Raw genomic sequence first — 72,089 nt, forward strand, 5'->3', positions numbered from 1 at the left:
AGTCATTATTTTCATTCTCATTCTCCCCTGGAAGTTTGCTTGTGACTCTACGTTTGGAATCAGATTCACCCCTAGATTGGAATATCAATGTTGACTTCGGGATTTGAATTATCCCCCTGAATAGGTGTATTGGTTATGGAGGTTGAAGTGGAACATGATGGGTTTCGAGCATTTTAACACTTCTATGGTGTACATGCAACCCTATAAACCTTGGATCTATGTTTTCTCTATTATACATGGAAATATTAAATATTCCAAGGTTTCATCCTAACTAGCACATTATGAAGCACCTATACTACAAAGTTCTAGTTAGATGACATACCTTTTGATCTAGCTTGATGTCTTCAAGGTTTAGGATCTTAGCCCCAATAGTGTGGAAGCCTCAATTGGAATCACAAATCACCAAAACACCTTGGAAGAACATGAGAGAATATGTATTCACACTAAAATCGGCCCACTCTTATGTCGTCACACACTAGTGCAATTTCTTGTGCCAAAGACCTCTTTATATAGTATGGAGGATTAGGGTTATACCCATGTAAACCCTAATACCCATGACCTTTTATTTCATAGGAACCATGGTTTAAAACTCCACGGACTATCCATGATAGCTTAGCCCAACCTAAATGAACTTGGCCCATTCCATATATATATATATATATATATATATATATATATATATATATATATATATAATATATATATATATATATATATATATATATATATATAAGAGTCCATATTTCTTTAGTTCCTTTTGATCACTTATTTGATTCTAAATTAATTCATGATCAATACTAATTAAATAATATGATTCCATATTAATATATTAGAACTTATAATATATTAATATAAATCATAAATATACTATTCTCAAAAGACTAACTATATAAATTGTGTCGGTGAAGTGCAACCCAAATGGACCATGCCGGGTCGGGTCAAGTACATACCAAATATAGTTATGGACTTAGACATTAATCCAACAGAACACTCCCCCTGAACTGGAGCATTAAAAGCTTGTGGATGAGGTGGAATTTCAAAACCCTTTGGAATGGGTGGCCCATTTCCAAGATCTTTGGCAACATCATCAATGATTTTCTTCAGTTCATCCTCCTTATTATATGTTGCATTTGATTCTGAAGAGATGGCTTTTTTGGTCTCATCAAACAAATTCATGAATTCCCCATAAAGATTGGAAAGAGGAATCTTCATCGGATTTGTCGATGGAAAAATCTCCTCATATGGACAAACAACTTTCTGATACTTCTTTAGATAATTATCATCAAAGGTGACATAATAGGTTTCTTCTATCTTTTTGCATTTCTTATTCAGAACCCTATATGCCTTAGAAGTAAAAGAGTACCCCAAAAAGATTCCTTCGTCTGCCTTCACATCAAATTTGTTTCGTTGTTCTTTGGAATTTAATATGAAACATATGGAACCAAAGACATGAAAGAAATTAACGTTAGGTTTTCGTTTTTTCAAAATCTCGTATGGTGTGATTAAGAATTTTTTTTATTGATTAGAGAGCGATTTTGAGTCAAACATGGAGTTCCGATAGCATCAGCCCACAAGTAAAGCGGAAGATTCGCAAAGGATAGCATTGTCCTAGCAGCTTCGTAAAGTGAGCGGTTTTGTTGTTCTACAACACTATTCTGCTTTGGTGTGTAAGGAGCAGAGAAGTTGTGAGAAACCCATTTTTTAGTCAAGAATTCTTCAAGCACTTTGTTTTTTAATTCAAAATCGTTATCGTTGTGAACATTATGTACGGGGTTTCACAATTAAAGCTCGATCAGCCTGATGAAACCGTTTAGCTTCGTAGTGGCATCTGATTTCTTTCTAACAATGTAAACACAAGTAAATCTTGAAAAATCATCAAATTTAACTAGAATATACTTATTACCACCAATGCTCTCGATGGCAGATGGGCCACAAACATCAATGTGCAACAGTTCTAGTGGCTCGGTTACTTTGGTATTGATAATAGTCGAGTGACTTTTACGGATTTGCTTTCCCAGCTTGCAAGCAGCACACAAATGTTCCTTCTTAATTTTCTGAAATGATAAGTCACGTACTAGATCACCAAGTATGAGTTTGTTTATATCCTTGAAAGTTAGATAGGAGAGCCTTTGGTGTCATAGCCAACTATCGCCCGAAGATGCTTTCGTAAGAAGGCAAAGGGTTGGCTTCCCTTTGATTGGTTTCAGATTCAAAGGATACATTTCGCCTTTCATTTTAGATTTCATAAGCACTACTTTTGTTTTCTTCTCAATAATCTCTCACCCTTCATCATCGAATGATACTTTCAGCCTGGTACCTACAACTAATTATGAAACTCTCATTAGATTATGTTCCAGTCCCTCCACATAAGCTACCTTCAAATGGAGAATTCGCCATTCATAATCATGTCGTATCCTTTAATTTCTCTTGTGACATTGTTTCCATACTTTAATCTGCCACCATCCTCCAAAGATCGGAATTCCCTCAATTCTTCTCTTCTTCCTGTCATGTGATGCAAACAACCACTGTTGATGTACCATTCAAAGTCGTATTGTTCGTCATGCATTACCTACAAAATTCAGAGAGATTTAGGAACCCAAACCTTCTTGGGTCCTTGTGAGGATTTCTTAACAGCAGGAAAAGTTTTATTCGTATCAACCCAAAAGGATCTTTTTAACAAAACACTATTCTCCCCTTTAAATATTTTAAAAACCTTCATTTTATCATCATAAAGATTAATCTCAACTAGAATTGTTTTTCTTTGAATAATTTCTTTGTGTTTTTGGGACGTCTTTTTCACAAATGCCTTTTCCTCCTTTTTCAAGTTCACTTTGAATTCCTGGAGAGAAATCTCCTGTTCCGAAACGAATTTACTTTTTCCTTTAACATCTTTTGATGTGTTGACATGTTTTGAAATAGTTGATTTCAGAGGACAATTAGATTTAGACTTCTCAATAAGTTTAGAAACTTGTCGTTCTGAAACTTGAGATTTGGAAAAAGGTTTAGATTAAGGTTTCTGGATAGGAGAAGAATTTGTATTTGGAGTTGAAGATCTTTCTGAAGTAACAAAATTTTGATTGAAATTATTATTTCTCCAGAAACGTTTTCTTTCTCGTAAATTCTTCCTATATCTAGCATTCAATTGTCGTATCTTAGCAATTATTTCCTTAGCTAACTTATGAATGTTAGTTTTAGGTTTCTCTTTCCTTACTAGAGTGTCAGTTTGTTCCGAAGAGATCTTACTCGGAATATCCTTTGTGCCACTTGTATGTGCCTTACCGTAACAATGATTCACACGATTCAGAGGTTCTGCAACATATCTCACTTTCGTTTTCCATGATGTCATTTAGGAAAGACCATTGGTTTCCTCTGCATTGTCAGTAGGTCCTGACCAAAATAATTCCTCACATTCATCTATATTATCATTATTTACCATGGACATTAGTTTTGAGGTGTCATTTTTGTTTAGTCATGTTTTTATGAAAACCTGATTCGGAACTGTTTTTACTTTAGGAAAAACTGTGGCTTTTGCTTTAAAAACTTCTAAACCTTTATTTTTAACAACGCGAACATATTCAATTGAATTTTCAAAAATCAACTTTTTCTTTGGTTCAACCTCATTTTGTACAAACTCGGACCAATCTACTTCATCCTTTATAGAAATTTCACTCATGTCACTTTCATCAAATTCCAAAACGTTTACAGTATCAAAAGAATTTTTAGAGCATAATTTTGTGCACAACGATTCACATTTTTGCACAATATCATATTTAATTTGTTCTTTATCCTTATCATCAAACATTTGTATTAACATATTCTTATGTTCTTTGGACTGAATGCATGCTTGTATTTTGTCAAGCCCAATTTTGTACGAATCGGAAACATCATCAGAGGACACAATAGATTCACACTTATAGAACTATGCATCGATTTCATCATCTTTCAATTCTAGAAAGGGTAAAATCATTTTGTGTACATTTTTACCTATTTCACAATCAAGATGTAGTTGAGTAATATTAAAATATAAATGCTTAACAAATTAAACAGAAAATATTCCTTTGCTTCAAAAGTGCTAAATTGTATCTCTTAAGATAAATGACCTCATCCTTTGACCTATTGAGCTCTAATTCCAAATTCTCTATAACACCCCATCTGTCAAGTAACTTCAAGTTCATCCCTTGGACTTTGACTTATTTTATGCTTGGCCTTTGGTTTGGAAAGAAGTGACAAAATTGTGATTTTGGAAACTTGAGTTGTACGATGGGCGTACATGTGAGTACACTAAGCGTACTAGGGCGTGCCCTAGTACGCTAGGCGTACGAGTGCCGGGATGAAACCCTAATATTTGGGTCTTGGGTAGTATATAAGTGCCCTTATGAGCTCGTTACCCTCTATCCTTCCAGCCTCCATTTTTTTGAGCCGTTTCCCCCAAAACCTAGCCTCTGTTTTGTGTGTGTGAGCTAAAAGTGTTTCTCTTGGGTAGTTGAAGAAGAAATTAGTGCATCAAATTAGTCAAGAAAGGGATCAAGCTTGTAGATCTAGATGTTTCATCTTCTGAGGAAGCTTCAAAAGGTATAAAGTTCCTACCTTTGTGCTTAGATTGGTTGGATCTCATTTGTGTTGCTTTTGGTATCCTTCTTGTCCCAAAGAGTGTCATTTTGTGCATGCTTTGTTTTGGTTGAGTTAAGTTGTCCTTTCAGACCCAAGGATGGATCTTAAGGCATAAAAATGAGGTCCCTTGAGCTATTTTGGTCCCTATTTCTTTGTAGGAGGTCTTAATGGATTAAGACCATGTATTAAGCCCTTTTTTGGTCGACCAAAGTCTTAAAGTCTGAGACTTTATGGTTCTAGAGCACATTTGAGTAGTGCATATGAAGCTTGGGCTTAAGTGCTTAAGCAATTAAGCACTTATCACGATTTTGGCCTCTACGAGGGTACGCCCCGCGTTCGGAGTCAACCACCCGATGCGTGTCAATGCGAGGCGAAGTATGCCCAGGGTACCGAAGGAGTACGCCCCGCGTACGTCCTCTGTTGGATTTCGGACTAAGGCTTCGGGTGTTGCGCCATCTGTTGGGCCTTCATGCTTGGGGCCCTAATGGACTAATTGGACAAGTGTGTTTTGGACTAAGTAGAGGGTCGGAACCTTAAATAAGGCCCAATAAGGAGTTCCAAATTAGGCCAAGTGTGGGCTTGAAGAAGTTTGGGTCTTTAGAGAAAGATTTGCATTAGCTTGCTGGATCTTCTTGAGTGAAGTCCATTAGGCGCAAATTGGAAGATTGGGCCATAATTGGGCTTAAGGATTTTATCTTGATATTCTGCCCTTTTGTTATCTAGTTGGGCATTGTTTTTACACCAAGGTTTAGGAAGGGTAAAAAGGCCTTTTACCCTCATTTGGACTCATCGTATGAGTCAATAACTATACATTGGTGGATTGTCATTTTTGAATATGTTAGCGTGTGTGTGATAGAGGATATACGGTCAGAGATTATTCATAGGACCAGCTTTGTTAGGACGTTGTCTTGTTGATTGGTGGTTCGGGATCTGGCAGTCAGTAGCCATGGATCGTCTGTGTATTCGGCCATGCGAGGTGAGTTTTCCTCACTGTACTAACAGGGTCTAAGGCACCAAGGTTGGCCCATCGAATTTGATATCATAGTAGTGATTGATATGCTGAGTAATGTATGCCAGTTGATATGCTAGTCTGGTAGATCTGTAGGACTACCTGCGATACACTCTAATTATTTGTATGTGCACTTATCTGTATATGTAGACATGTTGTGTGGGTAAGGTTGAGGTTGCATTGCTTCATGTGATGACCAACAAACCCTATAGTATGCCAAATATGAGCTGAGAGCCAGGAAGGCATACCAGACTCATACTGAAGACTAATTAGCATACCAGATACGAGTTGAGGACCGAGTGTTATGCCAGACTCGTATGGAGGGCTTGAGGGTATTCGAGCATTCCAGCTGAGAGCTTAAGTCTAGGGAGCATGCCAAACTTGTACTGAGTGCTAATCAGTTATATTCCAGTCGTAAGACTGAAGGGGGCAAGCCAGTCATAAGTTGTGGGCTCGAAAGCAAACCAGAATTATGATTTGGGCTCAGAAGCAAGCCAGATGTGAGCTATAGGCCCAGAAGCAAGTCAGACTCACACTGTGGTCCCAGGGGGTAATCCAGTCAGTAGACTTGTGTACCCATTACATGTTTTTATTTGTATATGAATTATTGGTTATGTGTTGGTACTTTGGGGGAACTCACTAAGCTTTGTGCTTACGATATCAATTTATTGTTTCAGGTGCTTCAGATGTCTTGGCAAGGTGAAGGCGTGACCATACCCAACCTCGTGTTTTGACTTATGGTTTCTGGGATACTTTGATATGAAAATATTTTGAAAATATTTTGTAATGACTAATGGCTTTTGGATGTTTGAAAAAGTTTTAAATTTTATTGAAATTTTATGGATGTTACAAGTTGGTATCAGAGCCTTGGTTTGAGTGAATTGGAGGAACAATCGTGTGAATCTAGTCTCAAACTAAGGAAAAGATTTTCTAATTGATTTTCAAAATACAAAGGATGATGCAATGTGTACGATCAGTCGGAGCTAGTAAGTAGACCCCAAATTACCATACAATTATTTGAGCCTATGTTATGATATGATATGTTACAACAACATGCTAGTAATAGGCAAGGGATTTTCAGGAATTGGATGGTAGAATTTCCTGATTATATGATGCCTTCGTACCTATAGAGTTTTCTTGTTGGATTATATGTGACTCTTTTGCGTGTAAACTGGCTATTGAGTGGATACGCTAAGTCACATGTTGCATGGTTTAAAGGATCTTAGGCAGTGAGGTTTGGTCCTACTGCGCAGCTCTAGTCTGAGTCCAACCATTGTAGGATTGAATCTTTTAGCTTAAGATTGTTTAAACGGTGGGGTATGTGATTGTATTCATGTGATAGTCATCTGGCACCAATGGAGGGTCATGTGGTAAGCGTGGTATGGATGAGTCGTATGGGGTCAGCTGGCCAGACACGTTATTGGATGAGGCAGCGGTAGTTTCCCTGGTTATGACGCATTTCATAGCAGGTAGGCATGAGGAATTATTAGCCACTCTTGCGAGAGTGAGGGCAGGGCGAGGATGCTGGGAGTCTAAGATCGAGGACTTCATAAGAAGATCTGCCAGATCTCAGTACATTTTAGTACCAAACGAATCCTTTGCATGAATGCTACTTTCTTTGTGCTTTTTGCAACTCATAAGTGATGTGGGTTAGCCATTAAGTGAATATGTTAAGTCAGATGCAAAAGAGGTTGGATATCTTAGAGTGACGAATTTGACCCTACATCGCAACTCTCATTTGAGTCCAACCGTAGTAGGGATGAGTCTATTACTCGAAGGATTATATGAGATTTGTTGCATGTGATTGTATTCATGGAATGGCTAATTGATATTGTGATGATTTCTTCAGCAGCTGATGGCCGAGGGGGTGTGGGTGAGTCCTAGGATAACCTAGGGAGTATATAGTGTAGTTGTTTCGCCAAGGATCAGGTTTCAGGGGTATTTATGACATGGAATTAGAGGACCCGAGATGATTCTTGATGAAAGTATGGATATGTGTGGAAGCTAGTATTAGGCCCGTACTACGAAAAGCATAGGATCCATACTCGAATCAAGGAGCGTTTTGGGGGTTCTAAAGGTTGGTCAAGGTACGTGGCATGGTTGGATACCATGACTCACGGCAGTGGTTCTATTCCTTTCAATACTTTGGTTATGGTTGTTCACCCATAAAGATGGCTTGGTATGTGTTTGGAGCCGAGTGGCTTTATGGATTCGAGTTGTTGGTGCATACCTAATGAGTTTTAGTTGGAGGCCTCGGAGTTTTTGCTCGAGGCCGGGAATGCAAGTCGCAAGACTCAGGAAGGGAATGATGATTATGATTAGTTGGGTTTTGCAGCTGGAAATAGAATGGTAGATTGATGGATTGGAATCTCGTCATCTATGGCAAGGGTTGTAGCCTTTCAGTTTTTCGGGTTCGAAGGAATGAGCGGGCTTGTGACCCCAGGGTCAGGTTGTATCTCCAGTTAGGGGACAATTGATCACAGTAGTTGGCGGCAATATTTCAGCATCAGTGAGCGCAGGTGGATCAATGTGGCATGAGGAACTTGCGAGGCAAGTTAGGTACCATATTCTCAGGTAGGTCGTGTGTCGGATTGTCATTTAGATTGCAACAGGGATTAGTTCGTGTCCCAAGGGATTGAAGGAGAGTTTTCATGCGTGCCCTCAGGAGGTGGAGTTTAGGATTCCTTCGGATGCTTTTGAAAGTGTGACACCTCCTGTATTCTTCAGGATTGTATCGAAAATTGTATTGTGGTGGAATTTTGGTCGATTAGGTAAGTTGTATCCCAGATTGACTTTATGCTATTTTTGGGTTAGTTAGGGTCGTTATATGCCATTTTTCATGCCAGAAGTCTGCAGCGAAAATTCAGGTTTCTCTTGGGTTCCGATTGATCTATAGCGGAAGGATCATTTGCGTACGTTATTCATTCCATGGTCAGGAATGATCGTACATGGTTGAGCCATTTTGAGTTGTGAGTTGATTTCTAACCATTGGATATTAGCTAGAACCCTAACTGCGGGAGAATTGGAAATTCTCAGGCTGCATTTCGGTCATCGAAAAAAAATTGTCAATTCCATGTCTAGATTTCTATTACCAGACTAGTTGGGCAGATGTTGATCGATAGATCCTATCCAAAAGCAAATATATTTAGATCCAGGTGGTTTGTGGTCCTCTAGTTTGGGTGTCAAGGTGTCCTAGACCATTAGTCATTGATTTCGTGTCTTTCAGCGGGAATTCTCCAAAAGGATTTAAATGGTGGCAGTTACAATTCAAGGTATGCATCAATCCCTCCAGTGCAGTGTGTTTATATTTCCCTTTATCATTGGGTAAGTTCTTCCTCAGTGGTGGAGTCTAATTTCTTATTCATAGCAGAATCGGGTTTGGTAACCTTCAAGATCGCCTTGGAAGTCATCTCAGGCTAGTTCATGTGGATAGGATCCATGCAGTCTCGATCAAGTATGGGATCTTGTTTCGATCGGTGATGTGGACGTCTTCTGTTATTAATGGAGGTGGTGTGTTACTTTATCTCGGGAAGTCTTTCATTTTGGATGACGATTGGGTTTCCTAAGAATGTGCATGGGTCGTGTGCAACCATGGTTTCGTAGGATTTTTTTGGGTAACAGCCTGCTTTGTGAAGGGAATCGGGTGTGGTAGGATTGCAACATTGTTGTACTCAGTTGGTAATTACGAGGGATGCTTTCTTAAGGGTCCCTTCAAGGCAATGGAAGGAGGCGGGTATCTTTTGGCCCGGAGTATCGGGCGAATGTTGTAATACCGACATGGTCGATGTGAGATCGGGAGCATTCCATACCTAGGCAGAGGGCCAGGGAGGGCATTCCAGATTCATGTTGTGGGCTCGGAGGTAAACCAGACCTCTGTTGAGGACCTAGTGGGGGTATTCCATTCATAGGCTGTGGGCCTAATGCTCAGGTTATTCATCTAATCTATTTGTGATACTCTTGGTAGTAACGCGTTCATTGGGATCAGAGAACCCATAATTCGGTTGGCTTGGATAGGGAAGGGTCAAGGGCCGTTAGGAGTGCCAGTCAGGTACCAGATTGAATCTATGGAATGTGTGCTCTGTATTTTTGCTTATTCACAAGTTGTTAGGGATAGAATGAATTGCGGAAGCTCTTGGTTTGATCATCTTGTTTCGTCGGTTCGAAGGTTGGTAATGGCATGGCAAAGAGTCAAGGGTTATACTAAGGTTTTCGTGTATCATATGGATTCGATTTGAGAAATATTTGCTATCGACCTGTTTGAGGATCTTTTCTTTATGATATGGGGTATCTTCAGCCAGAAACTTGGGGTGGATTCATGTTTAGCCATTTCAAGATGGCTTATAGTAGAAACTTGTGCTGGGAATTGCATGTGTATTCGTGTGAGGCATGTACTCTAGAGGTCAATGAGATAAACTAGAGTACCTTTTTGGTTCAAGGTGCGAGCTGTGAGTGCCAGACGATAGGTGCAAGTTCGTCTCGATGGTGTAATCAAAGACTGTTGGGTAGTATGTACCAGTTTTCCAGGTTCTGGCAACCGAGTGGCTGGACCAAGTGAGAGACTGGTAGTCTCAGCGGCGGTTGAGGAAATATTTTATCCAGGTTTATTAAAGTGTCGTGTTGGATCAGAATATTTGGGTGAAATGCAAGGTTAGGTCCCTGGATGTCGGGTTATGAGTTTAGACCCGAGTTATGTATATAATGGTGTTCCAATATAGGGTATTCCACCCCGAGGATGACCAGACCCTATGATCGATTGGACCTGACATGTTTGGTATTCCAACCTGAGGGTTGATTGGTACGAGGGTATTCCATCCTGAGGATGATTGGGCCTGTCGTACGCGTGTCGGATATTCCAACCCGAGGCTGATTGGACCAGGTATGAGTGTTCGTGCTTGTGATATGATTGTTATATGTATGTTGGATCGGGAGTTAAAGGAAAAATTATCGTGTCACCGCTTAAGGGTTCACCTCCAAGTTTGCCTCCCGATGTTCATTATATCCTTGGGAATTTGGTCCTCAGAATGAGCTTTCTCTTGAAGAAATATCTAGTCTTTTGTCAAGTAAAGAATCGTCGGCAGTAGTGTATGATCGGTGATTCGGTTTTCTGGTGGGAACATCAGGTGTTCAAGGATGAATAGTTAGTTTAGGGGTTAAGGGTAAGAGGTATTAGCAATGGCTATTGTGGACGGTCTGTCAATGATTCAGACCAAATTAAAGTTTCTCAGTTGCGGATTTTCAGAAACTAGGGCTATTTTGCTGCTTGGGTTTATGGATTCGGCTTCTGCGGATTGAAAAGATATTTGTTGGGTTTAGTCTTATTCGATGGTCATCAAGTATCATGGTTGTGGATGTGCCCTCAGGATTTTGGGTTGTCGGGGATGGTAAGAAATGATTTTGAGGACGAAATCAAATTTAAGTGGGGGAGAGTTGTAAAATCCCAACTTTCAAGAAACTTTAAGTTCATCCCTTGGAATTTGAATCATGTCATGCTTGGCCTTTCGTTTGGAAAGAAGTGACAAAATTGTGATTTTGGAAACTTGAGTTGTACGCTGGGCGTACATGTAAGTACGCTAAGTGTACACAAATGTACGCTAGGCGTACGAGTTCCAAGATGAAACCCTAATATTTGGGTCTTGGGTGGTATATAAGTGTCCTTATGAGCTCATTACCCTCTATCCTTCCAACCTCCATAGTTTTGAGTCATTTCCTACAAACCCTAGCCTCTATTTTGTGCGTGAGAGTTAAAAGTGTGCCTCTTGGGCAGTTGAAGAAGAAGTTAGCACACCAAAGGAGTGAAGGAAGGGATCAAGCTTATAGATCTGGAGTTTTCTTCTTCTGGGGAACCTTAAAAAGGTATAAAGTTCCTACATTTGTGCTTGGATTGGTTGGATCTTGTTTGTGTTGCTTTTGGTATCCTTCTTGTCCCAAACAGTGTCATTTTGTGCATGTTTTGTTTTGGTCGAGTTAAGCTATCCTTTCAGACCCAAGGATGGATCTTAAGGCATGAAAATGAGGTCCCTTGAGCTAGTTTGGTCCCTATTTCTTTGTAGGAGGTCTTAATGGATTAAGACCATGTAATAAGCCCCTTTTTGGTCAACCAAAGTCTTAAAGTCTGAGACTTTACAGTTCTAGAGCACATTTGAGTAGTGGATATGAAGTTTGGGCTTAAGTGCTTAAGCTATTAGGCACTCATGACGATTTTAGCCTCTGTGAGGGTACGCCTCGCGTAAGTTTTGTACACCGCGCGTTCGGAGTCGACCACCCCGATGGTGGTTAACGCGAGGCAAAGTATGCCCATCGTACCGAAGGAGTACGCCCCGCGTACGTCCTCTGTTGGATTTCAGACTTGGGCTTCGGGTGTTGGGCCATCTGTTGGGCCTTGATGCTTGGGGCCATAATGGACTAATTGGACAAGTGTGTTTTGGACTAAGTAAAGGGTCGGACCTTTAAATAAGGCATAACAAGGATTTGGGCCCAATTTGGAAAATTGGGCCAATTGTGAACTTGAAGAAGTGTGGGCCTTTGGAGCAAGATTTGCATTTGGTTTGCATTGGGTTGTGATGGACCGTCTGGGATTTATGGTAAGGGCTTTTAGCTTTCTGGATCTTCTTGAGTGAAGGCCATTAGGCCCAATTTGGAAGATTGGGCCATAACTGGGGTTAAGGAGTTTATCTTGATATTGTACCCTTTTGTTATCTAGTTGGGCAATGGTTTTGGGCTAAGCTTCAGGAAGAGTAAAAAATGCCTTTTACCTTTATTTGGACTCATCGTATGAGTCAACAACTAGACATTGATGGATTGTTATTTTTGAATCTGTTAGCCCGCGTGTGATAGCGGATATGCAGTCCGAGATTATTTGTGGGACCAGCTTTGTTGGGACGTTGTCTTGTTGATTGGTGGTTCGGGATCTGGCAGTCAGCAGCCAAGGATCGTCTGTGTGTTCAGCCGTGCGAGGTGCGTTTTCCTCACTGTACTAATAGGTTCTAAGGCACCAAGGTCGGTGATATTGTCTGATTATTTATATATGCACTTATTTGTATATGTGGATATGTTGTGCGGGTAGAGTTGAGGTTGCACTGCTTCGTGCGGTGACCAAGAAACCCTGGAGTATGCCGGATATGAGTTGAGGGTCGGGAAGGCATACCAGACTCATATTGTGGACTAATTAGCATACCAGATACAATCTGAGCATTTCAGTTGCGAGCTGAGGGCCAGGGGAGCATGTCAGACTCGCACTGAGGGACGATCAGTTATATTTTAGTCGTAAGACTGAAATGGGGCAAGCTAGTCATAATCTATGGGCTCAAAAGCAAATCATACTTATCATGTGGGCTCAGAGGCAAGCCAAATGTGAGTTGTGGGCCCGGAAGGCAAGCCAGACTGACACTATGGGCCCAGGGGGTAATCCAATTTGCTGAGTTGCGGACCCATTACATGTTGTTATTTTTATATGCACTATTGGTTGTGTGTTGGTACTTTGGGGGAACTCACTAAGATTTGTGCTTACGGTTTCAGTTTATGGTTTTAGGTGCTTCAGTTGTCTTAGCAAGGCGAAGGCCTGACCGTACACATCCACGTGTTTTGGACTTATGGTTTCTGGGATACTCTGATATGAAAATATTTTGAAAACATTTTGTAATGACTAATGGCTTTTGGATGTTTGAAAAAGTTTTAAATTTTACTGAAATATTATGGATGTTACATTCTCTATCCTCGTTATCCTCTCTTCACTTTTATTTGTTACCCTGCTGATTTGATGAGTTAAGTTAGCATTACTAAGACGAGTTCGCTTTAAACTATCATTAAAATTATAAATAGTAAAATTTAAATCATCTAGTTTAGTTTCATAACAAGTAACTAGAATATTAAGAGATTGGAGTATAGAGTGTACCTTATTGATGACCTTCTCTCATTCTTTCAGCTATTCAGAAACAACTTTCGTAGCAAAACAATTTTTAGAGGCTTGTCTACCATCAATCACATAACTCCTCTGTTCCAAAAACCCACTTTGAACCATTAAGCATCTTCCTTCATACTCGTGCGCTTTGGAATTTGCCACAAAACATCCACCATGTGTCGGCTTCCAAACTTCCTCATCTTCAGAATCTATGGACTATACTTCAACACGTCCAAATTGGTCATCATCTTCCTACATAATCAAATCAGGCTTTGTGTTCCCTGCACTCTTCTTCCTAAGCTCCTCTATTTATTGAAGATAGTAAGCTTCATCCATCTCTGTTTCCTTCTTTTCACTCGATCCTTCTCAACATACACTCTTCAGCAAAATGATTCTAGTCATGGCAGTAATTGCAGTCATACCCTAAATCCCCTAGCAGCTTCTTCTCTTGCTTATCTTGTTCCTTGTGAAAGTATTTGAAATTTTCTTCTTTAGACTTTTCTAAACTGAAGTTTCCTTGTCTGTTCCTATTCTTGAATTGCCCAAAGTTCTTTTTAATGAACCTTTTGGGATTAGATACCATCAGAGCATATTCCTCCTTGGTAATTTCACTATCCGAAAAGTCGGATTCGGAATCTTCTTCAGCAACCTTTTTTACCTTTGCAACCAAGTCCAATGAACCCATACTAGAAACAAGCTTTACATCCTTCATTACGTCATCTTCATGGGATCTTAGAATTCCCACAACCTTTGCTAGAGAGTAGCTCCTGAATTGTTCATGAGCTTTCACTGTAGATACAACCGCTTTTCATTCCGACCTTAACCCACTCATGAACGTAACTTTGTGTTCTATTACTTCATGCCTTAAATTGTAATTAGCATCCTGCTCAACAGATGATTAAAATAAATGGAAGTCTGATCGAGTTTTTCATCAGACTTGTAACACCCATAAAAATCATGCCAATTTAAAACTTATTAAATCATTCAAAAATCAATAATTATTACAAATTTGTTTTCAAAATGGTTTCATGTCATATAATAAAAATATAAGGAGGTGCACGATTATGCCTTCGCCTTCCCATGATCATCAGAAGTACCTGAAACAAAATCAACAACTGTAAGCCCGAAGCTTATTGAGTTCCCCCAAACAACATGCATAATGAGCCATCGGCCTGACTGGACCGCCTCACAGGGCATCAGTCTATCTAGACTGCTCTCCGAGCCATCGGCACGTTTGGACCACCTCTAAGATCCTTTAGCCTATCTGGACCACTCGTCGGGCCTTCGGCCTGACTAGTACGACCTAATTGGGTTTGCAGTCTAGTCGGTCTGCCCTAGGTATGTTGGCACAAGCACAAAGAATGACCGCCTCAACCTAACCCCCAATCAAACAATCATGTACACATAAATATCATATGCTAGCTAGTATGTAAAAATAGTCATACAGATCTAATAGATCATTAACATAGCATCATCCTATAAACAGGATACCGATCTAACAGATCACTAACATAGCATTATCCTATATACTAGTATATCGACCTAACCGGTCACTAACATAGCATTATCCTATATACTAGGATACTGACCTAACAGGTCACTAAGCATATCATCATGCAATAACCAAGATAACAATCCAAAAGAAGAGTCGGCATTGGTGCCTTCGACCCTTTTAGTATAGTGAGGACAACTCACCTCACAAGTAGCTAGGGATGATGATGTCAAACTCCCCAAATGCAGCTCCAAACTCAAACACCTACATCCACCAATGCTCCACTTCCATAAATTTCCAAATTACTAAAATACCCCTAGAAGTCAAACTGGTCAACCCATGGTCAAAGTCAAAGTCAATGGTCAAGGTCAATAGTCAATGTTGACTAAACTCGTCGAGTTCATCCACAGACTCGTCGAGTTCCTTCCGAACTCAAAGAATTGTGAAAACCCCAGTTGACTCGCCGAGTTTCCAGATAACTCGTCGTGTCTATGTAGTGTCCAAAATGTCGAGAAAGCCTTAACCAACTCGTTGGGTCAACTCACTAACTCGCCATGTCCATGTAGAACCAAAAATAGGCCATCTTCATCCGACTAATCGAGTTGGCCATGTAACTTGTCGAGTCCCTTCAATCCTTTTCTTATTCAAATGCTTTTCAACAAGACAGAGGCTCCAAATTGAAAATCTATCCTCCTAGGTCATGGTTACCACGTAAAGTTGCAAACTTTACGTGCATGCAAGGGCTTAAACTCCAAAACCAAGCTAAGAAAGAGGTTTAATCCAAAGAGAAGGGCCAAATCATGATAAATTCGATAACTTTATGACTATGAGGGCTTAGAGGAGTCTAGATCTGTAGTTACCACTTCAGATCATGCTCAATACCAGAAATGACCCATAAATATGCTAAAAATGGATTTAAACCCTTGAATGAAGAGATCTAACACTAGAATGATCAAGGTAACAACTTGTTACCTTCAAATGGAAGCCAAAATGGAGTATGTAGTAGACTTACAAGCTTCTCCATGATCCATGCTCTTGAGTCTTCAAGTTCCTTAAACTAAAACCACCTTCCAAGCTTTTACACACACACAATGAGGAGGAATACACGATTAGGGTTTTCTGAGGTCAATGGGGTGATAAGAGATGCAGAGGGTGGCTAATGAGCCTTTAAATAAGGTGCAAAACCCTGGAAATCAGGGTTTCACATTCAAGCTCCAACTCGTCGAGTAGGTCCCTTAAGTCACACGACTATATCCGTTTCTACACGACTAGTTGGGGCATCCAACTCATCGAGTAGGGCTTTAAATGTGATTATAAAGCTGTAAAAATTATACCTAGGAGTCAGGATGTTACAATTCTCCCCCACTTGGACTAGACTTCATCCTCGAAGTCCACTACGGTGAACAACTCTGGATAATGTTCTCGCATCTCTGCCTCCGGATCCTAAGTCCACTCGTATCCCCTTCGATGCTCTCGTTGTACATTTACATAAGGTACTTCCTTGTTCCTTAGAACCCTCACTTTCCTCTCCAGAACGGCCACTGGTCTCTCCACATAATCCAGTCGCTCGTCGACCTGTATATCATGCAATGACACCACTGCCTCCTCATCTAATATGCACTTCCGCAACTGTGAAACATGGAAAGTGTTGTGGATCTGACTAAGCTCCTCTAGGAGATCCAGTCTATACACCACTTTTCCAACCCTGATAATGATCCTGAATGGCCCAATGTATCGAGAACCCAACTTCCCCCTCTTCCTGAAGCGAATCACACCCTTCCAGGGTAAGACCTTCAGGAGTACCATGTCACTGACCTGAAACTCAAACTGAGATCGGCGTCGGTCGGTGTAACTCTTCTGTCGAATATGTGCGGTCTGCAACTGCTGTCTGATCTACTGAATCAGCTCGGTAGTCTGCAGGACTACCTTGGTCCGAACCACAACCATGTAACCAACCTCCCCCATAATAAATTGGGGTGCGGTGTCTCCATCCATACAACAACTCATAAGGTGGAGCACCAATTCTGGAGTGATAGTTGTTGTCGTAGCAAAACTCTACAAGGGGTAGGTAGGAGTTCCAATTCCCACCAAAGTCAATGATGCAGTCCCTCAACATATGCTCGAGGGTCTGAGTGGTCCGCTTGCTCTGGACATCTGTCTGTGGATGGTTTGTGGTACTAAAATGCACTTGCGTGCCCAGTTCCTCATGGAACTTCTGCCAGAAACGGGAGGTGAACCGAACATCACGGTCTAAAAGGATAGAGACTGGAACCCCATGGAGAGTGACAATCTCGCGTATATACACATCGGCCAGCTTCTCAGCCGATGAGCTCTCCTGAATGGGCAGAAAATAGACACTCTTGGTTAATCAATTCAAGATGACCCATATAGCATTGAAACCCTTCTCAACAATTTGGTGATGAAGTCTATCGTGATCTGCTTCCATTTCCACATGGTAATTTCTAAAGGCTGCAGCATTCCATGCGGCCTCTGGTGCTCAGCCTTGACCAGGTTGAACATCAAGCACCTCTACATGTACCAAGCGATCTCTCACTTCATGCACGTCCACTAGTAACTCAAGCTCAGATCCCGGTACATCCTGGTGGCCCCCCGGTGAATAAAGAAGCTAGACTTGGGAGCCTCCTCTAGTACAATCTGTCTGACCCCAACAGACATCGAAACCCATACCTGACCGCAAGGGGTCAATAACTCCCCGACTGTCCTGCAAAAATCAGGTGATCTCACCTTTAATCCTCTCAAGCTTCTAATTCTCTTGTCGTACACCCTCAGCCTAAGCTTCCCTGATCAAGCTCACCGGCGGAGAATCCACTGATATCCTCGTACATGTCACTAGAGTAGAAGATCCAGCTGACTTGCGGCTCAGAACTTACACAACCACGTTCGATTTACCCAGATGGTATAGGATCTCGCAGTTATAATGCTTGACTACGTCCAGCCACCTGCGCTGCCTCATGTTTTGGTTCGGGTGATGCATGATGTGTCTCATACTCTTGTGATCCGTGTAAAAGGTACAGTGGACCCCGTAGAGATAATGTATTCAAATATTGAGAGCAAATACCACCTCTTCCAACTCCAAATCGTGCATGGGGTATCTCGTCTCATGCGACTTCAACTACCGCGACGCGTAGGTTATCACCCATCCTCTCTGCATGAGAACCGCTCCCAGTCCTGTGATGGATGCATCACAGAACACTATAGAATCCTCAACCCCCTCCGAGAGAGTCAAGACTGGAGCCTCGCAAAGTCACTGTCTGAGGGTTTCAAAAGCCCTCTGCTGCTCAGGGCCCCACCGGAAATCCACCCCTTCCTCGTCAGATGAGTGAGAGGTACTAGAATCTTGGAGAAATCCTGTACGAATCTTCGGTAGGACCCTGCCAATCCCAAGAATCTCCTGATGTATGAGGGAGATTTTGGAATGTCCTATATAACCACCTCGATCTTAGCCGGATCGACCAAAATCCCCTCCTGGTTAACGAGATGTCCAAGGAACTGAACCTCTCGTAAATAAAACTCGTACTTCGAGAACATGGCATAAAGTCGGTCTTGCCTCAAGACTCCCAATAGCTCCCAAAGATGCTCCTTGTGCTACTCTTTAGTCTTGGAGTACACCAAGATATCGTCCATAAACACAATAACCGAGCGATTAAGCATCTGTCTGCAGACCCGATATATCAGGTCCATAAATATTGTCGGCATGTTAGTGAGCCCAAACAGCATCACCACAAACTCGTAATGTCTATAACAAGTCTAGAACGCGGTATTCTCCATGTGCTCCTACCTAACCCTGACATGATGGTACCCAAACCTCAGGTCTATCTTGGAGAACCAAGATGCTCCATGTAACTGATCGAAAAGATCATTTATCATCGGGAGTGGATAACGATTCTTCTCCGTCAACTTATTGAACTCTCGGTAGTCAATGCATATCCGGTGCGAACCATCCTTCTTCCTGACGATGAGAATCGGTGCTCCCCACGAAGAACTGCTCGGACAAATAAACTGCTTGCCCAGCAGTTCGTGTAGTTGTGATGACAACTCCTGCATCTCCGGTGGTGCCAATCGATACAGCTCATTGGCGATAAGGGCTACACCTATGATATTGCCATATTTATACATAGTTTTAGGCAATATTGATCTAAATTTTATTTAATATTTTGGTTATTTGCATAGAATTATGGTACTTATGAGGATAAAATGTTATTTGCAGCCAAAATAAAGCATTTTAGAAGAAAGGGACCAGAAGTGACAATTTATGGAACATTGGAGGCTTGAAGCATAAAAGATGAAGTAATTCACGGAATATACTAGGGTCACGGCGTGAACTTGATGGCCACGATGTGGAGTTGATCTTTCCAGAAGATAAGTACACGAAGAAAGAATCCTTGGCGAATACGGATAATTCATGAAGTCACGTCGTGGAGCTTCCTGCCACGACGTGGAACGTGATTTTCCAAAAACTATATAAACCCCTCCTCTCCAATTGGAGACTTTTGGCTGAAGGAAGAGGTTCCAGGAGGCGATTTACAGCAGAAGTAAGGTTCTGGAAAAAGGGGTTTCAATACCAAAAGAGTAAAAGTCCATAATTAGTTTACTTGTTTGATACTTATGAACATGTTTTCTTATTTGAGTTGTGTTTATGTGTTAGTTGCTATTATGAGCATCTGAATCTAGCTACTCTTATGTAGCTAGATGAAGCATCTAACTTATGAATAGCATAATTTTATATGGATTTATTTAGTTGGTGAATTGCTTGTGTTTGATTCATTGTTATCGGGCATGCTTATGTTGTTGCTTTAGTTGCTTAAATTCATGTTATGTGTAGCTTAGTGACCATTAACTGCATGAACTTGATAACCTAGTAATTTAGTGAACATTGAATTGCTAGAGCTAGGAACAACCAAAATCTTAGTTAGTAATTGAAGTAATTAATTTTGTTGTGCTAGAGAACATACATATGACCATAATTGTGTTTGCATGATAAATCTTACATAACATATTCATAAACATAATTGGTTCTATGTTTAATTGTGTGTGACCATACATAGTTATACATGAATTAATTAACTATTGGTAAATTTAGACCTAAATTACTAATATAATAACAACCAACTTAATAATCCATAATTATTAGCTAGCCATAAGGACGAAGTCGACTCGAACTATATAAGAGTGTTTTTAAATATTGATTGAATTTTAGTCAAGTTATTTTGATCTTGCAAAATCAGATAAAAACCCCTTTTAGCTTGTTAATAATTAGATTAATTTAGTAGTAAATAGATTAATTAATAACACCGTTCCCTGTGATCGGCACCCGACATACCCAAGCTATACTGTAACCTGACTAGGTACACTGCCTACAAGTGCATAGTTTGTCTAAGTTTGTTAGGTTATAAATATTAAAATTAGTGGGTACTTCCGTGCACATCAACCTGGCACAAGGTCGATCCTGAACTCGACCTGCCTCTCTAGAGGCACTTCCGGTAACTCCTCCAGAAACACGTCGGTGAATTCCCTCACTACTGAAACCTCTGAAACCGAGGACTGGTCCCTGATCCGCGTATCCACCACATACGCTAGATAACCTGCACACTCGTGCTGAATATACTGTCGAGCCCTAGTAATTTAGCAAAGCCTTGAACCTACTCTAGTTCCCTTGCCGTAGATAATCAGTTCTCCCCAACTTGGGGTTCGAACTACCACCCGCTGACCGTCGCAGTCGATCATGGCACCAAAGCGACTAAGCATGTCCATACCCACAATCACACATACATCCCCCATGGGAATCGAAATCAAGTCTATCGAGAAAGAAACCGCAAAAATCTCCAACACGCAACCCCGATAGACCGAAGAAGCGGAACTACTGTGTTCGTTGGCGATAGAGACTTGCAACGGACACTCTAGCTCCCCTACTGGAAAACCGAACTCCCTATTGAATGACTGAGAGACAAATGACCGACTCGCCCGCAATTCAAATAATAACAAAGTAGGTAAGGAGTTCACTAAGAACATACCTAATCATAGGTACAAACACATAATCATAAAACAGATATAATTAGTAAGATAAAGGATAGAAACATACCAGCAACCACATCTGGTGCTGTCCTGGCCTCCTCAACGGTAAGCTAGAACGCGCATCCTCGAGTCTTCGTATGATGTGCTCTATCCTGACCCCCGACAGTAATCCTCAGTGTAGTCGGCGCTGGAGCCTGCTTCGGCCTGGCAGCGAGCTGTGGAATGTTGGTCTTCAAGTGACCAACCTGATGGTAGTGTTAGCAGATCCTCATATCCTGAACCAGGTCTGGTTGGCGGTAATCCCTCACAAAGTGCCCCTTCTTTCCACATTTGCAGCACGAACTACCGGATCTACAAACCCCCAAGTGACCTTTCCCGCACATGCCATAAGTGCGGCCATGTTGGCCTCCCGACTTAGAATTAGCGGCCTTAGACCGCTTTGGCGTTGGCTGTGACTACATCGGGACCTACCTCTGTTCCCGTAAAAGTAACTTGTAAGTCCCAAATTGGCATTGATGTATCAATCAGATCCACTTGATGGTGCGGGATCCTAATCAAGTGAATGACGCAAGATAGAATAGATAAGAAGAACAAGAACACAAGATGCTTAATCTTCAAATGCACACTATCTTGAATATACTCTGGTACACAAGATGATGATAACACATGTTCTCTCTAGTTTTCTCTCCTAAATCACGTCCCCTGCTTATAGCAGCCCCTAGAACGTCCCACCCTCACTTCTCTCTCTCTCTCTCTCTCTCTCTCTCTATCTATCTATCTATCTCTCTCTCGCCCTTTTTCATACACACACACACTATATATATATATATATATATATATATATATATATATATATATATATATATATATATATGGACTCAAAGAACAAAACCCAAACTTAAAACCTAATAGCCTGACCGAAATCACATGTGTTTCGGTCCAAACAAAAAATAAACTCATGGGGATTTTGGCCTTAGACCAAAAACCATAAAGGCCTAGCAAAGTATAAACCATAAATTTAGACCTAACTATCTCCCCCTTGATTTATAGCCTTCTTTTCTTATGACCTAACAAGCTCCCCCTGGGTTTGTAGCTTTCTTTTCTTCTCAATCTTCACTTTGTGCTTGGCTTCAGCTTTTATCTTTGATTTCTTCACAACTTCAATATGAGCAAATGAATTTCTGCATGAATGACTTCATCTTGAACAGTTGGACTTTTCTTTTAATAAATTTTACTTTGAACACACATCTGGAATGGAGGCTTCTTGTAAGGATTCTTGAAAATCAGCACTTTTAGCTTTGAGAATCTTCCCAGAAAATAACAAAGGGACAAATTCTTCTGGATCACTTCAGCAGGTTCATAGATAGTAGCAAATTGATTGAGGAGGCTTCAATGCAATCTGTCACATAACATCAAGTACAACTTCCCCTTGCTTTTGGGGTTGAAAGATTGAATGTTAAAAAATAATCTTCATTTCTTGTTCCTTCGAATGAGAATTCTTTAACGATCATCGTTGAGCCTTAAAAAGTAACCATGACTAAAAAGTCCATGTGGATCACAGAAACATAAAGACCCTCCTCACCACAATTGTTCCAGGACCCAGCCTTGGCTCAAAAAGAGACTACTCGCAGTATTTGTGTGAAACTATAGTGTCCTTGAGTCTCTTCTTCCTTTGAATTTTCCTTGAGTCTCTTCTTCCTTTGAGTTCTCGTTTTAAGACAAATGAACTTTTGAGATAAAAACAAAACTAAAAGTAAACTTAGCACACAATAGAAATCACTAAGAAGTAAAACAAAAAAACAAAATACACTCAAAAGTAAAACAAAAATATTTTTGGATTTTTGATTTTTCTGAAAAAGAAATAAAAACAAAAATAAACATATTTTTGGATTTTTTTTAATTTTCGGATTTTTTTATTTTTAATTTTTTTAACTCTCCCCCTTAAATTTGTGCATATAGGAAACAATGAACAAATTTAACAAAAACAAAAATGATAACTAAATTTAAGACTTTTGGGATCAAAGTTGTCAGGTAATTCAATATCGTTTATCAGCACACGCCTGCATGTTTAGCTCTAGTCAATCACCAATATTGTGGTCCACTTAAACACAAAAGATATTGACAAATTGGACAGATTATAAATGACAGGACATTGCAACTATATTCCTAAATGGACCATTTAGCTGACGACGACCAAGGATATTGTTGTCCACTTAAATTCAGCAGCGAGATCTACAGACAACCTTTCAAATGGTTCAATTTTAGGTTCACTAGAACATGTGCCACACTTCCTGACATACCCTGGCAATCAAGAACATCCAAAGAATTCCTTACCTTAGGTGAGTATTCAATCATTAAGAGAGAAGTCATATTTAGAGAAGTCATATTTAGAGAAGCATATGTTGTATACCCAGGTCGGATCTCTACCAATCGCGCAAAGGGACAACATATGACTAACTAGAATAGAGGGATTGAGAGGTAGAATGTTGCATATGATGTGCTCCAGGTCGGATTGTTTCCAATCACGCAGAGGAGACATCATATGGCTAACAGATGAAAAAAGAATTGCATAGATAAGGAGGTGCATAGAAATAGAGTTGCATATGTTGCATTCCAGGTCAGATGTGCTCCAATCATGCAAAGGAGGCAACATATGACTGACAGATAGAAAGCAAGAAAATAATTTCCTATAGACCTACTTTATCAGAACCCCCAGTCGCCCTATCAGTACCGTAATTACATACATGAGTCCATACATCGAGGAAATGTTAAGCCACGGTTCTAGATACATATAACTTTAATGTATCCCACAGGCTCCCATGTTTATCTCACTGCTTAATCTACCCGAGCGTCGTATGGTCAGTCCAAATGAAACTATCTAAGTCCACACTATCAAGTACTTTCATTGTTAAACTATGTCTAGTCCTTTTGAATCCTTCATGCCTACTAGCACATTGAACACAGAATCTAAACAATTCAACTTTAGTGCATTACACGATTTTCAAATTTCCCTTTAACACTAAGCTTCATATCACTTCCCAAAAACACTTACCAAAGATATACATATTTTTGTAATTTTTGATTTTTAAAATTTTTTGTATTTTGATTTCTCCCACTAAATTTGTGCATAGGAGAGAAAGAAAATCAAAAAAAGATTGTCTTCAAAACGAATCATTTTAAGAAAAACTCAGGAGTATTGAGAAAATGCAAACCACAATTCAGCAATTAAAGTTGCATCCAGATGATCTAAGACGAGCACACATATGCAACAACACATTCAATCTTAGTTGTGTCTCAATTCGAGAACATATCCAAGAATTCTTCACATCGTTAAGTATAATCCCCATTTGTGATCCTCTTATTTCTTCCTTTCCCGCAAAGGACACATACACTCACTTAAGGTTCTGAGTATTGTACAATTAAGAGATGTCCCCTATCATGTGCTTGGAACAACAACTATCAACAAACCGGAGTCCAATGATATTCCTCCATAGCTGCTCCAGCACAAAGTGCGGGATTAGTTGGTCTTTGGAACCCAGTCCATTTTAAAGTTGGGTTGACCTTTATCATCTACGCATAGTACTCTTTCCCATGACATATCATGTTTATCATACATGGAAGATGAAGAAATGTTAGAATTATTAGACAATTTGGGAGTATGAACCTTTCGTACCCATCTATATTCAGGTTTACCCCATTTCTTGTTTGATGAGATGGATGCCCCATCACTTTCTTTCGAATTTGAGCCTAATTGTTGAGATAACTTTGAATTAACTAATCTTCATTTAACTGAACCATCTCTTGAATTTGGCTTCTTGGCCGACATTCCCTTCTTGTCCTTGGGAGTTTTATTCTTGGCCTTTTTCGCATTCCAGTCACCATTGCGCAATTGTGACCTCGAAGGGTTTCTTTTGGAGAATCTTCGTCTTGGCATGTTCTGCCAACCTTATGGATAGTAGGGGACACATGCATGATTTGGACAATATCTGGCAATGTGTCCAGGAGTTCTACAGTGAAAACATGTTTGTTTCTTCAAGTAGAAGTTGTTTCTGCCTGTCCCTGGTAGCGTTCCCATGCCTTGTCTCTGATTGTTCCCACAAGCACACTTACAGCAAGCAGTCTGTTTTGCTTGTTTTGGTGGCCTGTATTTACCAACAACATGATTATTAGAAGTAACTAAATTAGAAGTACAAGATTCAGAGTTCAAGGAGACATTGGTTTGACAATCAACATAATCAACAGAACTAGAATTATATATGTTCTCCTTCTTCTCATCTTCCACTACTTTACCTGCACATGAAGTAGAATCATCAGTATCTTTTATGTCAATATTCTCAGTTGGGCTTGATTGTTTAGTCTTAACTGAAGTTGGTATAGGGGGCGGACCAAACTGAGCAGGTGTCTCTTCGTCATTGTTTTCAAGGGGTGGGGTATAGTTGGCATTGAAGGGAGGTTTTGTGATACCCTAAACCCTTATTTTGATTATCTTTAAATTTTAATTTTTTTTCTATCATTGTTTCACCCCTTTTACTTGACACATCAAATTTTTTAAAATTAAATTCAACATTTTCAAACTTATTTTTCAATGTGTCAAGCTCGGCATTCAAGCTGGCAAGCTGTCTCTTAACATAGTTATAGTTTTCACATTTATTACTATATTCTTCTTGAAGTTCTCTACAGTCCTTGGTTTTGGCCTCTAGTTGTTCTTTTAAGGGTTTTTGGGCCTTCCTAAGAGTATATCCTTCATATTTAAGGTCCTCATTGTCTCTACGTAATATATCAACTTGATCACGAAGAAGCTTAATTGTAGCTTCACAAGACTGACAACATGAAGTTTCATTAACCTTGGTGATTGAGGAACTAATTGTTTACCAAAAATACCCTTTGACTTGAAACATCAAACTTGAAAAGTCAAACTTAAAACTCAAAATTCAAAGTCAAACTTAAAGGTCAAATGTAAAAACTCAAACTTGAACATTAAAACTTGAAACTTAAACGAGAAACTCAAAGTTAAAAGTCAAAGATTAAGCTTAAGAGTCAAAAGTCTACATTGAAAGTCAAAGGTCAAAATTCACAGTCAAAAGTCAAAATTGGAAGTCAAAAGTCGAAAGTTAAAACTTTAGGCCGAAAACAAGACTTTAAAACCAAAAAACTGATTTTTAGACCGAAATCACGAGGCTTCTCATCCGCACCGAGAAGTCTCGCACCGAAAACAGCAGACCGAAATCAGAAGCCGAAATCCAAACCGAACACGTGCAATCCGAAAACTCTCGCACTGAGAACGCTCGCACCACAAACCCTCACAGACGCTCCACCGCAAACGCTGCTGACCGCAAACTCGTTCTTGGCCGAAAACGCTATGGAAACCCTAATCCGAGACCGAAATTAGCTGTCGGGGTCTCGCAAAAATCATCCAAAAACACGAATTATTTCTACTTTTAACACAAAACTCAATCAAAAACTTAAAAATATGAAGAACATGAAGAACAAACAGCCAAAATTTCATCCAAAACAATTCGAAAACGCCAAAAACTCTAATAAATAGTCCAAAAACATTTAATATCTTGCTAATTTGATTGATGCGATCCAAGCTCTGTTACCACTTGTAAGTCCCAAATTGGATTTGATGTATCAATCACATCCACTTGCTGGTGTGGAATCCCAATCATGTGAATGATGCAAGATAGAATAGATAAGAAGAACAAGAACACAAGATGATTAATCTTCAAATGCACACTATCTTCAATATAGTTTGGTACACAAGATGATGATAACAAACGTTCTCTCTAATTTTGTCTCCTAAATCACGTCCCTTGCATATAGCAACCCTAGAATGTCCCACCCTCACTTCTTTCATTCTTTCACGCCCTTTTGACACTATATATATATATATATATATATATATATATATATATATATATATATATATATATATATATATATATATAAGGAAACTAATGGGGATTTTGGCCCTAGACCGAAAACAATAAATGCCTAGAAAAGTAAAGTATAAACCATATATGTAAACCTAACCTAACTCAATCTCAAGCTCACGCCGCCTAGCGGCCTCCTGTAACTCCAGCAGTGTATCGCAAAGTTGGGTGGCAACAAACTGACGGATGTCAGTCCTGAGCATGCTCAGATAACGTGTCATCTGAACCTGCTCGGAGGCAAACTACAGTCAAAACATCGCCCTCTTAGTGAACATACAGGTGATCTTGGTCACCGTCTCAGCATCGTGTCTCAAATCCAAGAACTCCTGAGCTAACCGCTCCCGCTCGACCCGCGGAATGTAGCGATCGTGGAACATATCCCTGCACTGCTCCCAAGTAACTGCAACTCTCTCATCATCTGTATACGACGCCGTCAACAACCTTTACCAGTCCTTCGCCCCAAACCTTAGTAGGTTCAGGGCACATCTGACCTTATGGTCAGTAGGACATGAAATGTGAAGAAACATCCCTCTACGTTAGACAGCCACCTCATGGCTATAATCGGATCCTGAATCCCATCAAAAGTCGGGGGCTTTGAGTTATCAAAGTCCCGGTACTAGAAAACCTATCTGGTCCAACCACCAGCGGCGGCTACCGTTGCAGAGGCTGCAGCGGCAACTGTCTCAGTAAGAGCTGCATGGCGCTCATCAAAGTACTCCACCATAGTGGTCTTGATAGACCCAAACATCTCTGGCAATTGTGCCCAGAATAGAGTACCAATGTCATCATACAGGATCTCTCGGATCCTGGCGTCCAACTCATCTGACCTCATCAGACCAATGACCTCGGGCACTACTGGTCCCTCCTGACCACCATCTCCTAATCCTGATCCGGATCCAATCACAAATCGTCTAGTAACCGCAATTCTGAAAATATACCAGGAAGATATCAGACATTCCATATAATAATCCGGGAACTAACTCCCAACAAAACCCTAGGGGTTGTGACTTCCTTGCTACGCGTATGGATCATATGCTTTGAGTAGTACGGGCCCATACTACCTTCCACACCTACCCATATTTGTCTCAAGTATAATCACAATGCCCTAACAATATATGTAAGCATGGAATGTGCTCAATCCTCACTCCTAGAGGAAGGCTAAATATCTCATAAATGGCCGACTGATCCCACACAACTCATACATGAAACTTCCACTAACCCTGCAACATTAGTGTATGCTAGTCATACATAATGTTTGAACCTATAGAATTTTGAATATGTAATCCTACCCTAAGCCCTAAATTATAAAAGAATAGGAAATAAGGCCAAACCAAACATTAAGATCTGAATTATGTACAACTATGATGCATACACTAAGCAACTACAGTAATGATGTCAATTTCATATAAGGAAATCCCTAGGCTATTAGGCATCATATAATCAGGCAATTTTGTCATGCAATTCCTGAAGATCCCTAGCCTAGTACTAGCATGTTGTTCTAACATATCACAAAATCAAATAATCCCTAAGGGATTTTGGGGTCTACTTACTGGCTCCGGTTGATCATACACTTGCATACTCCTTTAGTATTTATAAAACCATTTGAAAATCATTTTAAAAATCTTTTCCTCAGTTTGAGACAGGATACACACGAGTGTTTCCTCCAATTTACTCACACCAAGGATCTGATACCAACTTGTAACACCTATAAAAATCATGCCAAATTAAAAAAATTTAAATCATTAAAAAACCAATAATTATTACAAATTTGTTTTCAAAATGGTTTCATGTCAGAGTATCCCAGAATCGTATCATAAAAATATAAGGAGGTGCACGATCACGCATTCGCCTTCCCACGGTCATCAGAAGTACCTGAAACAAAATCAACAACTGTAAGCCTGAAGCTTAGTGAGTTCCCCCAAAATACCAACGCCATACAACCATAACAATATCATACAAACAACATACATAATGAGCCATCAGCCTGACTGGATAGCCTCGCATGGCCATCAGTCTATCTGGACCACTCTTTGAGCCATCGGCATGTCTGGACTGCCTCTCAGGGCCTTCAGTCTATCCGGACCCCTCGTCGAGCCTTCGGCCTGACTAGTACGCCCTAACCGGGTCTGTAGTCTATCCGGTCTGCCCTGGGTATGTTTGCACAAGAACAAAGAATGACTACCTCAACCCAACCCCCAATCAAACAATCATGTGCACATAAGTATCATACACTAGCTAGCCTGTACAAATAGTCATACAGATCTAACAGATCACTAACATAGCATCATCCTATAACTAGGATACCGATCTAACAGATCACTAACATGGCATTATCCTACATACCAGGATACCAACCTAACCGGACACTAACATAGCATTATCCTATATACCAGGATACCAACCTAACAGGTCACTAAGCATATCATCATGCAATAACCAGGATAACAATCCAAAAGAAGGGTCGGCATTGGTACCTTTGACCCTATTAGTACAGTGAGGACAACTCACCTCACAAGTAGCTCGGGATGATGATGTCAAACTCCCCAATTACAACTCCAAACTCAAACACCTACATCCACCAATCATCCACTTCCATAAATTTCTAAGTTACTAAAATACCCCCAGAAGTCAAACTGGTCAACCCTTGGTCAAAGTCAAAGTCAACGGTCAAGGTCAACAGTCCATGTTGACTCAACTCCTCGAGTTCATCCACTGACTCGTCGGGTTCCTTCTGAACTCAAAGAATCGTGAAAACCCCAGTTGACTCGCCGAGTTTTGTAACACCCATAAATTCAAGCCAATTTAAAACTTTTTAAAACATTTAGAACCATTAGGTTATTACAATTTGTTTTCAAAATAGTTTAAGCAAGAGTATCCCTAGGATCAAATCATAAAAATATAAGGAGGTGCACGATCACGCCTTTGCCTTCCCGTGATCATTAGCAGTACCTGAAACATAATCAACAACTATAAGCCCGAAGCTTAGTGAGTTCCCCCAAAATACCAACGTCATACCAATATAACCAGATCATATAACAAATACCAAACAACATATGCTTAATGAGCCTTCAGCTTTACTAGACCGCCTTGTAGGCCTTCAGCCTATCCCGACCGCTCTCCGAGCCTTCGGCACGTCTGGACCGAATCGCAGGGCCTACAGCCTATGCGGACTGCTCGCTAGGCCTTCGGCCTAACCGAACCCCTTTGCAGGGCCTTCAATTTATCCAGACCGCCTTGGGTATGTTGGCCTGCAGCACAAAGCAGGACCCCCTCAACCTAACCCCTAATCAAACGAACATGTGCACATAAATATCATACGCTAGCATATATAATAGTCAAACTGATCTAACAGATCACCAAATAGCAACATCCTATAACCTGGATACAGACCTAATTGGTCATTAACATAAAATCATCTTATATACAAGGATACCAACCTAACCAGGTCACTAAGCATATAACCATCTTAACTACCAGGATGTAAATCAATAAGCATATCATTCAATAAACCCGGATACAAATCCGATAAGGGTCGGCATTGGTGCCTTAGACCCAGTTGATATAGTGAGGATAACTCACCTTGCAAGTGTTGAATCAAAGTAATAAGCTCAACTCACGAACCACAGACACGAACTCCACCTCCTATGTTCACCATAGAATCATACCCATAAATTTCCAATTTACCAAAATACCCCATAAGTCAACTAGTCAACCCTTGGTCAAAGTCCAAATGGTCAAGGTCAACAGTCCATGTTGACCCGACTCATTGAGTATATTTTTCCGACTCATCGAGTCCTTCCTGAACTCGAGAAGTCATCAAAATCCCCCGTCAACTCGTCAAGTTTCCCTACAACTCGTCGAGTTCATGCATGTTCAAAAGTCAGGAAACCCCTAGCTCATTTGTCGAGTCTTCCTACCGACTCCTCAAGTCCATGCAGAATCCCTTACACGACAATCTTCATCGGACTCGTCGAGTTGACCATGCAACTCGTCGATTCGCTTCAGTCCTTTCTCCATTCAGATGTTTTTTAATCCATTCCAAAGCTCCATAACGTAGATCTAAGCTCCTAAGGCATACTTCTTACGTAAAGTTGCAAACTTTACGTACATGTAAGGTGATAATGACTTAAATCAAGCTAAAGAAGAGATTCTAGGAAAAGTAAATACAATAGCATGCTAAAGGCTTAAAATTTATGATTATAAGGACCAAGATGAACCTAGATCTGAAGTTGCAACTTCAGATCTTGGTTCATCCCTCGAAATGAAACACCAACATGCTAAAATGGCGCTAAATCTCAAATATAGAAGGATCTAGCTAGAAGGAGATCAAGGTAACGACTTAGTACCTTCAAATGATGCTAAACCGGGGTAGACTTCAGATCCACACACGTTCCTTTCCTCAAACTTCTTGACTTCAAGGTCCTCTCACCAAGATCCACTTTCCAAGCTCAAAACACACAAGTATGGAGAGAAAACGGCGATTTAGGGTTTGTGGACTCACAAGGGGCTGTAAGGGAGGCTAAGGGAGGCTAATGAGCTTTAAATAGGGTGAGAACCCTAGAAATTAGGATTTCACATTCCAGCTCCAAGTCGTCGAGTTAGGTCCTCCAACTTGTCGAATAGGTCCCTTAAGTCATGATGCCATATCTGTTTCTACACGACGAGTTGGGGCATCCAACTCGTCGAGTAGGCCTTTAAATGTGAATATAAAGTTGTAAAATTTATACCTAGGAGTTGGGGTGTTACCAGACTTTTGAACAAAGGCTCCAAATTATGAAAGAAGCAATGTTTTCACGGAGTGTTCCAAATCTGCATCGCTTGAATAAAGCTCTTTTAACATGTCCCATATCTCCTTCGTTGTATGGCATTCACTCACCAGACGAAAGGTGTCTGGAGGAAGAGTAAACCTTATTATTCTCATCACCTTGATGTTGCTTAGCAGCTTATTTTATTCATCTTGAGGAATATCTTTATTTTCAACAAGAATTGTGTTGTAGTCGGCTTGAGTCTTGACGATATTCCTTGTAGCCATATGAGAGAATGTTTGTTGCGTCATGGCTTCCTATATTTATGGTTCCATGATCCTCAATGCCAAGAGCATATTCTTCGAAGTGCAGTGCCCAAACTTCATAATCCTGGTGAAAATGAATTGGGATTCTAGTAGTAGATCCGATATTGCTGGAAAGATTGAAAGAGAGTGTATGAAGATCTCCGTGATTCATCTTCTCAAGTGTTCATAGAAGCTAATATAGAATCAGATGTGTAATAATGTGAATTGAGATCTAGGGTAAAAGAAGAGATCTAGATTTGGAGCCTTCAACTGATTGAACCAGTTGAGACACCAACAACAGATCCAAGAAAAACGATAAACCCTAGTTGAAAAACTCGACAGAAGAATAGCAATTGAATTACACTATCTCCTGCTCTGATACCAATTGTTGAAACAATAAAAACTTAGATCGATAGATTCTATAAACGATGTGAACAAAATAACATAAACAATGAAGGTCATATAGTACCGAATGCTTAGATTGAATAGCTTTAGAAGATTTTAACGTGAAATTTTCTGTAAAAGATAAGTAGGGCAAATACAAGCGATAACCCCCTAGAACGATACATGCATGCACACCCAACCCGTTAATAAATGAGGCTATTCAAATACAAAATATTTGACACAACATATTAATAACCCAACAATCTAGCATAAACGTTTTTTTATCAGGTGTTGTAACATTTAAAAGCAATGCTCAAATAATATGTTTGATGAGAAACCAATGTCCACTAATATTCAGTCAATCGATATTTGGTTAACCTATCCTTTAACAAACAATGCTTTTTTGTTTGTATGATGTTTGAGGATCATATCATATTATGTAAAATATATATTGGTATTCTCTTGGAGATATATGGATTGCTATCATGTCTAGGTTCTATGACTAGAATTTCTATTCCTTTGATGATGGGAACTTTTTTAATTTTTCCTATCGAAAAGGTAATTATTTTGAATTTAAGGAATGTAGGGCAAATACAAGCGATAACCCTAGAACGACACATGCATGCACATTAAATACTCTAGCCCTAGCAAACTATAATCACGGATGGAAAGGCCCAACCTGTTAATAAATGAGGCTATTCAAATACAAAATATTTGACACAACATATTAATAACACAACAGCCTAGCATAAGCATTTTTTATCAGGTGTTGTAACATTTAAAAGCAATGCTTAAATAATATGTTTGATGAGAAACCAATGTCCACTATTATTCAGTCAACCGATATTTGGTTAACCTATCCCTTGACAAACAATTCTTTTATGTTGGTATGATGTTTAAGGATCATATCATATTATGTAAAATATATATTGGTGTACTCTTGGAGATATCTGGATTGCTATCATGTCCAGGTTCTATGACTAGAATTTCTAGTCCTTTGATGATGGGAACTTTTCTAGTTTTTCCTGCCCAAAAGGTAGTTATTTTAAATATAAGGAATGAGCCACTTCATCTAGTTCACCATTACGAACATATTGGTCTCATTCCATTTTGAGGACATTGTAGTTGGTGATGTTGTGGCCGTGAGTTCCATGGTACTCACAAAATTATAATCGTCTCGAGGAAGCCTTGTTTTGGTAGCAAGTTTATGTTTTTCACCTATGATTACTAAGAGTTCTGCTTTTTTGTTAGAATTTGTGTGTTGTTCTATGTGTTAACACATAATTCTAAAGCCTCTTAATCGCATATTGCTTTAGTTGTAACGACCCAAACTTTTCTCATCTAGTTAACTAGGGATTATCATAGTTTTCTAAACAAATGCAGAATTCTAAAATTTCAAAATACTTTACACCCCAAGCAATATTCAGGTTTACAATAAAATTACAAACATAAAATAATGCAACAAGGAAAAATATAAAGAATAAAACTATTACTAATCTAAGTCCTTGTACTCCTACTTCCTCTCGTACAATGGCTAAAACCTAAACCTGCAAAACATGAAAAAAAAATCTACTACATCAAACCAAAGGTCTGGTGAGTTATATTCTTTTTATTTGCATGTTAATCTCCTCCTCTTCTAATATTTCTATCTTTACATGATCTATCTTTCTTTTCTCTTCTTTCTCATACTCTACTTTACTTTTTTGTCTTCTCATAGCATACCCTACTATTCTTTCTCTTTACATACTCTTCTATTGTAATCTTGACTTCTCATCACATACTCTATTTTATCCCCATACCGGGCTCTTACTACCTCACCTCTTCTATCTCGTCTCATATCATTCCCATATCTATCATACACTCCTCTTTGCATCTCTTTTCTTGTCCCTTACTCTTATATCATATCATACTCTTTATGTTCTTCTAATACTATATGCATGCTATTCTCATATTCTTACTATGTCATTCACACCTCTCTTACTCTTAGCATGCATGCATCACATATCACTTATCCTATGGACATTTTTTCTCTTTTTATCATCAATAAATCTTCTACTACTCATCCAGTACTTAGCTTATTAAGTACTTGATATAACTCTTCTTATTATATCTCGTAGCTTATTAAGTACTTAATATAATTCTTCTTAATATAATTGTCCCACAGACATACTATCCTTCTCTTCTAATCATACATCTTGTGATTATACACACATGATCAAACACATGGTTTTAAACATATAATCTTTATACATACTCTAATTATACGCATGTGCTCACCTACATGATATTAGACTTATAACTAGAATCTATCTCCATCTAATAACTTTAGGGCATTCACTTAGTGCCTCAAGACCCAGCATACATGCTTATATATATATATATATAATCATTATCTAGAGAGAGAGAGAGAATTATAACTTATCTTGTTATTCAATGAAGACTAGCTACCTTTTTTCTTCAGTTCTTCCATTAATTCGTCTTGATCTATCTTCACTGCTACAGGCCTATTCATACAATATGTTCAGTCCCTTAGAACATGTCTTAGCCTATTAAGAGCTTAATCCATCTCTATGTCAAAATGACCTCTCTATAGATCATAATTTTATCTTCTCTTTTTCTAATTCTAAATCCAACCCAACCAATGAATTAAGCATCACATACTATCTAATTCATTATTATCTAAGTTGTAATGCATCAATCCTAGCCTCACTACTTAGGGCTTCAAACCCTAACCCTCATTGAGTTGATTTCACCATTGAAATCATTTCCAAAGCTTGATTAAAGCTTCTAAACACTCTTAACTACATCATAATCATGTTAAATGTTGATCAATTTGACCAATCACACCAAACTAAAATTTTCACCAAAATAGAGAAATCTTACCTTAATAGAAGGAGGATGAAAATCCGTGTTAACCTCCATCTGTAGCTTCCCTTGGCATGATTTTGGAATCAAAATCTATACCTCTTTTCTCCCAATCGATCTCCCATTCAAAGTGATCGAAATGATATGTTAACTATATTAAACCCATGTTCTAACCTCAAAACGCATTGTTGTGATGTCCTTACCACACCGTGGCATGCTTAATTTAGCCGTGGCCAGCCACTTTCGAAGCTTCTATTTCTTCCCCTAACAACATCCTACGTTGGCCACTGCGACGTGGTACCTACATACCATGCGGTGGGGCAAAGTACATTGCCCTCTACTTAGGAAGAGAACATCACCCATTATCCTTCACTCTCCTCATGTCATGGCAAAGTCTTCACTACATCACGGTGGATGCAGATCAACAAAGTGCATCGTTGATTCCATTCCAGCCTTAGGGACAATTTTCTTCCAATTTTCTAACAAGCATAACTTCTTCATTTCTAACTTGTTTTCTATGATCTTTATATCCATGCAAAGATAGGGATATATTCTACAACTCTATTAAGCAACTTCTCACTGAATTAACATGGGTCTTAATCTATTAAGTCACAAATTTAGCCCAAAAAGCATAAAATTTCCCATTTTACCCTTTTGACCAAAATGCATATTCTCATGCCTTCATTCTCTCCTACTTACTTATCTAGCATCATATAAGTGGCATAGACTTATGTTGGCCCATTTCATGAAGTCACGACTTCATATATTTACTAAATTCTCATAAATGACCATTTTTCCCTTTTAGTCAACATTTGACTAAAAGTCAAATATATCTAAATTTTTGCTTCCTATATTAGTAGCCTTCGTGTCCTAGCCCATAGTGGAACTTTTGTTGCTTCGAGTTCCATATGTTGGACTGACGTGCTGAAACTACCACTTCTTATGAATTCAGCTTACAGCTTTCACTAATTACCTCTTTTTGTTTGATATATTTGTTCACTCTTTCGAAGATCTCTTGTCTCATAGTGGTATTTTACTTATCAGTTTTCTAAATAAAATGCATGGGCATGCACCATGTGTAAATGATCCTATGACCATATATACATTTACACCATTTGTATTGAAGGGATACAACCTTGAACTATATTAGGTATTTGGGGATTGCTTCACCTTCCCTTTGGAGACATACCATTATGGTGTGGTTATCCAAGTGGACCTTATGTTGTCATATAAAGTGGCTTGTGAATTTTCCCTTCAGTTCTTCCCAGCTACTGATGTTATTGACTACTATGATTTTGAACCACATCGTGTAGATCCTTCCAACGTTGTTTGAAATTTTATTCATTGTGATCTAACTTAAAGATTGTATCTATTTATGGTGGTAACATATAGCTTAGAAATTCAACCACAAAGGTTGTTGATCTTATATGTCTTTATTTGATGTTTCAGGAGGTTATTCAGAACTTGTTTGGATGGATTGGTTAGGGTGCCCTTAGGAGTGATATTTTCTCCGCCAAGTATTTGGGTTGGAAACTTTGTTACTAAATAATGTGTCCATATATGATGGATTTTTCCCATGGAGTGATGGTGATAGAATTTCCTTTAATAGTTATGTTGGTAATGGATGCACCTAATGTTGAATTAGTGCTTTGCGAGGTGTGGGTTGGGTGGTTAGTGTGCCTTCCAATTTAATAAATATGGGTAACGAATGTTTTATGGGTGTTAATCCTAGAAAGCAGGCTGCTGGCAAGGTTGTGAGTGCCCCCATGGAGTTGATGGGACTTATATTAGTGTAAACTTTCTATATTTCACCCGCTTTTCATGATCGTAGTATTTATTCTAACGAATGACATCAATGATGCCATCAAGTCCTAAAGGGAGAGGGTTATGGATTGAAGGATAGAGATTGTAGAGTCTTATTTAGATATACTATTTGATCTAAGACTTGTTCATCACAAAGAGAAGTTATTGTCATCCGTAATCCAGGGGTATCTCTAAGGATTATGATCTGATGGCCAAGTAAGTTGTATACACTCAAGAGAGTCTATAAAAATGATACACGGAATTTGGGTGGGGTGTTGCTTATTGATACATCTATATATGGGAGTTATTTATAGTGTTTCTATGGAGATAATGTATGTTTTATCATATGAGTTGTATGATACCGTCATTATATTCTTTTGAATGTGAACGTGGAGTGGCTCATAATCCTATGTTAGAATCGGGCGGGACACTTTTGGTGCTCCATCCTATTCTAGGTTCTATTTTGTTGCATCCTAACATGACCCTTATTTAGTTCCCAGGGCATCACTTTTCAGTGTAGCTCATCGGATTATTTAAATATGGTTACTGCCTATCATATGGCCCCTGTCATATGGGCTTGTTATGGTGGTACACTACTAGTAGTGTAATTGTAAGTTAGATCAATATGTTCAACATTACACCCAATCCTAATACATTCAAAATATAGTGATTTTTAAAACATTGTTTGGAATTGAAATCGTAACTTAGAAAATTCAGTCCCACAAATACATTTTATAAAGTATTGGTTAACTTCATATCAGATAAAACCACAATAAAACAGTTATATAACTACATACAAAAACTAAGTACCTAAAATTTGCACTTGATATAATAGGCTTTACTCTATATAGTTCATCAATAAACTGTCTGCTAGTCATCTTAAAAGATCCTCTCAAGGACCATCACATTCTGAAGCTTTATAATTGAACTTGGAATATATATTTCATTTAAAATAAAGTACATGAGATAATGATGTCTCGTGAGCTACATGGATTGACACATAATAATTTATCAAAACATTTGATAAAGTCGTTCATTCCAATCATACTTCATGCAAGGTGATATGTATGCCATGTGTGATTATAATCCAATGCAAAACCTTACAATCCTTCCCACACCATTCCTCTGTATTTTAATATGGTGTATCGGTTAAATATTGATTTAGTAGCCATGGGGTTGACCATACAAATGGCATCCTATTAACATTACCAAAATTGGAAGAACAAATCAACCTACAAAGGTATCAATATATTTATATATCTTTATTTTTTGGACATTATTTTATTACTATGCAATAACATTCAATATATACATGATCGCCACTTTTCTTTTATAAAATTCCATCACACACAATTGGAATGATATGCATATGCTTGCATAATAACTATATCTAACACGAAAGACATTCACAAATTATAAGTAATATCATAGAAAAACAAACTTGGACTCACAAATTGTAACATTTGATTTCGGAAACTACTTCTTTGTTCCTTTAAATTTGAGAAAAATAGAAAAATTGGTCCCTCGTACGATGGGCATACGTTAGATACGTTTATCGTACGAGATCATTTTGGTTACGAGGATTTAACCACATACATTTGGCGTATGTGGTGTATGTTGGGCATACGGCTGCCAGAGTCAAACCCTAATTTTTAGGTTTTGAACTCTATTTAAACATCATTATAGACTTTGGACCTCTACCCTCATCAACCTCCATCGTTCAGTTCGTACCATTGAAACCCTAATTCATTCTTGAAGTACTCTTGAGATTTGAGAGTAACCTTATGGCATTTTTGTGTGTATTCAAGAAGAATGAGATTGGAGACTAAGCAATGTGGAGGTTGATCTTTTAGATCCAGAGTCTTCATCATCTTTGTGAGCTTTAGAAGGTATAAATTTCTTACCTTGATGATTCATTTTGATAGTTTGAGATTAGGACTTGTTTGTGAGCTTTATTTTTTCCCATGGGTTCTCCTTGTGAGTTTGAGCAACATCGGGAGTTACATATGTTATATCTCAGCCTCTTTGTTATTCATGATGCATAATAATGTCATCTTGATGGTTGTTATTGGTCCATGCATGACATTGAGTTCTTATTATGAGTCTTGTTTGACAAAAATGGATGTTGGGTTCCATTAAGACATCCTAAGGGTTAAAGTTGCCAACTTTATGTATTAGAACCCTAAAATGGAAGAGATCTAAGAGTTGGACCTTATGGTTGAATGGATTAAGCACTAAATGGATTTGGGTGGCCAGCAGCCCAGTACGTTGGGCGTACCAAGTGGTACGTTGCGCGTACTGGCGATCGGCCGCATATGCCGAGCGTACGCCTTGCATTGGCTCTTTGTGGTATTTTGGTCTTTGGTTGGGCTTGGACTTTTGGTTCATAGTTAGGTTTTAGGCCTTGGACTATTTGAAGCATGAGTGAGCCTTAGGATTTTGTTTGTGGGCCTTAAGTTATATGAGTTGGGCATTTATGGGCCTTAGGGTCCATTATTGTGTTATTAGGCCAAGTTAGGTTAGACCCATTATGGGAAGGGTAAATTGGTCTTTTACTCTAGGAGTTTGGGTTTGGGATTTAAACCCTCTGTTATGGCTTATAACCTGAATTTGATTAGGGTTATTTGTTTGTGTTAAGTGTGGGATCTTTCAATTCTGTAGTCGAGCATCTAGTTATTTATCAATGGACTGAGGTGAGTTTTTTCACTATATCTATGGGTTGAAGGCACCAATGCCGACCCCTTACTTGTTATGTGTAATTCTAGTTGTCTCTGTGATGCTTGCATGAAAGACTAGGATCTGGCCCCTACAAAATGTAATGAAAGACCAAGATCTGGTCCTTGAAAACTGTATGAAAGACCAGGATCTGGCCCCTGGCAATTGAATAAAAGACCAAGATCTGGCCCATGGCAACTGTATGAAAGACCAGGATCTGGCCCCTAGAAATTGTATGCAAGACCAAGATTTGGCCTGTGACAACCCAAAAATTTCTATTCTGTAAAACCATCCACTACAATTGAAGTCAAAACTGTTTCTGCTAACTTTCAAGCTTTTTGGATAAGTTTGAGTGTTTTAAAGTTAGTGCTTCAGAAGATATCAGGAGAGAGGATACCCTAGAGTTTAATATGTTGCAATAAGTGCCCAAAACATCAAGAGTTTGGAATATTACGGTCCAAAAATGGTATTGGGACCGAAAACCCTCAAGACTATATAAGAAAAACTTAGCCATTTTGGATTCATTTCTTACATTTCCAACTAGAGAAAACCCGAATTCTCTCTCAAGGATCTTCACCCGATCACCCCAAATTGTAAGTACTTCAACCCTAGATTGTATTAAAGTGTATTATATGCCTAGATAACATGAAAATCAGCCAAAAACACCAAGGAAATGGTGTTCACGGCCCAAGATCCTCTTGGACCGTGAACACTAAATTTGAGGCCAAAAGTGTGCCCAATGTCCCTATAGACCTTGGAACCAAACATGGAACTACCCTTGACATGTCTAGACCTTAAAATCATTAAGAAACAAGGGCTAGAAGTGAGTTCACGGCCAAGGATGTTCTTGGGCCATGAACTCCATTTTATGGTGCCAAAATGCCCTAAATGCCTTCCTTAAGCCAAGAGACTAGCCTAGCACTTTACCTTGATGTGTTAGGGACTCAAAACAATCAAAATACCATCACCCATAGGTGTTTACAGCCGCAAACACTTGTCAAAGTGGTCCATGGGCCGTAAACTCAAGTTAGGGGTGTTTTGATGCCACAAACACTTCCAAAGGCTTAGACTTGAATTTAAGATGCTTCATTATGACCTTTAGGACCCTCATAAACATAAATGGCCATGAGTTTACGGTTGTAAACTCATTAGGGCCGTAAAAACCTCAACAACTCAAAAGAAGGTGGTCTTCCCATCCTAGGGTAGAGCTAAGGTCCCTAAATCATTCCCTAGCCTTCAAACTTGCACTTACACATGAGTAGCCATGAGTTTACGGCCGTAAACTCCGTTTGGCCGTAAACCCATGGTAGTAAACTCATGTGAGTGCCATTCTACCTTCCTATGTTGAATCACATGTGATTCCAACACTTGGTCAAGGTGTTTCCTAGTCCCGGAAGGTGTTTCCTTTCATATAGTTGTTATAAACACTATATTCATGTCAATATGTGTCCTTATATGTCATTTAGGATTTATTGTGCCTCGGTACTTCATTCATGAAACTTCTCATCCGTACGTACATACCCGTTTGAATCACCCACATCAAGTGAGTTTATACCCCGTAATGAATCTTTTAACTATTTTAACTGTTTTAAGGAGGGAAATACAAGTTGAACGCAATGATAATTATGTAAATGTTTGTTATAAACATCTTTCAAAATGATACTTATGTTATTTATAAGTTGTCAATACATTCCAAAACTCTTTTAAAGGTTATGTTGCTTTATGGTTACACAAAACTCCGTTTTTAAAGTATAAGCATAACTTAGTAGATAAATGAGTCTTTTTAGTAACAGTCCAGTTAGAACATTAGTAAACTATTATAGGTATAGTTTAGGAGAATGCTATTCATTACTTCTAGTACAATGAAGCACACAAAGAGTTAGTTCAGTTCACGAGTCTATACAAATACAAAACATTTACATGAATACTTTTACATAGATACGCTTACATGGAATTGTTGGATTAGTGTCTAAGTCCATAACTATTTTGGTATGTACTTGACCTGATGGTGCATGGTGCTTTTGGGTTGCCTTCACCAAAGCAACTTGATAGGATGAATAATGAAGAGAAAGGATTAAACATGATTTATTAATATATTATGAGAATAATATATTAAAGGAGAAATCATATTGTTTAATTAATATTAGTCAAGAATTAATAAGAATTAAGTTTGTGACTAAAAGAGATTAATTAAACTTAAGGGACTTGAACTGTCAATTGTATGATAGTTGAATATTGAGTTAATGGACTCCATATTAAAGGAGTGGACAAATTCTATGGGAAACCCATTAGAAATCGTTCCAAGGCCTTTAAGGAAGGAGCCCATGGGGTGCTTAGGGCTTAAGCATCCAAATTAGGGTTTCCTTGTTAGATAACCCTAATAGCCTCACTATTTAAAGAGCCCTTATGCCCTAAAAACGTGGACAAGTTTCTTTCTAGGGTTTCCACACGTTTTGGGCAGCCTCCTTCTCTTCTCTTCTTCATCCTCTTGCTCTTGGTGTTTGTGAACCATTAGAGGAGTGACATTTGTGACTCTAAGCTTTCTAAAGTCAATACAAGAAGGATTTAAGATTGTTATTGCTACATAACAATCAAGGTATGATCCAAACCCTAATTTATATGTTATATTGATTATCATATGCTAGATCTAGGGTTTATAGTCATGGATAACCTGCATGTACAATAGAGAAACCTAGATCCAAGCATTAGGGTTTGTATGAGCACATAGGATGTTCTTATGACCAAAACCCATCAGTGGTATCAGAGCCTTGATTGGTTTCTATTGTATTGATGCCTTGTTAATTGTTCATACTTGAAAAATTCGATTTTTGTGAGCCTGCCTGATGGACTCGGCGAGTCCCATTGTGGACTCGGCGAGTAGGCCCCTAATCGGCGAGTCCATATGGTTCCTCGGCGAGTTTGAGCGTCTGAAAGAGGGGATTTTGGGATTTCTTGCTATTTTACTCATGGATACTTCCCTTATCTGTTTTAGATCATTAAAATCCGATTTTATTCATATTTTTGGGTATATCCTTGATTAAACAAAAGATAATTACCAATTAATTAGATAATAACTTCCTTATATGATTAAAGTTGGATTATTTGTATTAATTAGGTAACTTATTTTGCAAGAAATTGAAATTGGGTCAAATATAGATAATGATGAAATTAATTGTTTAATTTATATTATTTGTTATTTGATCCTTGTATTATGAAAAGTTTCAATTTTCCCCTTTAGGTTTTATAGTTTAAATTTGAACTCAAAAGTTTAGTTTTGAAATTTAAATAGTTGAAACCCTAATGTTTTGAAAATGTTTCAAAACTTGCCCTCAAGTTTTGGAATTTAAATTTTGATTAAAAGTTTAATTTTGATGTATATTTAAATTCTAAACCTAATGTTTTGAAATGTTTCAAAAACTTGCCCTCAAGTTTTGGAATTTAAAAGTTGATTAAAGGTTTAATTTAGGAATGATAAATTCTAAAACCCTAGTATTGTTTTGAAAGTTCAAATCACACCCTTATGGTTTTATTAATTAATTAAGGTGTATAATTAAAAGAGGTTTAATAAATCCATAAAGTTTTAGTTTACAATTTAATTAAATTAAAAGTATAATTGTTAAATTAGACCACCTAGTATTTTAAAAGTGTAAAATACACCCTATACTATATATAACATTAAAAGTCTAACATTATATATATGTATGAGTAAAAGTCAGTCTTACCGTTAGTAGGCCTCATTAATGAAGCTAGTCTATAAGGGGTGTTTAAGGAAATTGCCTATAAAATGGCGATTGAATGGGTATCCACTCTTACCCACCACACTCTTGACTAGTGGAGGGTCGTTAGCAGAACGGGTAGGATAGGAAAAAACCTTCCATTATAAGTATAATGAAGTACAAAAGTAACTAAATGTTTTACAAATTCCCAATCTTAGTTACTTAGGCAAAAGTGAATTGATGCAATTCCATGAAATTACACTTTATGCCCTTGCGAAGACATTAGTGGAGCGTGTGTGGTTTACCGGCACACTAAATGGTTCTAAGCAAAGGTAGAAAAGGGTGACTCAATGTTTGTCATAGTTCGGTGGAGCGTGTGTGGTTTACCGGCACATCGAATAGGTGACTGTAACATGTGAGGGCACCATGTAAGTTTGCATGGTTATTCACACCCGCTTTGTGATCCTCGGCATCCCAGTCACAAACAAGAGGGGCATATCGAGATTTAAACATGCCATTGAAATGTTCAATGAATCTCAAAGGATCTAGGAGTTTTCATAAATTTAAAACTTAAATTTCTTTTTCGTTTTTCATGGTGGAAAATTAGTGAATCGTCATTCACTTACCTTCAAATATTCTGCAACTAGATTACGGCATCCCTTTTCTAGGTTGTAGCGTATTGTGTTGGGTCCTAGCCTTAATATCTCATTTGGGTGATTTATTAAGGACTCAATCAATCAACTAACTTGAATTTGTTTTTCTACCGTTTTGTAGATGTCAAAGTATGACAACTATGGTATTCCCAAATCCCGTGGAACAAGCTTTCCACATAAAGATGATATTCCACGATTCGATCGAGGAACAAGAAATCATGCTTCACTTCCTCCACCTCCTCCCATAATTCTCCCTAACCCACAAGTTCAAAGGCTTGAAAAGTTCAAGCTCACTCAAGCCCTTTTGGCAAGTAAACATAAAGAAGGAAAGTCGGTGTGTGCACGCATCCTAGGGATGAAGTCACACATTGATAGGTTAAGAATGTTGGGATCCGTTGTCTGTGAGGAGATGGCTGTTGACTGGGTTCTTCAGTCACTTCCTAACTCGTATAGTGAGTTCTTAAGAGAGTATTATATGATGAACCACGACGTGACCCTTATAGATCTCACCTACATGCTTATTGCCGCTGAATCAGCAATGGTTTGGCGAAATGGAAAAGCAAAGTTGATTAGTGAATCTGCCTTCTAGACCTCTATGGATATAGGCAATGACAACGAAAGACATGCCATGATCAAAGAGTTTGATCATAAGAGAAAGGCAATATCTGAAGTAGTTCCATGTGCTGTTCCAAAAGAGTCAATTTGCTTTTATTGCCAAGAGAAGGGGCATTGGAGACAAAGCTGCCCGATTTACCTAAGAAATCTAAGAGATGGGAGAGTCAAAATGTATGGCTCTGCTTTAGGTAAAATCCATTGACTAACTCTTTTAAGCTCCTATTCTAGATTCTTAATACATAAAGTGATAAGATCACAATTGATGTTTTGTAGGATCAAAGAAAAGAGAGGAAGCTTAAAGGAAGAAGTGAGCAGAATCTAACCATTAAGGAATGGATTTCGATCGCATTACTTGAAGATTAGATTCTTGAGCTGCTACTTAGAGTTAGAATTAGATTGCTAAGAAAGATGTATTAGCATAGTTTTTTCAATGAATTGCATTGTAAGGACAAATTTTTTCCGCAATAAAATAAATTTTATTTATTTATCCTTACAATGGCGTGTATGAAAAATTGATGTTAAAATATTTCTATTATTAGCAATAATGGATTTGATTCTTAGTTATGTTATTTGAGGAAATTTACCGAATAGGGAAAGTTTCTCATCGCCCAAGTTTCAATTGGACAGAAACTTGGAACCATGCAACTTGGTTGCACGATGAATGAGAAATTTCATATTTGGAAATTAGACTAAATTCATTGACATAGTGTCAAGTGAAGGACTAAGATATAGAGTACACAAAGTTGTGTGTTGATTCCACCACAAAAAATAAAAAAGATATTCGTCATGATTTACTAAAGGTTTAGTAAATATGATTAAGTGTAATTCTGAATTGATTAAAGGGTTTAGATCAATAGCAGAACGAATAAGAAGAATCAAGTAGGCAGAAAGATAAAAGTTTCTCTATTCTAAGAAAAAGGGAGAGTACCTTTTATGCTTTATGATATGTCTTAATGATTAAGAACCATATCTCAATTGATCCTCTAAGTGAGTCTTAGTGCAATTGTATGTCTAAAAAGAGGAATCAAGAATTGAAGAAATGGTTAAATCAAGAAGTCAATCATACTTCATTCCAAAACAAGTCTTAGAGTTAAGATTGTGATATTGAGTGACAAGTATTAAGAAGGTTTATAACATTCATCAAATATGGAAAGTTGTGATGTCTCGGATAAGAAAAAGACCAACTAGGACCAATTTATGAAGTGTTTTGATAAAAACTACACTAACTCTTGAATATTTGTTTGTCAAGAAATGTTTATTGACAAGAGAATCTTATATGTGAAGGAGTCAGTGGGAGTCTTAATGGTCATGAAATGTTTCGAGAACGAATCAAAAATAAACCTTATCAATCATCACTAGCTCACGAGTTGAGGTTTACAACCTATCGTGTTGACATTATTTTGTTTCTGTGCCATTCCAATTAAGTTAATTATGCATTTGAATGCATAAAAGGCAAGGACCTTGATCAACGAAAAGTACATTGATAGGAAAAGGTGAGCTGCTTAACTACTTGGAAGACATGGTGGGCAGCTGTGTTACCATAAGACAAAGAAATCAAGATTAAGAAAGTTCGGTCCATATGAGTTTGAATTTGTCGTAAATTTTGGTTTTAACAAATTCACATGGATATGAACACATACACCATTAAAATCTAAGTGTCATAAGATTCCCTCCTTCATGAAAATGACTGTGAGGAAATGCTTTCACTAATAGAGATTTTAAGAAGATAGTGATTGTGAAATTGTATTTTCGAATTCGATTATGGTTACAGTATCCCTTTCCATGATTCGAATTGTGAGATTTGGCAATTAGTCTGAATTGTTTGGACACACATACGAGCTATCTAAGACAAAGGTGTATAAAGAAGCCTTGATAAAAGATTATCAAAGCATTAAGTATTAGAAACATGAACTTAAGAAATTCAATAAGTATTGTTTTCTAGGAGTTAAGTTGGTTTCTGAATACATGTCAAAGCTAGTGGGAGCATAAGTGTTATGTTTATAATAATCATCATGATAGTGGGAGCATAAATGTTATGATTGTATGATTATTAAGGCAAGTATTGCAAGTTAGCAATATTAATTATAGAAAACAAGAGTCATACTTTGCAAAGTTGTAAGGGTTGAATAGTTGTTTTGCTATAATTAAGGGAGAAAATATTATGCTTCGTTTCAAATCTAAAGGCTTAGGTTGTGGAATGTTAATAAATTTAGTCAAGGATACATAGTGTGTTCTCAAATTTCGATTATGATTACGGTATTCCTCTTCATAATTTGAATTTTGAGAACGTAGCACATAAAATATTATGGCAGAAGATTGATAAAGTATCAAATCTTTATGTATGACATTATGCATCGTGTCCCATACGCTTCGGGTATAGGGTCGATTGCAAATGCTATAATATTTGACCATTCTAAAATTTTCCAAATGTCTAGCGCATTTAGAGGGAAAAAGGACAAGAATCGGTTTTGACTAAGATAATTAACCAACTATCAAAGGACAATCCAAAGTTCGCCGAGGATTGGTCGCTTGTGAGTAGTTGGAAGTATAGTATTTGATGGACCATATCGACATTATTATGAATAGATAAGATTCTATTCAGAATGAGTCGTCATATGGAAAATATGGAAACGTGTCCATATTGGGAATTGAATATTGAAAATCTATGTCTAGATTAGAAACTTTTATGCAAAAGGATGTTCAAAGGAATGTACTTTGAGTGAGAGACATCATATCTAAGGAATTGTATTGTAACAATCTCCGATAGAGGACTTTGTAATTTCATTGGCAATAGTCATTGTGACTTTAGTGCAGTGACATTACAAAAGGATCGTTGCATAAAATGTTAGAATCTAACATATTCCATAAGTGGCAAGAATTTGATATTCTTTCACTTGTGAAAAGGATTCGGAGTTGTGAAATGAGTATGATTGGAAATGTGTTCAATTTGATCTAATTCACAAAGTAAGAACCATAGGTAAACATTGTGTGCATGCTAGGAGCATGGGACAAGTGTTGTAATAATTCAAGTAAGAAGTTGATTAACCGAAACAACAAATAATGAGTAATCGATATGGTGATAAATAAAAGGTGTTTTATTTATGCTCAAAGGTTTGAGGCCATATGGGATTAGTATTATTCTTGTGTTTCACTTTGCATGTTTTGACTTCCTGAATAATTTAATTGGTTGAGAGCAGTCAAATTATTCGAACGGGCCACAGTCGTTCATATGTTGGAAGTAGGTATGAATGAAGACTGTCCTGAATTGGTGTGTGGAATGTCTAAAGAGTATTAGACATAAGCAAATGTTTGCTGAAACGTTCATGAGTGCTTATGAATATGATTTGAGCATTGGATTAAACCCACGCTCACTTGGATCACTCCATGTATTATATCACGAGTGATTGGTGAGACGATAACATCTTATATTCTTGAAACCGAGATGTGTAAGTTGTATCTTGCAAATCGATTGCACATTGATAATATTGAAACGCACCAGTAACTTGGTGTCATAAAACATGTTGTTGTGTGTCATTCGATGAGTGAGTGCAAGCGAGCATTGAATCAAATTTTATCCGTTCCTTTTATCCAAAGTAGGATAAAAGCGATATCTTTGGGCCCCTCGATGATTTAGTGATGACAAACGTAAATGCTCGGTCGGGCTAAGGCTAATTTGATTTGTTCAATTAGTCAGTCGTCATAAATCGGAAGTCGAGAAATAGCATAGAAAGAATGATTAGAAACCATGTCTTATACGATATCTAGAATGGAGGAATATATGATCCCTTATCTAAAGGACACGCGTATCTGATAGGACCAGAGTTGACAGCGGCTTTGGAAAGCTACGATTGCAGATCAGGATCTGAAGTCATACGCATAATAGTTATTAGACTTATCCAAGTGGGAGACTGTTGGATTAGTTTCTAAGTCCATGACTATTTTGGTATGTACTTGACCCGATTGTGCATGGTCCTTTTGGGTTGCCTTCACCAAAGCAACTTGATAGGATGAATAATGAAGAGAAAGGATTAAATATGATTTATTAATATATTATGAGAATAACATATTAAAGGAGAAATCATATTGTTTAATTAATATTAGTCAAGAATTAATAAGAATTAAGTTTGTGACTAAAAGAGATTAATTAAACTTAAGGGACTTGAACTGTCAATTGTATGATAGTTGAATATTGAGCTAATGGACTCCATATTAAAGGAGTGGACGAATTCTATGGGAAACCCATTAGAAATCGTTCCAAGGCCTTTAAGGAAGGAGCCCATGGGGTGCTTAGGGCTTAAGCATCCAAATTAGGGTTTCCTTGTTAGATAGCCCTAATAGCCTCACTATTTAAAGAGCCCTTATGCCCTAAAAACGTGGACAAGTTTCTTTCTAGGGTTTCCACACGTTTTGGGCAGCCTCCTTCTCTTCTCTTCTTCATCCTCTTGCTCTTGGTGTTTGTGAACCATTAGAGGAGTGACATTTGTGACTCTAAGCTTTCTAAAGTCAATACAAGAAGGATTTAAGATTGTTATTGCTACATAACAATCAAGGTATGATCTAAACCCTAATTTATATGTTATATTGATTATCATATGCTAGATCTAGGGTTTATAGTCTTGGATAACCTGCATGTACAATAGAGAAACCTAGATCCAATCATTAGGGTTTGTATGAGCACATAGGATGTTCTTATAGCCAAAACCCATCAGGAATACACTTACATAAATACGATATCAATACACGATAACAGAACATAACATAATAAGGTGCTATAGCATGGAACAAGTTTAGGATCTAACTATACCAATGAATCACTTCTACATTGTGATAGTTATATTGGGTATACATTATCATAGTAATGTGGATGTTCGCGGCTTGCACTCATGCAGGGGTCGCTTGTAGTTCCTAGAATCTCTTGACAAGGGAGCGTCTAGCATAGGATCTAGCCATCACATTATGCCTTAACCCTCAATTAAGGAAAAATAGTACTAAAAGTAGTCACTTATTACAAATACTATTGTACTTACACTATCAACATGACAATTACAGAAGGATATACAATTCCAGTTTCAATTTTTTTAATACCTTTACCATGTGTCATATTCACATAATCGATGAGGTAGATTAGAATTAATTAATAATAGTCGTTCAGTCGAGTCTTGGTAGAAGGCTACTTTCAAAACAGTCGAGTCTTGGTAGAAGGCTACATTTAAAAGTTAGGACCATGATGCTAACTTTATGATTTCTTAATGTATACACTATAGGATACATATGTGCTAGTAGATTCCGACAGCTAATAGGATGTGTGCTCTTCGCTACAATTCATGTTCCCGTTGGATGTGGGCTTGGACTGAGGTCACCCAACCTATTATCTACCTGAATCTATTTATATTTATGCTTAGTATACATTATGTCATCATAAGGGTACCAAGTATGGATCAGGTTATAGGACACATAGTCAAAGCACAATTTTTCTAGTAAAAAACATACTTTTCAAAGTCAGTACTTTTGGTATACAAAACTAGTGATTTCCCGGATAAAGGCTTAATACATTTTATTAAGCCAGTACAGTTTTAGAGACTTTAGGTGAGTTAACTCTATAACACCTTAATTTATACACCATGTTTATATATAAAACTAATATCCAATAGATAGCTAAATGTGTGTTTTCCCCCCGACGTCTTGTTCCCGTTGGATTGTGGGCTTAGGGCAGATTCACCCAGTTAACTTTCTACCCGATATTAGATTATATATAGGAGTATAAACAAAGTTGTTATAAAAGTAGTCACCGTAGTCATTATTTTACTATAAGAAATATAGGTTTTCTTAAAAGAACACTCCATTAGATATAAAGGAACCATTACAAATAACTCCATGAGTAACAAGTGAATACACCAAGGTTATATATGACAACGATATAACAACCAATGGAATGTGTGCTATCCGCCTTACTTGTTGTTCCCCGTTGGGTTGTGAGTTTAGGGCAGATGAGCACAATCGATTGTTTATTTACTCTAAGAATATATAACTTGTACCCACTTAGTACGCATACAAAGGCTTGTGGTGTCATTTTACTTAACTTCCATTCAAGTAGGAAATATATGATTTTCTAGAGGAACATGCGAACATTTCTAAACAGAACTTACAGCTTACATCACTTGTGCACATACATTTTCAACCACACTTTACAGCTTACTCACGTCACTAAAATCTTATGAATTCACCAGCTTAATTGTTGATCAACTCTTTCAAATAACTTGTATTCTCAGGAGACTATTAGACAGGTGCTCGTGTTGGGACTTCAGAAGATGGAGCATTAGAGCTTCAAGTCTTGTTTTGTTATTTGATTATGACTTCTATGTTTTGTGAACACACACATTGTAAACACTTTCTTTCTAAATGAAATGGTTGTTCATTACTTGCTTACCATATACATATATTGTGATACTTGACATGACGTCCTCGACCCCCGAACGTTTCCGTCGTTCCGGTTTTGGGGTGTGACATGGCCCTTGACAATTGTATGTAAGACCGGGATTTGGCCTTCGGCATTGCAAGGAAAGACCATGTGGGCAGCCCATGACACTCGTATGTGTTGGTATGTGTTATTTTGGGGAACTCACTAAGCTTTGTACTTACAGTTTCATATTTATGGTTTCCGGCACTTTTGGTTCGAATGGGAAGGGTCCGACGTGACTGCACAATATTCCTAGAGTTTTCCGCATTGGCAATTAATGATATTACTCTGATGCTTAAATAATATATTCACTTTGATCGGTTTTGAAACATCTCGTTTGTATGATTTATTGTTTTTTTTTAATAAAAAGTTATGTTGGATTTCCGGGACGTTACACAAATAATTAAGACAAAATTGCAAGAATGGTCCATGTTGTATGTCAAAACTAGCAACTTTGGTCCAAAATGGGTTGGCTCGCAAGGATGGTCTAATAGTTTCGTTTTGTTGCGAGTTTAGTCCAAAAAATTTAAAACTTTTTATAATGACGGATTTGCCCTTGGTATTTTCCCTTTTTCAATTTTTTTATTATAGATGTCAAAAAAAGAAAAAGAAAAAAAAAAGAAAATCTCTCTCTCTCCAGTTTCAATACCTAAAGATACAATCCACCATCATCTTCTTCAATACCCTCGTCTTCTTCATAAAACCCAACTCCTCACCACCATCTCTCCTTCAAGGTTTGTACAATCATCCTTACTCATGCTCAAATCAAATATATATCAAAAGCTCACCATCAGTTCCTCACTGCCCCTTTCTTATAGATATGGAATGTCGCTCACATTTTTAGTGGGTATCTAGGTTTCAAGAAGGTTCTCCGAATTGTTTCCTTCTTCAAAATCCGATTTTGTGGTTATTATCTGTAATCAATCGATGGAGGTTTTCTATTAAACGGGTTCATCCTGATGGGTTTTAGCCATAAGAACTTTCCTATGTGCGCATGCAAAACCCTAATGCTCGGATCTAGGCTTTCTAATAAACATGCTTTGAATCCAAGACTTCTAATAACTATTTAGGCTAAATAACAACATTGAAATAGATCTAGAATCATACCTTTGAATTCCCTGTTGACCTTGTTGTCTTGGAGCTTCTAGAGTCACAAATGTCACTCCTCTAATGGCTTACAAACACCAATAGCAAGGAGGATGATTTAGGAGAGAGGAGAGGGGAGGAATTTCGACCAGAGGTTCCTTACTTTTTGGTCAAGTCACGAATTCCCTATGCCATGGGGTCTATTTATACTTGTAGACTCCTTAAGGATTACAGATAAGTCCCTATCAGATAATCTTCTCTTAAGGCTATCCATTCCTAGATAACTCTAATGGACGATTTTAGCTATCCTATAACCTCTTGAATCCGTCCATAGCATATCCAAATGGATTTACAGTCTAAAGTTTAACTATCAAACAATTGATAGTTTATACCCCTTTATTTAATTAACTTCTTTAAGTCACCAAATTAATTCTAATTAATTCTATGACTTATATTAATCAAATAACAATATATTATTCATTATATTATTCCCATAATATATTAATAATATTTACTCTCTCTTATTAAATCATCCTATCAAGTTGCTATGGTGAAGGCAACCCAAAAGGACCATGCACAACCGGATCAAATACTTGCCTAATATAGTTACAGCCTTAGACACTATTCCAACACATCCACCCTTTAATCTCTATGAATCAGTGATTAGGGAAGGGTCGGGTATCGGAAGCCATCAAATCCAACACCAAATGTTGATTTTGTTTCTAAATACGTACACAAATAGATTTCTGATGTTGTTTCTAAAACTCAAGAACAACATAGCTTTTTGGGGAAAAGCTCCAGAATAACCCTGATTTTGTGTGTGGTTTTCGTTTCTAGAACCAAAAAACACAGAAAACAAAATCGAAGCTCTAATATATACCCAAATATGGAGTGGTTATCCAGATGTGGACATGATGTTCGATTACGTGACCGGAACTCTAATTGAAAGAAACGAATTGAGTATACTTATTATTGTTTCCCGAATGGTCTCTTGTGCTCTACTAAGAATCCAAAAAGTTAAGCTTCTTCATCTTAAGAAGTATGTATGTGTGTCTGTGTTTTGTTGCAATGAGTGTTTGTGTGTTTGTTTTGTTTCTTTGGATCATTCATTCTCAGATCATGTATAACCGGGATAGAGAAAAAACGATAAACATATGGTGATGGGATTTTGTTTGATTCTATATCTGCAAGTCTAAAGCAAGAAGAAAACTCTTGATTTGTAGGTTAGAATCAAGAAGAAAATTGATGGTGTTTGATTTGGAGGTGTGAACGTGATAGAGACAAAGATGGTGTTCAAAAAGAAAGCACCTTCTATTTGCAGGTGAAGGTGATGGAGATGGGTTCGACTGTTGAGAGAAAGAGAAAGAGAGAGAGAGAGAGAGAGAGAGAGAGAGAGAGAGAGATTATTTTTGTTTTATTTTTAATTGTTGTAATAAAAGAAAAATGGAAAGTAAAATAATAAGAGGCAAATCCGTCATTATAAAAAAGTTCATAGGAAATTGGACTAAACTCGTAACAAAACAAAACTATTTGACCATCCTTGCGAGCCAAACTCATTTTGGACCAAAGTTGTATGTTTTGACACACCACAGGGACCATTCATGCAATTTTGTCAATAATTAATTAAGTAGCATAATTTATCTTTGATAACAATTTGTAAACATAGAAATTACTTTAAAAAAGCTTTATAACAAAAACAAGGATCAATTAGAATTATTCTCATAAAGTTTGTATGAAAATAAAATCATTATAGTTATTGCCATGTATCCTTATACTCCTCTTGTTATTTAGATCAACTAACTGCATACCCTTATCTTTGTCTTTTCCATTTGGTTCCAGTTCTTCCTTAAATCCTATACATTTAAATCCTATACATTTTCACACGATTAATATTTAACCTAAAACGTCATATGAGATCTAAAATTCCAAAATTCATATTAGCAACACTTTTCACGCTTTTAGTGTCATTATAGTGTCGATAATACCTGGATGTAGGGCTATAAACGAACCGAACGAACACAAACAAGAGTTTGTTCATCGTTCATTTAAATTAGCCGAACAAATGAACGAACATGAACGGATGAACGAATGAGTTTTCTTGTTCATGTTCGTTTGTTTATGTTCGGAAACATGCTAAACGAACGAACATAAACAAACAAAGATAAAAACAAATACAATTGAACATATATGAGCATAAACGAATATATACTATAGTGATGTAATAATAAATCAATTGAGCATATATAAACATAAATTAACTTAAACGAGCGAAAATAAACGAACGTAAACGAACAACTTAAACGAATGTTCACGAACGATACCATTGTTCAATATTCGTTCTTTTAACTAAACGAACAAGAATTTGTATTCATGTTCGTTCATTTATTAAATAAACGAACTTCCCGCCGAACGGTTCGTTGAACATTCAGTTCATTTACGGTCTTACCTGAAAGTCTCTTGAAAATTTATAATTACATATCCGGACTAGGGTTTCATATTCAAATTACCCTTTTCATCAATATCATAATAGAAAAGCTTAATATATCATTTTCCAACTTTAATTCCTTTTTGGAGACAATTTCCCAAATCTTAGGGTCTTTAACAAAGCATCTAAGAAATACAAATTAGACCTACTAAAAGTTACGTTTAGTTCCTGAATCTAATGGAAAAACCCTTCATTCTTGCATTACTTTATTTGTAGTCCCTACTATACATTGCATTTTTAAAATCATGAGAAGTCGCAAATTTTTAGGCTCCAAAGTAGGGAATTTATCATTTTGATATGTTAATATAATATTGCCTAAATCTCGCATGCTTTTTATAAAAAAAAAAATCATTCCATACTAATCCTTTATCTTTAAGCATATATTATATGATTTAATCCTTTCATATATTCAAAAAAGTTTGGCCATTAAGCTCGTTTTAGCAAAATGCCCAAATTCTTATCGAATGGGTCTATAGCCGACTTCTAACCCTCATAATTTTTGCATATGAGCTCCAAATTAATTAATTCTTCGTGTTGAGTCTTCTTATTTATACCGGCTATATATTAGGATTAAGAATCAATTAATTTGATTAAGTATAATGTATAATGTGTTTTACATATCCCTAAACATAAGCACTTACCAATAATGTTTCACACACTTGATATGTGTTTTACATATCCCTAAACATAAGCACTTACCAATAATGTTTCACACACTTAGTCAAAAACTTCTCACCAGATTCGTGCAACATTTTTCTCAACTTTGAAATCTCATAACTTTCTAAATAATTACAATAACATCCAAAATCCCTAGAAAAAAATAGGATGTTACATTAGGGATTTTTGGTAGTAAATTGCAACTTGAAAGTGATGGGGGGTTTTGGTTTAATATTATTTTGGAAAGAACCTATGTATAATCTAAAGTTCATTGCAGTTACCTTATACGTTGTTTTAACAACCATTTTCCAAAACTAAATTTGTTAATTAGTTATATAAATACCAAATTTAAATTACATTTGAACATACTATATGGTTTAATTTTGTAATTTAAGTGTTAAGAAATATTGTAATGGAAATGTGATGTAGCTTTATAATGTAAACCTCAAGGTGTTTTGTAAGTTTACAATACAAACATATTAAATGACACAATCAAAAAACTAAAAAGTAAACTTTAAATTGTTTAAATTTGTAGTTCAACTAAACCATATGAAGGAAATAACCAAAAGGAAAGTAAATTTGAACCGACTATTATACAAACATAGCATATCAAGATAACAACTAAATCAAAATGACATTAAACATTACCAAATAAAGTAAATAGCCAAAAGTAATAACATCACATTAACTAGGATAACTTTTTATACAAGTATAAAAGAATATCACCCAAATAGTCTTAGTGTTAAAAAAAATAATGATAATTTATAACCCATATAACATCACTTCCCAATATAGATAACATCCAAAAACAAATACATAACATCATTTTCCATCTCAGATAACTCATTTATGTCAAACAAATCCACTAAACGAACTTAACCCTCAATGTATCTAATAACTTGAAATATTGTGAATTTCCCACCATGATGGAGTTCAATAGTAAACATGGTGGTATGTCCATCTCTACAGAAAACAAAAACAAGAAAGAAAGAAAGAAACACAAAAATAGCATTTTCAACATGTTAAAATACATGAATGAATTAAAATTGCATTAATGGTAGAAATACAAAGTTACTTACTGTACATCCTCCTTGCATGAAAACAACTGATACAATGGCCTAATAGACCAAATTGTTAGCACTATTGTCACCATAATGAAGAAACGACTGAATATTATTAGACTCTAGCAATGAGTTAGAAAAGTAGAAAGAAACTTAGATAGTGATGATAAGATTTTGTAACTATTGGATCCAACTTAGATCATATTTTTTTGTTTGTACCGATTGAAAGATATCAGAACAACATCATCACAAATGGAATCCTCTCTAACTTCTTTGGAAGCAAAAAACAAGGCATTACGATACTTCCACAAACACCATCATGTCGTCATCATAATCACATACAATGCATCTCATTTATGGTTAGACAAAGTAACATTTTCTAACCAAATCACCAAATCTGGAACGTGTTCCACAATTGGATGAGTAAAATCGTACCATATACCCACAAGCATGAAGATTTGTGCCTCAATTCCATAATTAAGACCAACTCCAACCACATAACACTAAAATGGTGAGTTTGTAACACTAAAATGCAGTTTTCATTCCAACCATACACTAAAATTTTACATTAAAATAATATATAGAATAAAATAATAATTATAATGGTTTTAAAAATAGTATGTATAATAAAATAATGAAGTTATATCGTAAATGTACATTTGATATTGGGAGATAGACACACCAAATTTGGAGGCCACCAAGAGGCTTCACAAAAATGGTGATGATTTTGAAGGTCCATTGCAATGGTTTTTAGAGGTTTTGCACCATTTAAGTTGTCTATTGGAGTTGCTCTAAAACCTCATCCGAAAAGTTATCACAAACATAAAGTAAAGTGAAGGTCAACTCCTCTGTTTTCTAAATTCATTCTCATTTGAATACAGTTTAGAAGAATTCTCCACACCAAAATTTTGATTTAACTCGGGACAAACATATTTCATCTAGGCAGCCACCTTTTAGGGATCATAATTGTGAGTATAGGGGTAAATATCTTTTTTTTAAATGGCGGTAATTAGATATGGTAAGAGGGAGTTGAAATGCTCAAAATACCCTTGTGTGAGGTGCACATGAAAAACGAAATAAAACAAACGGTTGCTAAGTGTAGGGATCTAATCCATAAATAAAACATTCTAAAATGGACTACATTTGAAGGTTGGAAACCATTTGGAATACATTCAAACAAAACAACCAAACCACGAAGGACCTTTTCTCAAATTTCTCTATACTTATTTTTTTAATACAAAAAAAAGTTAGACATTAGACTTTTGGTATTGCATTTTTGTCGACCATAAATTTATAACTTTTCTATGTACAAAACCTTGTGCGCATGTTAATCATTTATTAGTAGGAGCCACAAGTTATTGACAATATTGATTTTTCTTTATTATTATTTTGATATGTAATTACGAGGCTTATTTTTATGCATCATATATGATATATGATAGAAGGTATGTCAAGAGGTAGAAAGTAGACTCATTTAACAATGAAACATACAAATGTTAGGGAAATACTATCTAATTTTAAACGAACGTAAATTTTAATTTACTAATAGTTACAAGTAAAGAGCCTTAATGTGTTTCGCAAAACTAATTGGCGGTTAAAAGTTATAGTTTTTATTTGTTATATAAGTGTTTGACAATAATCGCTAAAGCTTATTGAAATATATAAAAGTAAATAAAACAATTGTTGTTTAATATATATATATATATATATATATATATATATATATATATATTAAGGGCAGTTTTGGTTAAAGTTCTTATTAAGGGTGCATTCGACGCACAACTTTTTGGATTTTCTAACTTCTAACTTAAAATAATTCAAAAAATATATATTAAAAAAAATTAAAAAAAAAAAAAAAAAAAAAACTTCGTTCGACAACAGGAGCTTTTAGCTTTTGCGTTAAAGAAAAAGTTTCAAATCCAAAATCTATTTCAACTAGCGTTAACAACAAACTTTTTTAGATTATAGCAAATTAACTTAAATACTCTTTAAAATAAATAAATAATATTCATACTCTTTGTAAATATCTTATACGATTATATATATATATATATATATATATATATATATATATATATATATATATATATACACACGATGTTTTTATTAAACTACCATAACAACAGATTTTATAATTTATTAATCTTCATCTAACAAAATAATACATACTTATTATATGAATTTATAAACCAAAATTAATATCATGCAATAAATATTGTTTCTTTCAAAACGTTGAAACATAATATGTAAAAAAATGTTTGGTTTGAGTTCTTATAAAATTAAGAAGTCTTATTTGCTTTATTTGTAAACAAATAACATTTTCGGTATGTCCGGCGTACTAGTCAAAGTTAAAAAACTAATTGATAGCTGAAAATATAATTGTTACATAAAAAATTAGTTAATAGCCGATAAAAACTGATCGTTGATAAAACATGCTGATAAGTTAGCTGAAAGATAAAATTAACATAAAATTACATTTAGAAAAATATGTTTTTAAAATTAGTTAAGGGTATATTTGGAAAATTTAAAAAAAAACTAATGAAAAATTAGTATAAATAGTATTTTAAAAAGATAGCTGATAATTATGGTTTGACAAATTTGACAACTTAAAAAGGTTTGGTTGGTTTTAACTTTTAATAATTATAGTTTTAAAAAGTTATTTATCATCATTATATTTCAATTTTAGTTTACATTTATGTCATTTTATGTAATTTTATACATTTCAAAATTTTCAATTTTTTAAGAACATCGAATGCACTAAAAACAAAAACTCGCAAGACATTAGAACATAATTACAAGTTACAAGCATTAAAAGAAGAATAACACCAATCAAACCAATTAACATCAGAAAAAAAAAAAGATTTATGTTTTATCTAGTTAAAAACTTCAGCTATTTGTGTCGAACACCATATTACAAATAAAATATATCAGTTTCTAGCTTCCAGCTTCTAGCTACCAACTACTTTTGTCGAATACGTCCTAAAAAACCAATAGTTTTTTCTTTAGTAGCTTTTAGATTTGAAGGTTTTTTTTTTAAACTAAAGGTTAAAGCTTATACACCCAAACAAAATTTTTTGTTTAAATCGATTTTTTTTTGTTAAAAGCGAAATATAGAAGCTCTCAAACGTTTTCCGCCAAACACGCCCATAGAATCTTCAAAGAGTCTACATAAATTTCCAAAATTAAATGATTTGGTCTAAACTTACAACCCTAGATTAATTATATGTTTATCTCGTTCATGTAATTATTCTTTTTATTAGTTCTTTGCTAGTTTCTTAATATATCTAAAGAAAAGAATTTTATTTGAAGATACACTCCCTAAAATAATATCTAACTAGTAGGTAGGATCATGGTGAACCATGGGTCACCTCTGTGGTAATGAGATGCGTTTTGTTTTATTCACAAATGATGACGATGAGAAAAAGATGACAAAACAAAAGCACAAATGGATAGATAGAAAAAGAACAAAATAAAGGTCAAAATGTTTAAAGTGTGACAACCCGAAATTTTCATCTTGTACAGTCAATCAATTCAATCAAATTCAGACTCGTTTCTGCCATATGTTAACACTGTTTAGAGTCTGTTTGAGTGTTCTAAGCCTACTACAATCAAGAATCGGGTGTTAGGAAGTATCTGTTTGAGTCCATGTTGCCCTAATCAAGCTTTAAACCCATTAAGAGGAGTTTATGGACAAACCTCCATGTTTGGGCCGTAAACTCATTTGATTGGCCGTAAACTCATGTTAAATACATGAGTTTACATTATTTTCCTCATTTCTCTTCCATTTCAAGGCTAGAAACTCGATTTCTCTCTCAAGTATCATAAGATCTTCATCCCGATCTTCCAAAAATGTAAGATTTATTTCTCTTGATTTGTTGTTACATCTCTTTATCTAGTGATTGTACATGATTTCATCCATGAAATCATTTCATTTTGTTATATCTTCAAGTGTTCTTCATTTCACCAAGAACACACACTAGTGTTCTTGAGCCTTAAACACCCTTACAAGCTTCTAATACGTAAGTACTCTTACCTTAGCTTGTTTCATGCTTGAATCACTTAGTAAATACCTTGAAATCATCAAGAAACTCAAGAACATTAGGTGTTTACGGCCAAGGCAATCTCCTTTGGCCATAAACCCTAACTTGTGGTGCAATGTTGCCACAACTCCTTCATAAGTCTTGGAACCAAGTCTAGAACACTCCCTAGTGACTTATAAAGCCTTAACTCACAAATGGTACATATGACCATGAGTTTACGGCCGTAAACTCATGTTGGTAATACCATTTGGTCCGTAAACTCCAATGGTTTATGCCATGTGGGTCGTAAACTCCCTAGTGTGGCCATACCTCCCTTATATGCAACCCTATGCGGTTTAACACTTCATGACAAGTGTTTAATAGTCCCTAAGGTTGTTTCACTTTATAATTAGATGTTATAAACACTAATTAGATACATATATGTGTTATTATATGTTGAATAGGATCCGTATGTGCTCAAGTCTTCACTTGACACTTAACATCCTTCACCGATCTTTCATTCGTATCACTCACTATAAGTGAGTTCATACCCCTTAATCTACCTTTTAAATGATTTTAAATGCTTTTATGGGGGGAATACAAGTTAAACCAGATATTTATTAATCAATCACATGTTATTAATAACTAGATTAAACAGATGGATTCTTATGCTGTAAAACTATGTTATCAACCATCCTTGTCAAAACATCTTTATTAAAATCTTTTATGTTAAATCTTTATCAAACTCTTTCCTATACTTCAAACTGTGTTTCAAACAAAGGATTTCTTATACTTTAGATTGTCTTATCAACAAGTTGCTTTTAAATCGTTTTATAAATTGACATCAAGTCATCAATATTTGTTATTAAAGTCTTCAAATGTTTTACAAAACTTCTTTTAAACTTATAGATTTTGTCAACTGCATGTCTATATATGTATAGTTATGTAAGTAATGTTTAAAGGACTTAGGACTGATAACTCGCTTTATTTCCTCTTCCTTGTTTGGATGTGGCCTAAGAGTATCGGTTATTTGTCCGAATGTCGTTTAAGTATTAGTTATATATTATGTATACATATGTAGGTATATAAGTTCTATCAATTAGTTAAATACCTTTGGGTAGCAAAGGTATACCTTCATTCATTCAACTACTAAAATTTACTAGTAAGCTATTATAGGTATAGTTTAGGAGAATACTATCATATACAAGTACTATAATAGAGAACACTATAACAGAGAATACTATACAAAGGATACTATAACAGAGAATACTAGACAGAGAATACTATAACAGAGAATACTATAACAGAGAATACTATACAAAGGATACTATATAGAGAATACTATACATAGAATACTATTACTATAACAAGTATACTATAACAAGATTCAGAGGTAACATAATGTGAGATACTACTTCATGACACATCTACCATTTCGTTATGTCACGTTTTGTAACCAGAATCTCCTGGAGGGAGAGCGTGAGTTTGCATATAGATCTATACTGGATTGACTATCCTATACCTTTGTTGTTCGCTACAGTGGGATTTGCAAATCTACGGGTGCCATATGTCATTTCTTCTGACATCTTTCATTGTCATGTTATATTCAGATTAGTATGGTAACAATCATATCACATTTTGCCTTAAGTAAACCATTAGTTTTAAGGTAGTTATTACTTCAGTGATTAATACAAATAATACTGCAGTACACATATACATTTTCCCATTATATTCAAATTGTGATATTCTCACATAAAGGGTAATATAAAAACTATATTTCGGTAATATTAGTCATACTTGGAAAAAACATCCACTTTTACAGAGAATCAGACGTACAAAACGGTCGAGTCTTGGTAGAAGACTAGTTTTTATACTAGTAGGAAATATAGGATTTTCTAGGAGTTTTCGAACATATACAAACATTTACTAGAAACATTTATAGCATTCACTAGGATCATTTACAAACATTTTCAATAAACTTAAACAAACATTGACACTAAATATTTATGAACTCACCAGCTTTAATGATGATCTACGCTTTCAAGATAACTTGTATTCTCAGGTCATCAGTAGACAGGTACAGTCGATCAGATTTTGAGAAGACGGAGCGTGTTCAAGACTCATCTTTTATTTTGATTTCTTGTTTTGGTGTCTTATTACTATTAAAGAACACACTTGTATGAAATTATACTATTAATGCAATGGATGATGTTGTTGCTTATTTACTACTTTACATTGTTATGATACTGTACATGACATCCTCCTCCCAAAAACGTTTCCGCCGTTCTTGGTTTTGGGGTGTGACATAAAGGGACAGAAAGTGAGAAAGATTAAAACACATGTGGCCAATTTGTAATAAAATATAAGTAGTAAGACGAAAAAAGAACAAAAAGAAGGCCAAAATGGTCAAAGGGACTTAAAGTGACAAATATTAATAGATATGTGGTCAATCTCCAATTACAACATATCAGGGATTAAAATTGTCAAACTATAGATAATATTATGGCAAAATGTTGAAACATACAAAATAGTAGGGCTTAAAGTGGCAAATATTAAAATACATGGGCCAATCTCTAATTACAACATGTGAGAGACTAAATTGTCAAACTATACAAAGTATTGTGGTAAAATCTTGAAACATTTAAAATATGGACTAAAATTGTCAAACTATAAAAAATATTGTGGCAAATTCTTAAAACATATAAAATATACTATTACTAGTGACCATGTTTATTAATATAGTATATAAATTAAAAATGCATGTTATTTTAAATGCAGTTTGCTCTATTATTTATATGTTTTGGTTGTTTGATAACATCCATCCAATAAACTTGAAATAGCGATTTATAACGACTATAATATACAAAACTAAAGTTAAAAATAAACCATTTCCAAAACTCCTAACAATCCAATATTTATTACTAACAAAATAGTAGTTTAGTTCTTGTTAGATGGTTGGATATATTATTCTAAGAAATATGGTTTTTGTTCTGTTTAAGATACTGATTTACTATAATGATATTAAAAGGAAATTTAGTAAAGATAAAACTGTAAAAATGGTAACGTGGTATTTATTTTTTAGAGATTTGCTCCAAATCATAATTTGTTTGGATTAATGCTACTTTTGATCTAATTTGATTGCAGTTGCGGTCCCTTGGGAATTTGAAAAATACTAAAATGCCCTCTTCATATATTTTTTTGTATTCTTCCATTTAATTTTAATGTTTTATTAATAATAAATATGCCTCTCTCTCTCTCTTGTAGTATGAAGTGCATGTAAATTCTCGTTCAATTTAGATACTGAGCTGAGAATTGAAGATATGTTGTAACATTCATATTGGAGGTAAATTACATTTCCAACCCTTATGTGTGAGAATTGTTGCAAATTGGTCCATAATAGCATTTTTGTAATTCTTGGGCGAAGGAAGCATATGATAGGCATACATTGAGTACGCACGGTGTACGTGGCAAGATCCCAACCCCTAATTTTTATGGTTTAGACCTTATTTAAACATCCTTAAGCCCCAAGTCTTCAACCTTTCATCAGCCTCCAACCGCATTTCGACCCCTTTGCAAGCCATAATCCATTGAGAGCATTTTTGAGCTTGGTGTGTGTATGTGTGTGTTTTGGTGAAGTTAAAGGAGAAGAAAGAAGATGAGATCATTCTAGAAGTGTAGAGCACCTTGGATCCATAATCATATCATCTTTGGACACCCTTTGAAGGAAAAAAGCTCTAAACTTGTTGCAGCTATGCTTACATCTAGCTTAGCCATGAAGTTTGTGTTCTTTTGGTCTCCTTAGTTTGGTATTTTGAGTATGGATACTCTAATCCATCTAAGTTGTCCTTTCATCTGTTTTGGAGTGTTTAGAAGCACAAAAATGTGATCTTGGTCATTACTTCCCTTCCATGCATGAGTTTGGATGTCTTAATGGGTTAAGAGGCTAGGGTTTTTGAGATTTAGCACTTAATAGCCATGTAAGACCATAATGTTTCCAACTTTATGGTTTAGGACGTTAGTTAAGGTATGAATCTAGAATTTGGGAAAAGAAGCTTAAGGATTAAGCTCTTAATAAGAAGGAAAGGGGCCAGGGGCGTATATTGGGCATACCAAATGGGACAATGTGCGTACGTGGTCAAGCACATGTTTTTGGTCAAGGCATGAGTGTTCCCCGCGTACCAGCTGAGTACACCCAGCATACTCAGTTGTGTTGACTAGGTTTGACTTTTGACTTTTTTACCTTGACATAGATTTGATCAAGTTTGTGTTGGATTAGGTGTCTAAGCCATAACTATAATTTGTATGTACTTGACCCGATAGCAGCATGGTCTATTTCGGGTTGCCTTCACCATAACAGTTTGATAGATAGATATTTGAGAAATATGTTATTTGTGATTTATTAACATATTATAAGAATAATATATTAATTGAGAAATCATATTATTTAATTATTATTGATCAAGAATTAATTTGGAATTAATTTAGTGATCAAAAGAGACTAATTAAATTAACGGGGACTGATTATGTAATCAGTGATACATATGGTTTGGGTAATGATCCATGATTGATTCGTGATGGGCTAAGCTTATGGGTTACTCTATGAGGTGTTAGTCCAAATCAATTGTTGGACCAAAAGCTTAAGTGTAAGAATTAGGGTTAAACATATGACTCTTGGAATTCTACACTATAAATGTATACCCTAAGCCCTAAAATCGAACACCCTTGTATTCTAAGAAGAGTTAGCCGATTTTAGAGTCTCATAAACCTCTCTTATATTCATATAATTGTTTATTAGTGTTTGCGACTTGTTTGAGGCATTACACTTGGGGTGCTAAGCTCTCTTAAAGGCCAAGATTCTACAAGCTACTACACAAGGTAATCTTCTAACTAGTTTTATGATTTAAATATCACCTTTGCATGCTAGTTAGGCTTCATGCTTTGGAAAATGAATATTGCATGTATAATTAGAGAAAACTTAGATCCAAAGCATTAGAGTTGTATGTGCACCATAGGGATGTTAGAGTACATAAAACCCATCAGGGGTATCAAAGTCATGGGTGTTTTCTATTATATTGATGCAATTATGTGATTTTAAAAGTTGAAAAATTATGATTTTTGATATCTGACTGTTGGACTCGTCGAGTCCTATCATGGAACTCAACAAGTTGGATGATTTGACCATGAACTCGACGAGTCAATATATCCTGACTCGACGAGTTGGTTCATTAGTTGACAGATTTTTAGAGTTTTTGGCCTGTCTTGGATTAGGATCATTACCACAAACTGTTTTGGTTCATAAAATTCATTTTTAATGATGTGGGAATGGTTATCCTTATCCAATAACATGATTATTGTCAAATTTTAAGATAATTACTTGATTTTGTGAAGAACTAATTATTTGCAAAATTTAGAATTATTTTGCTATATGACAAGTATTAGGTCAAATTGGTAAACATAGATTATATGATAATTATATTAGTTAAAATTTAATCTAAATGTTTCTTGAAGAGTTTCATAACTTGTCCTCAAGTTATGAAATATCAAAAGTCTCATTCATGAAACATTAAAATCTTTAAGTTATAGAATTCCAAAAGTCTTGAAGAGTTTCATAACTTGTCTTCAAGTTATGGAACTTGAAAAGTCTCATTTATGTAACATAAATTCTTAAACGCAAGAGTTTTTGAAGAGTTTCAAAATTGCCCTCAAGTTTTGGGATTTGAAATGTCTCATTTATGAAACTTTAATTCCAAACCCTAGAATTTTAAAAGTTTAAAATTCAACCCTATACTATTATAATGTTAAAGTTTAATACTTATATATATATATATATATATATATATATATATAAGTTAGTACGCATCATTCACGAAGCCGGTCTATAAGGGGGTATAAGAAAATTGGCTATAATATGGCGATTGAATGGGTGTCCAATCTCACCCACCGCTTCCTTGACTGGTGGAGGGTCGTTAGCCGAACGGGTAGGATAGGACATTAATCCTAATTAATAAGTATAATGATATTATAAAGTAACTAAACTTTTATAAATTCCTAATCTTAGTTACTTTTGGAAAAATGTGAAAATGGTGCTATTCCATGGAAATTGCACTTTGCAACTTGCTAAGTCGTTAGTGGAGCGTGTGTGGTTAAGTGGCACACCAATTTGGGACTAGCAACAGTGGAAAAGGGTAGCTTGATGTTAATCATGGATCAATGGACGTGTATGGTTAACCGGAACATTGATCAAGTGATGTGTAACATCAAGAGTACCAAACACATTTGCATGGTTATTCACACCTTGTTTTTGATCCTCGGTATCCTAGTCACAAAGTTGAAGGGCATAATCGAGATTTAAACATGCCATTGAAAAGTTCAATGAATCTCAAAAGAATCTAGGAATTTCAATTTATTTAAAACCTAAATCTTCATTTTTTTGTTTTTCATGGTGGAAATTGGTAAATCGTCAATTACCTACCTTCAAATACTTTATAATTGGATTACAACATCCCTCTTCCTAATTTTAGAATATTGTGTTGGGTCCTAGCCTTAATATTCCATTTGGGTGTTATATTAAGGATCCTTATCTAATCTAAACTTTGTCTTTCTTTTCAAATGTATACTTCAAACAATGCTTCAAACCCAATCCGTTCCAGCTCATTCTCCTTCATGAACTTATGTGGGAGGGTCATTTTTGATGGAACGAACTTCAATGAATGGATTTGAAACGTTCGAATGGCCATTCACTATGAGTACAAAGAATATGTTCTCGATAAAGAGTTAAAGGAGATTGATGAAAACACTATTACTCCCGAACTGATTGTTGAGTATATGACTCATGAGAGGGACGTGACAAAAGTGTATTGTATCATGATTGCTACCATGACCGTTGAGCTTCAAAAGTCTTATGAGGACTTTTGGCCTTATCAAATGCACCAAGATTTGATGGAAGGGTACTATCAAAGTGCTCGGCAGGAAAGGTATGAAATCATTGCCTCCATGATTACTACCAAAATGAAGGATGGAGAGTCCATCACGACCCACTTCCAAAAGATGCAAAGATTTGTGGACCGCTTGCTGAAGTTGAATGTCAATTTCGATAAAGAGTTTGCCATTGACATTATCCTACACCCTTTTCCTCCTTGTTATGATCAGTTTCATATGACTTATCATATAAATAAGGAGGATGTCACTCTAAGCAAGCTTCAAGGTCTTTTAAGAACTATTGAAAGTAGTTTGAAAGGCAAATTTGTTGTACCTACTCCTACTGCTGCTGCCCCTGTATTGGCAATTGGACATGGGAAGGGAAAGAAGAGAAAGGCTCCTTCTAAGAGCCTTGAGGGAAAGTCCCATGATGAATCCTCTTCTAGTAGCACAAAAGTTGGTTCTACTAAACCCTCTTCCAACCTAAAGGAAGCAAAGTGCTTCCATTGTCATGAAAAAGGGCACTGGAAATGAAGTTGTCCTAAATACTTACAGGACATAAAGGATGGGAAGATCAAGCCCACCTTTGCAGGTATTTACACTATTCTATCTAATAACTCATCACATGCTAATTCTTGGTTCCTTGATACATGATATTGTTTTCACATTTGTTCTGATTTGTTGAGTCTAAAAGGAATGGATGTGGAGCACGGGAAGATGAACTTGATCATGGGGAATAGGAAAAAGTCGCTTGTCACCAAGATTGGAGTTTATTCTTTATTGCTTAGTAGTGGGTTAAATTTAGAATTGAATAATTGTTGCTACTCGTCTGATATGACGAGAAATGTTATTTCCTTTCATGGTTTGTATGAACAAGGTTTAACTTTTTCATTTAATAATGAGATTGGTAGTATTAATGCTTATTATAAAGGAAAATTTTATTTTGAAAAATTTCCTTGTAATGGTATATATGAAACTGTGATGGTTGTAGATAACTTAGGAAATAATGTGTTGCATATCGATTCGTCCAATGGTTTGGATAAAGCATGCTTATGGCATTGTCGTCTTGGACATGTGAACAAGAAGCGCATAGCCCAACTCCAAGAGAATGGAGTGTTGGAGTCATTTGACTTAAAGTCAGATGACACTTGTGAATCTTGTTTTCTTGGAAAGATGACCAAGTCACCCTTCACCGATTCTTGTGCAAGGGGTGAGGGTTTGTTCGATCTTATACACACAGATGTGAGTGGACCTTTCAAATCCGCCAAAAGGGATGCTAACCGCTTCTATATGACTTTTACTGATGATTATAGCAAATATGGGTATATGTACTTAATCAAGCATAAGTCAGAAACCTTTGAAAAGTTCAAAGAGTTTAAACAAGAAGTGGAGAATCAGTTGGGCAGGAAGATAAAGATGCTCCGATCCGTCCGACGTGGTGAGTATCTTAGTATCGAGTCCCACGACTATCTTAAGGAATGTGGAATTATTTCACAATTAACGCCACCTAGGACACCACGGATTAATGGTGTGGATGAGAGGTGCAATCAAACCTTGTTGGACATGGTTCGTTCCATGATGAGTCGAGCTTCATTACCTATCTCATTCTGGGAGTATGCCTTGGAGACTACCGCCCATATCCTTAATCTAGTCCCAACTAAAAAGGTTGCCAAAACACCTCATGAAATGTGGACAGGGAAGGTTCCCTCATTAGCACATATCAAGGTTTGGGGTTGAGAAGCTTTCATAAGACGAGAGACTCACGACAAACTCAAACCTCATAGTGAGCGATGTATTTTCATCGGCTACCCACAAAAATCCTTTGGATATCTCTTCTATAGACAGAGTGGCAATGTTGTCTTCGTTGCGAGGATATGGGTTTTCTGCGAAAGAGAACTCATATGTCAAGAGGACAGTGGCAGGCAAATTGACCTTGAAGAGCTTCAAAAGTTAAGTGATGAAGCAACCTCAAACACTAGCGCTCAACCCGAGGAGGAAACTCCTGTTGAACCTACTGACAAATCCTTACCTCTGAGACGTTCCAGTATTGTTAGAATGGCACCTGAGTTTTACGGTTTCCATATTACTACTGAAGGTGATACATTTATCAGTGATAGTACACTGGTAAATTTGGATGAACCTAACAACTACAAGGAAGCCATGGCAAGCCCCGAGTCTGCAAAATGAATAGAGGTGATAGATAGCGAGATTCAGTCCATGTATGACAATCAAGTTTGGAACTTGGTTAACAATGTACCATGTCGTAATACGGTCGGGTGAAAATGGATCTTCAAGAAGAAGACCGACATGGATGGGAAAGTACACACTTATAAGGCGCGATTGGTTACGAAATGCTTTACTCAAACTCCTGGAGTTGATTATGATGAGACCTTCTCACCAGTGGCTAAGATTAAATATATAAGGGTTATTATAGCCATAACTTCATTTTATGATTATGAAATATGGCAAATGGATGTCAAAACTGCTTTCCTTAATGGGAAGTTGGCTAAAGATTTTTACGTAAATCATCCAGAGGGTTTTATCAATGCAGAGTACCCTAATAGAGTGTGTAAGCTTGAGAAATCCATTTATGGATTGAAACAACCATCTCGCAGATGGAATTTTTGTTTCAATGAGAAAGTCAAGGAGTTTCATTTTTCGAGAAGCGAGGATGAGTCTTGTGTATATGTCAACGCTAGTGGGAGTATAGTCATCTTTCTAGTATTGTATGTGGATAACATACTGATCATAGGAAACGACATCCCGACCTTGCAGGAGGTTAAGTCCTGGTTTGGGAAGTGTTTCTCTATGACAGACCTTGGGGAAGCTGCTTACATTCTAGGGATAAGGATATTAAGAAACAGGAGTAAAAGACTAATGCGACTTAGTCAAAGTAACTACTTGGACAAGGTGTTGAAACGCTTCAGCATAGAGGAATCCAAGAAAATAGAACTACCTATCTAGAGCAATACCAAACTGAGTGAGACTCAGAGTCTGGGTACCGACATTGAGATACCAGAAATGAGTTGAATACCATATGCTTCTGCAGTTGGATCGATCATGTATGATATGACATGTACTCGCCGTGATGTAGCCTTTGCTTTGAGCATGCTTAGTAGATATCAAGGGAACCTTGGTAAAGCTCACTGGACTGCAGTAAAGAACATTCTTAAGTACCTACAAAGGACTAAGGACTGGGTCCTTACCCTCAGTGGGAGTGATGACTTGAGAGTGACAGGGTATAGTGACGCCAGCTTTCAGACCGACAGAGATAATTTCCGCTCTCATTCGGGTTGGATATTTACCTTAAATGGAGGAGCAGTAACTTGGAAAAGTTCCAAACAGGATATTGTAGCTGACTTAACGTGCGAATCAGAGTATATAGCAGCAAGTGAAGCGTCGAAGGAGGCGATATGGCTAAAGAACTTCATCAGATACCTTGGAGTTGTACCAGATGTAAAGGAGCCTATGGAGAGTTTCTATGACAACGAGGGTGCGGTCGCCTTAGCCAAGGAACTAAGGGATCATGGAAGATCCAGGCACATTGACAAAAAAATATCACTTCATAAGACATCGAGTTGAAGAAGGACTCCTCGTAATGAAGTAGGTATCCTCAGAGGAAAACCCAGCAGATCCCTTCACAAAGAGACTGAGTAGGGTTAAACACTTGCAGCACGCTAGGAGTATCGGGCTGAAGGATGATATTAGTTTTTGTGATTAGAAAGATATTTAGAAACTTGTAATAGTTTAAATGTAATTGACATTTGACGATTGAATAAAAGGATTTTTTATTTATAAGTAAAGTTACTATCTTGTGTCAATTCTTTTGTTATTGTTTCATTTTTCATGTTTTGACTTCCAGAATAATAAGATTATCCAAGCCATCCACAATTGATCATACTGTTAGGGTCAGTATAGTGTTACGTCTATTGGGCTCGTTAGCTAGTCCATGTTTATCTCCGGTATGGGCTGTCCATCTGTGAGATTTGTAGGGTTTAATATAAATAGATGCTTTCATGCATTCTAGAAGAGAAGGATTAGTATTGATTAGAAATGTAATGTTCAGCAATATCATTTTTCTTAATTTTGTAACCCTAGAATCCTCTACAGTGGAAGTTCTTAGTCGAGCTCTGCTGAGGATCGAGTAATCTAATCATTCAACACATTTTGATTCATACTTGTGTTTTGTTTACTGTTTTACGTTCATCACCTACTTGTTACAAAGATCTAATCAATCAAAGAGTTAATTAATAACTCATCAATTGGTATCAGAGCAGGAGGCTGTGTAATTCATACACATCTTTTCTGTGAAAGAGTTTGCGATTAGGGTTATTCCGCATTAACTGGTATTTATTGAGTCGTCATTCCATTATTGACGTAACTCAGCATTTATTTGTTTTGCCCTAATATTACATATTACAAGTCAGATCTTTCAAACAGGTTAAAACGATCAAGCATGGACGAGTCACAATCTAATCCCATCAACATCTCTAACAGCATTGGATTGACGATGAAGATTCCTATTCTTTACACCCAGGATTACGAAGTCTGGGCACATCACTTTGAAGATTATGTCATCGGATCGGAAGACAATGGATACCTTATTTGGGAAGCAATCATTTCTGGACCA

This window comes from Lactuca serriola, chromosome 3, assembly GCF_051521515.1.
Source record: "Lactuca serriola cultivar US96UC23 chromosome 3, Lser_US96UC23_V15, whole genome shotgun sequence".
Taxonomy (NCBI): Eukaryota; Viridiplantae; Streptophyta; class Magnoliopsida; order Asterales; family Asteraceae; genus Lactuca; species Lactuca serriola.